We start from the raw sequence: 72,089 nt of genomic DNA on the forward strand, positions 1-72,089 counted from the left end.
TTTTAAAAGTTTGGATGTGCGTAAAACCCTCCACGGTGTTTTAATATTATATGCCCACAGGGAGAAATGATGGAGCCTGTAAGTGAAATCAAGTTGTTTTGTTCAGAACTTGCTTCAAATTATTCGCACTCTTTCTAGGCCTTATCAACAATGAATTGAATCTTGCTCATTGACAATGTTTGACATGTCCATGCTCAGCCATAATGCAATTTACAGGAGGCCTAGCCCCTAAACCAGTGTGAATGCTATTGAAGCCACAGTAAATGGGTTTAAGTTAATGTATTTAGCAAAGATAGGTATACATTTTTTATTATTTAACAAACTATAAAATGGACTAACATTGTAACTGGAGTTGATTCCAAGGCAATACATAAGACCCTAAATACACAACTTGAAGCAACCAAATATTTCGCCATGGAGCATGTTCTGATTGGCCAGTGAGGGGCCAAGCCTCTACAGTTTATTCAAAACCCAGCCCTTTCGCACCAACGGCAGCAAGTGCGTTGATAATTTTGACTATGAAAATAGCAAAGATATTTCTGACACACCCCTGAACCTATAGCGCTACCACCTGCGCTTAGATTTACCATTGTGTAAGGTCTGTTAAACTAGAGCCCTTAGATTTACCATTCTGTAAGGTCTGTTAAACTACAGCCCTTAGATTTACCATTGTGTAAGGTCTGTTAAACTAGAGCCCTTAGATTTACCATTCTGTAAGGTCGGTTAAACTACAGTCCTTAGATTTACCATTCTGTAAGGTCTGTTAAACTAGAGCCCTTAGATTTACCATTCTGTAAGGTCGGTTAAACTACAGCCCTTAGATTTACCATTCTGTAAGGTTTGTTAAACTAGAGCCCATTATATGAAGTGCGTGCATGTGAGACCCACACACCCATTATCATGACACAGTTCACTTGATTGGTTGTTAGTTTAATTTTGCACCATGATTTTATTGCATGACATTTAAAAGAGCAAAATCAAATTTCCTTTCATTGTCCAATAGACAGGTGCACAAGGTCCCATGGGGGCCCAATTAAAAAGGTTCAAATGTGGACACGTGTTCGGTGGATGTAGATTAAAAGAAAACTATGAATCTCCTTGATCTAGTTCTTCAGGATTTAGAGATGTCTGGCGAACAATGAGACAGTCAGTCAGGTTGTCGTCTTGACTTCTATGCTGAGTGAACAGGTATCACAGCACACAATGGCCTCTTCCCCTTCCGCCTCCTCTCTTCCAATGGAGAATTCCCCTCCACAGCGACAGCCATACGTGTACACCTCGTTATCTGAAAAGAGAACACAGACAATGTCAAACAGCGGAGAGAAAAGGGGCACATGGGATGAGACAGGTGGAGAAGGACTTTATGGATCTATCTACGATGACTTCAATGGCAGCAGAGAAGAGATCATGATTAAATAAGTAAGATAAAGAAGATGACCATGTCTTGACTCACCATCATCCCAAGTCATGTCATCCAGACAGACATGGGCGTCGACTGGCCAACTCTGATTCAGTTCGCTGGCTGTATTGAGACAGAAGAAACATGAAAATGTCACAAATCTATATATATATATATATATTTTTTTTTAAGTGTCACTCCACAATGATACAATAATTGACAAAAGAAAAATACAGATTTTAAAAATCACATTGATGCTCTTAGATAAATATTTGTAGGCTACTGTTGTGCCAGTGACATTCAGTGTTCAAGAGAGTGATATAGGAGATTCAAGAGTATCACAGGCAAAGCACACAAATGAAAGGCAGATGGAGGGTAGATGGGAGGATGTGAGATGTTGGACTCTGATCTCATTCAATGGTAGTTTCTTGGGGAAGACAATTGAGATCTTGCATGAATCTCTGTCTACATGGTAATGAATTTGAAGGCATTAGGCAGCCCCTCCAGGATTGTTTATATGTTTTACAGAACCAGTCAAAAGACAGAACCAGTCAAAAGTTTGGACACCTACTCATTCAAGGGTTTTTCTTTTCTTTTTACTATTTTCTACATTATAGAATAATAGTGAAGACATGAAATAAGACATAAGGAATCATGTAGTACCCCCCAAAAAAGTGTTAAACAAATCAAAATATATTTTATTTGATATTCTTCAAAGTAGCCACCCTTTGCCTTGATGACAGCTTTGCACACTCTTGGCATTCTCTCAACCAGCTTCATGAGGTAGTCACCTGGAATTCAATTAACAGGTGTGCCTTGTTAATAGTTAATTTGTGGAATTTCTTTACTTCTTAATGCATTTGAGCCAATCAGTTGTGTTGTGACAAGGTAGGGGTGGGTATTCAGAAAATAGCCCTATTTGGTAAAAGACCCAAGTAAATATTATGGCAAGAACAGCTCAAATAAGCAAAGAGAAATTACAGTCCATTACTTTGAGACATGAAGGTCAGTCAATCAGGAACATTTCAAGAACTTTGAAAGTTTATTCAAGCTCAGTGGCAAAATCCAAGCGCTATGATGAAACTGGCTCTCATGAGGACCGCCACAGGAATGGAATACCCAGAGTTACCTCTGGTACAGAGAATAAGTTCATTAGAGTTACCAGCCTCAGAAATTACAGCCCAAATAAATGCTTCAGAGTTCAAGTAAGACACATCTCAACATCAACTGGTCAGAGGTGACTGTGTGAATCAGGCCTTCATGATCGAATTGCTGCAAAGATACCACCACTAAAGGACACCAATAATAATAAGAGACTTGCTTTGCCAAGGAACACGAGCAATGGACATTAGACCGGTGGAAATCTGTCCTTTGGTCCGATGAGTCCAAATTTCAGATTTTTGGTTCTAACAGCCGTGTTTTTGTGAGACGCAGAGTGGGTGAACGGATGATCTCCGCATGTGTGGTTCCCACCGTGAAGCATGGAGGTGGTGGTGTAATGGTGCATTGCTGGTGACACTATCTGTGATTTATTTAGAATTCAAGGCACACTTAACCAGCATGGCTACCACAGCATTCTGTAGTGATACATCATCCCATCTGGTTTGCACTTAGTGGGACTATCATTTGTTTTTCAACAGGACAATGACCCAACAGACCTCCAGTCTGTGTAAGGGTTATTTGACCAAGAAGGAGAGTGATGGAGTGCTACATCAGATGACCTGGCCTCCACAATCACCTGACCTCAACCCAATTGAGATGGTTTGGGATGAGTTGGACCGCAGAGTGAAAGAAAAGCAGCCAATAAGCGCTCAGAATATGTGGGAACTCCTTCAAAACTGTTAGAAAAGCATTCCAGGTGAAGCTGGGTGAGAGAATGCCAACAGTGTGCAAAGCTGTCAAGGCAAAAGGTGGCTACTTTGAAGAATCTCAAATACATTTTGATTTGTTTAAACACTTTATTGGTTATTATATGATACCATGTGTGTTATTTCATAGTTTTGATGTCTTTACTATTATTCTACAATGTAGAAAATAGTAAAAATAAAGAGAAACCTTTGAATAAGTAGATATGTCTACATTTTTGACTGGTACTGCATATTTTCGGGAGCAAATGCTTGATTTTCCTGTGGCAATTCTGACATTTTGCATGGAAATATGCGATGTTGTCGTCCAATTTGTCGTGAAAATGCGCTGACGAGGGGAAAAGTTTGACGAGTGGCTTGATTGAACGATATGTGTTAAATGTGCGTTGATTGGTTGATAATGCTCTAATAACATATTTTTGTACTGCGGTGATGGGTCAGTTTTATGCGATAATATTGCGCTGATTTGACTTTTGTGCGTAATATGCGGAGAATTGTTGATTTAGCTAAACATTTTGCTTTCGCATAATCCTGGAGAGACTGATTAAGCTACACCGATCTTATCTAGGTTCATTGATTCATAGGTTTGGACAGTTTCCCCTCACAGCCACTATGACACAGTGGGGACACTGGTAATGGTGCATATATGAAATCTCTTAAAGCAACACTCAATATTGAGGTGATAATTCAGGAAAGGGACAGACGCAGCAGAACCACTAAGTGAAATTAGAAGTGGAAGTACGCAGAGTAGTGCGGCCATCTTTGGTGACAATTCCGACACGCTCTTAGGTAACGTTAGGCCACATACTGCTGAATATGCAAGATACAGATATACCTCCCTGCAAAGGATGGATGAACTATGTCTCAGTATGGATTGAAATTAGGGGAAGATGCTTTCAGATATTCCTTTAAAAAAGGTATCCACTTCAGCAATAAGGCCCGAGTGGGTGTGGTTTATTGGCCATATACTGCAACACATGTGTCTTAATGCTATTTAAAACTGGTTACCAACATAAATAGAGCAGTTACCAAGTATTTTTTCGTTATATCCGTGGTACAATATATTATTGTCTGATATGCACATGGCTGAAATGCTGTTTCAGCCAATCAGCATCCTGGACCCAAACGTCCTGGTTTATAATAGTGCATATAGCCTAGTCTTATCTTGTACTTCAAACTGTGTCAGACATTTGACGTTATAGGCCGCCCTATTGTTAATATAAGAACAAAGACAAACTACAGTAATAGATATTAACACTTCACTCCATTTCCAGAAGTACAGTACCTCTTCACTAGTCTTTGTGAGGAAACGGTAATTAGCACATTTTGATGCCACTCTTTAATGCTGGTCTTTAATTAGTCAGGAGACTAGCCTAAGTGGCCTACCTCACAGCTATGTATGGATATCATTGGATAGGTTTGGTGAATACATTTTCACCTGCTGTTCTCATGAGTTTTTTAAGTAGTGGTACAGTGAGAATGAGGAAAGGTGTCAGTAAATTCTCAGTAAAAGGTGTCTGTTAATTCATCCTGGTGATATACTGTACCATTTTACGGCTGAGGCTCAAATGACAGATTTGTACATTTTGATTGGTGTAACTTCTGTTGTTGTTACTGCAATCTTGTGAGACCATAATTTACCAGTGGTCAGGTGGAAATTATAGTTCTACATCTAGGTGATTCAATACATCATACAAAATAAGGCTATACATTCACTGGGACCCTTTGTCACAGTGCTTCAACAGTTAAGCTAATACTACAGGGCAAATAGATGTCCATGCCTGATCGAAGCCTCAAAATGACCTGTAAAGGAACAAAAGTAGATCAACTACACTGCACACTGTAGTCTTGATGGGACACTGTAGTCTTGCTAGTGTTGCGGGAGTCAGAGTGACCATGACTCAGCCAGTTGATGCACCCTGCCCAGAAGGCCCAGATGACAGCCAGTCACTACTGAGAGATCCCAAGGAGGCTCTGCCAGGTCCCATGAACAACTGCTATTTTTTTGAGGTGTCGGAGCACCATTTTTTATGACGTCAGCATTTCTCAAAGTTTGTATCGACAAGATGTAGACAATTGAATATCATTTTAGAAAGTGCATAAAATGCCTCAATGCTACCACTACCTAGGCATATTTTCGCAATACCTTTTTCTTATTTTAATACCCTCAAACACCAAATAAGGCCATCACTGTCAATCATGAATGATAATTCTTCACGTTTTACAGGTGAAATGTTCAAACTGCATCTACAAGTCAATAATTTGATCAATCAGTTTCATGGGAATATCCATTTAAATCTTCTTGAATTATGTAGGTCAGGGGTAGGCATAATTGAAACTCATTTTTTGCTGAATTCCTCGTGATTTTTTTGACTAAAAACTGAAATCCCCCACAAAATACACACATAATTTGTATTTATTTTTTACATTGAGGGAGAAAAAAATAATCCCTCCACCTGTTGCCGACCCCTGATGCAGGCCTACATAGCCTAACTACTGTTTTGTGAGTGAATTAGAGCAGATAGTGTTAACTAAAGCATGTATTTTGCCTCGTGGCGGGCGGTTGGAGATCTATGAAGGTCACTGGTCTCAGTGTTGGGGATGTGGAGAAACACGCCTCTCACATGCCTCTTCAGTGGGCTGCTGCAAGGTGCCCTGAAACAACCCGGGAAGACGACCACTATGTGTTTGGCGATGGGGCGGTGGAGGTGGTGCACATTAAGAATGAGATGATTTAGTATTAGTCTGGCTGCACATCGCTCCTAGACCACCCAACAGTGTGTCAGAGACCTGGAGCAGAACACATCCACCCTGCACACACTTCTCCCTCCTCCACAAAACACAATTACCATCCCTAGTAATTACCATACATGTCTGCCTAAACACAGGAAAATGCAACCCCGGTCTCAGTACCAAAATGATTTGCAACGCCGGTTGTTTATGATATAGTTTGACAGCCATGGGATTTGTTCCTAATGCTTTGAGACTATCAGCTTTTAACTATTTCTTTGTTGTAATGGTATTGAATATCACTTTGAAGAAGGAAAGGCTATACATTCTGAGTTGTAATAGACATGGGGATAGTAATGGATGAATATCCATCCCCCTTCATTTCTAATGAGCAAGAAGATAAAACATTCCACTCATGATGAAGTTCAAAAGGGCCTAGCAACAGAGTTTCATCCATCTCCCTCTGATAAACAACAGAAGGACTGACTGAGTTCCTCTGAAATCTGGATGAAACAGGCCTTTGAGCTGGCTTCAGTCGTGTTTGTTTTAATTATCAGCCCCACTTGATCACAGTGGAGAATGAGCCAGTCTTTCTGAATGGCTGGGCAACATTAAACACTATGGTGCTGTTTACTGGTAGGTACTGGAGATCTGCCTCTGATTGAACACCACAGAGATCTACAGCGGCCAGACAGATGGGAGCTGTGCGCTGCTAGTCTACTACCTAACCCTCCCTATTGGGCAGTGGTGGAAAAAGCACCCAATTGTCATACTTGAGTAAAAGATACCATAAGAGAAAATACTTGTGTAAAATACTTGCGTAAAAGTCTAAAAGTATTTGGTTCTAAATATACTTAAGTAACAAAGGTAAATGTAATTGCTAAAATATACTTAAGTATCAAAAGTATAAATAATTTCAAAATTCCTTATATTAAGCAAACCAGACAGCGACAATCTCTTTTTTTAATTTAAAGATAGCCAGGGTCACACTCCAATACTCAAGACATAATTTACAAACAAAGCATTTGTGTTTAGTGAGTGTCTACCTCTCCAGATCAGAGGCAGTAGGGATGACCAGGGATGTTCTCCTGAGTGTGTGAATTGGACCATTTTGTAAGAATGTAAGAATAACTTTTGGGTGCAGGGAAAACATATGGAGTAAAAAGTACATTATTTTCATTAGGAATGTAGTGAAGTAAAAGTTGTCAAAAATATAAATAGTAAAGTACAGATATCCCCAAAAACTACTTAAGTAGTACTTAAGTAAAAATGATTTTAAGTACTTTACACTAGAGGTCGACCGATTAATCGGAATGGCCGATTAATTGGGGCCGATTTCAAGTTTTCATAACAATCGGAAATCGGTATTTTTGGGCGCCGATTTGCCGTTTTTTTTTTTTTTTTTACACCTTTATTTAATCTTTATTTAACTTGGCAAGTTAGTTAAGAACACATTCTTATTTTCAATGACGGCCAAGGAACGAGGCAGAACGACAGATTTTTAACCCTGTCAGCTCGGGGGATCCAATCTTGCATTGATTACATTGCACTCCACGAGGAGCCTGCCTGTTAGCGAATGCAGTAAGCTAAGGTAAGTTGCTAGCTAGCATTAAACTTATCTTATAAAAAACATTCAATCAATGACTGTCATTGCTCCAACGTGTACTTAACCATAAACATCAATGCCTTTCTTAAAATCAATACACAAGTATATATTTTTAAACCTGCATATTTAGCTAAAAGAAATCCAGGTTAGCAGGCAATATTAACCAGGTGAAATTGTGTCATTTCTCTTGCGTTCATTGCACGCAGAGTCAGGGTATATGCAACAGTTTGGGCTGCCTGGCTCTTTGCGAACTAATTTGCCAGAACTTTAAGTAATTATGACAACATTGAAGGTTGTGCAATGTAACAGGAATATTTAGACTCATGGATGCCACCCGTTAGATAAAATACGGAACGGAATAAACGTTTTGTTTTCGAGGTGATAGTTTCCGGATTAGTCAAAGGTATATGGTTTAGAGAGAAATAGTCGACGCGTTATAATTCCTGTAATAACTTGCGGCTGAATTTGAAAAGGTTTCCTTCGTTATTTTACCGTTCATGTCTTCCATAGAGAATGTCTTGATCTACTTCAAATAAGGTCTGTGTTTCGTGCAGGCTTAAACCGCCTCGACGTTTTGATACCCGTGTAAATCTCACTAGGATAAGGTAACGTTGTCAACATATTTTCATAAATCCACTCTACAATTTTTTTTAACTTCGCTTATATTTAGCCAATATTGATCAGAGTTACCTTGTCCTATGGATATCTACACAGTTATAAAATTGGCACGGTGATGTAAGCCTACACGAAACACAGACCTTATTTTAAGTGAATCTAAAAAATATCCTATGGAATAAATGAAGGAACCGCTTTTCAGATTTTGCTAGGTGTCATGGGAATTATGACTCGCACTTTGGTTGTCAATTCTTACCATGCCCATTATTAAAATAGGATTTCCTGCATATAGAAATTAAAGTTTTTGTTTTCAACATTCATCACAGGTAACTTAAACTCTATTTTTATTCAAACAGTTGAGAGTATTTGTCTCCTAAGCAGACTCTTCAGTATCATTGTCACTTCAGAGCTGTGTGCGTGTGTGTATTTATGTATTATATTAAGTTAAAATAAAAGTGTTCATTGTTCATTCAGTATTGTTGCAATTGTCATTATTTCAAAAATGTGTGTGTGTGTATGATATATATTATTTTTAAATAAATCGGCCGATTAATCGGTATCGGCTTTTTTTGTCCTCCAATAATCGGTATCGGTATTGAAAAATCATAATCGGTCGACCTCTACTTTACACCTCTGCTATGCTTACAACAATCACCCTGCAACCAGCCATGAGGTACATCCAATATTCTTACAGACCGGCCAACAAAAAATGCCCAGATTTCACATTCAACAGAGAAACTCTGATTTGTCTGGGTTCTAAAAAAGGTGTGTTGGATATAAAGTATTCATGCTGGAAATAAAAATGATTGTTAAATGAAAACACAACCTTCACTTCTTTCTTACTCATTGTTAGGTCATAATGGAGATATAAATGTTAGATATTCAGAGGATGAGTGAAAAAAATCATCATTTAAAAAGCGGTTAAAAAAGGGTGTTTACGGCGGGAATCTTAGAGTTTGGTTTTTGTAAGGCAGCATACAATGGAAGACAAAGTCAATACCATCTATGAGGGCCAGAGAGGGGTTTCTTTCTATTACAGACACTCTATATGTCAATGCTATGGCTAGAACGTGTTGCCTTATAGAGTGGCACTGTGCTGTGGCTGGCTGGCTGAGTGTTTGTCCCCAAAGGCGATGAGAGCTCTCCCCTGCTAACGGTGGGCGCGCACAAACACACACACAGACACACACACACACAGGGCCTGGATGTAGAGTTGTTGAAGGTCCTAATGGAGAGCTAGCTAGGGTAACCTCTTTCCTGGGATCACGGGGGAGCATATCACTTCATGTAAAGCTAGGCCATGTGTAACAGGCCTGACCTACATTTCCCCCTTCTCTCCTCCCAGAAGCCCCTACTCTCCTCCCCTCTTCTGTCCTCCAAAGAGCATTTTATGAGGGACAGAGATGGCAGAAAACAACCATTGTCAGGAGCCCGACACAATCTCTTGCTTGTTTTATTATTGGCTGTGTGCGTGGGTGAATAGGAGGGTCTTTGCAAAACACGCTCTCTGCCCTTTCTTGTGCACCCAGATAAGTGAGAAACGATCACGTGAACAAACTTCGTAAAACAGGCCAGTTGTTTTTAATGGTCGGTACTAGAGACCATTATTGCTTCTGACTTTTAAAGTTTCAAGGAAATCTTGGAAATAGAATTTAAGTTATGCAAACTGGATTGGTTCATGCCTCATTTAGTGTGACCTTTTCAGACACAAAATTGTCCCACTAGTTATATGTGGCCTTAGTGACTTCACACAGCGTCACTGTTTATCACTAAATATTAAGCAAGGGATGGTCCCAAGGGGAAAGGCTATGGAATTTAATTGAGCATGAACCAACCAGTAAGAATAAATAAAACCATAAAATTCCAAACGTGCAATGAAATGAAAAATCATGTTTCAAGTTCAAACGAATCACAGGAGAGCTATTAAAAAAGAATGAGAGGGATGAGATGGTGACTGAAAGAAGAGCATCAGAGAGTGGAAGTACAATATGCTAGTGTAGATGTAATGTACATTATGGGAGCGTGAATGTTTCTTAACGGAGCCGGATTGTAGTGTTCCTCTGAGACTCCTCTGAACTGTGGAAGGAGGACGACTTACCACGCAACTGCAGATCGTAGGCTCTCTTGGTCTCCTGGTTGCTCAGGACCTTCCAAGCCTGATCAACCTCAATGAACCTGTGTAAGTGCTCCTCTGCCTCAGTCACAGTCACATCTGGGCCCTGCTTGTCGGGGTGATACTGTCAGCCAGTACAGAGGACAGGAGAAACACAGGTTAAAGACAGCCACAATGACAAGACTGACAACAGCCATCACAACAGAAACAATGACCAAAATAACAGCAGCCATTAATCCCTTGAACCAGTACTTTGTTTGAGATGGTAGAGGGGAGAGGGAGGTGTGGGAGGGGAGAGGGAGGGGAGAGGTGTGGGGATGGCTCAGACACACTAGACAGAAGCTAGGTTAATTAGACCATAGAAGTCAGTGACAATCTGCCAGTGAAAAAAAAGCCTGTCAGAACCTGCACTGTCAGCTTTTTCTGGGTAATTTGCTGATGGACCAATGCTCTTCTTCTGGACAATTTACCAGAGGAGGCGGAGTACAGTATTGCAAACACAACTAGATTGAGACATCAGAGGACAGAACCGTTAGCCCAGACAGCTTTGGGCAGAGAGCTGGAGAAGAGCATTGGCCATCCCACGACACCTCTGGCCAAATACAGTAGCGATACCACCCATGCTCTCTTTTGCGTTTTATTGTTGTTTTGTTAGGGGAGAGGGGCTATAGCAATATCCACATTATGTCATCCGTTGATTAATATCAATATTGAAGGATCCCCTCATGTAATGCTCACACTGGCCCTGAGGTATGTCCCTGTTCTCTAGTGGATACTGACGGCCCTGTCTGTGTTTCCCTGCATATGGAACAGCCCTAATTTCCTCCTGCAGGTCTATGCAGTCCAGGCTTCAGCCACCGATTAGTGATGGTCGCAGGGAGGGAGGTGGTGGTGGTGGAGGAGGGGCTTTTGGAAAACTTAGATCTATCCAAGCAGCATTCACATGAATGGTGATGATAATCTGGCACTGGCAAGCAGACCATTGCGTGTGTGTGTGTTCTTGTATGGTCACTGTAGTTCAGAAACAGAACCTCTTCAAAAACAGGTAATGATACTGAACTACAATGACCAATGGTCTCAGCTAGGCAAATTCATGTCCACCGCAAATATACTTTACATTTTAAGTAACTGGAAGACTGGCAAACTTTTTTTTTTTTTTTTTTTTTTTTTTTTTTAAATACATACAGAATGTATGCCTCCACATACAATTTAAGAAAGATCATCAAGGATAACACAATAAAGCTTAACAGTTTATTTTCATTGTGGTCCTTTTGGAGGGGGAAGATGGGAATGCAGCAAGGTTAGGAACTGCAGTGGCAACACACAATGACAGACAAAATTGTTGTTTGTTTCATAAAATTATCTAATTAGTACAGTTCAATTTATTATTAAACAACAATTGATAGGTACATCTCCCTTGTCTCACATACATACCCCTAACATATAAAACAAGTCAATCCCTAATATATACAAGACAATCACAATATGAGAGACAATCGGCAGACCACATGCTATCCCGGGTATTTTCTTCTCAGCCACGTACTGTACTATAATCTTATGACTCACTTGAAACATGCAACTATTTAGCAATTTTTTCATTGAGAATTTGAAACGACCCATTGAAGGTATACATTTCAAATTCCTTGGAAGACTATTACAAAGAAATGGCAGCTGAGTACGAAAAAAGTTATTTTCCCATTCCACTATTACATCTAAAAGGAACAACATCAGTTTCACTCTTTCTAGTGGAATAGTTCTGGTTATCCCGGACCGAGTTAAAGTAGTTATATAAGTACCTGGGGACCATACTGTGGACAATCTGATATACCAGACACAATTTAATCTGAGAGACTCTCTCCTTCACTTTGAGCCATCTAAGGCTTTCAAAGCAGGAATGGTCAAGATGAGTATGTCCTGGAAGTTTAAGAATAATCCTGACAAATTTGTTCTGAGATGTCTGCAATTTATTTTTAATTATCTTGGGGGCACTATTGTACCAGGAAGAGCACCCATAGTCAAAGTGGCACTGAACAAGAGCCCTTACCAATGCCACCATTGCATTCTTATCCAGATATTTGGAGGTTCTTGCCAGAAACCACATTTTACGGTTCACTTTGGATATAACCATCTGACAGGGGAGAGCATGGCACAAAAAGTTATCTAGCACACATCCAAGATAATTAACAGACTTTTGCTGTGACTACTAAGTCACCTACTACCACCTTAAAATCCAGGGATTTCCTCAGTTTCACTTTGGACACGAGCAACATGGACTGTTTTTCCAAGGTGAAGTGACAGCTTGTCGTCATATAACCGTTTACTGACATTCAGAAGTTCAGCACTGAGGGCCTCCTCAACCACAGTTTTGTTTTGTAAGAAACCAACTGTGCAGAATCATCTGCATAAAGGAAAAGGTCACATGTACAGGCAGATTTTAGATCATTTATATACAACAGAAAGAAAAGTGGACCCAGCACACTCCCTTGGGGTACCCTGCATTTCAAGATTTTGGGTTTAGACAGGGTCCCATCCACACCCACCATGTGTTTTCTTTTACGGCTAAGTTGTTAAAGCCCATGGCTCTTAGTTTGATTAACAGAATCTCATGATCCACTGTACCAAACACCTTTTGGAGATCTAACATAAGCATACAACAACATTTCCCTCCATCTACTTCCTTCCTGGTGTGGTCAGTTAGATATAGTAGGCAAGTGTTGGTGGAATGAGATTTACTAAAGCCAGATTGGAGCTCGTATAGTATGTTATGTAAGGAAATAGAACTGTCAATCTGCTCGTATAGTATGTTATGTAAGGAAATAGAACTGTCAATCTGCTCGTATAGTATGTTATGTAAGGAAATAGAACTGTCAATCTGCTCGTATAGTATGTTATGTAAGGAAATAGAACTGTCAATCTGCTCGTATAGTATGTTATGTAAGGAAATAGAACTGTCAATCTGCTCGTATAGTATGTTATGTAAGGAAATAGAACTGTCAATCTGCTCGCACAATCTTTTCCATGACCTTCGATAAAATACACAGGACTGAAACAGGCCAATAGTTTCCATGATCTAACTCAGTCCCTTTTATTTATATATATATATATCTATATAACCATTGTGAGTTTTAGTTCACTGGGGGGGGGGGACGGGGACGGACTAGTTCAAAAGACAGATTTACATTGTGAGTTTTAGTTCACTGGGGGGGGGGACGGGGACGGACTAGTTCAAAAGACAGATTTACATTGTGAGTTTTAGTTCACTGGGGGGGGGGGGGACGGGGACGGACTAGTTCAAAAGACAGATTTACATTGTGAGTTTTAGTTCACTGGGGGGGGGGGGACGGGGACGGACTAGTTCAAAAGACAGATTTACATTGTGAGTTTTAGTTCACTGGGGGGGGGGGACGGGGACGGACTAGTTCAAAAGACAGATTTACATTGTGAGTTTTAGTTCACTGGGGGGGGGGGGGGGGACGGACTAGTTCAAAAGACAGATTTACATTGTGAGTTTTAGTTCACTGGGGGGGGGGACGGGGACGGACTAGTTCAAAAGACAGATTTACATTGTGAGTTTTAGTTCACTGGGGGGGGGGACGGGGACGGACTAGTTCAAAAGACAGATTTACATTGTGAGTTTTAGTTCACTGGGGACGGGGACGGGGACGGACTAGTTCAAAAGACAGATTTACATTGTGAGTTTTAGTTCACTGGGGGGGGGGGGGGGGGGGGGGGGGACTAGTTCAAAAGACAGATTTACATTGTGAGTTTTAGTTCACTGGGGGGGGGGACGGGGACGGACTAGTTCAAAAGACAGATTTACATTGTGAGTTTTAGTTCACTGGGGGGGGGGACGGGGACGGACTAGTTCAAAAGACAGATTTACATTGTGAGTTTTAGTTCACTGGGGGGGGGACGGGGACGGACTAGTTCAAAAGACAGATTTACATTGTGAGTTTTAGTTCACTGGGGGGGGGGACGGGGACGGACTAGTTCAAAAGACAGATTTACATTGTGAGTTACGCAGGAGGTGATAATTACTGCAGCATTCCGTAGAAATCTGGCAGGAATGTTGTCAAGGCCAGATGTTTTGGAATGGTCACGTTCTTTCAGCTTCTTTAGTAGAGTTGACTCAGTCTGCCAAACATGTAACCTTTCCTCCAATGTCCAAGCTAAGATTTTGAACTTTGGTCTTTAATCTGTAACTGTAACGTAACAACCTTGTGCTGGGGACAATAAATGGCCACTCTAAAATGTGCAGTTTTGTCACACAACACAATGCCACAGATGTCTCAAGTTGAGGGAGCTTGCAATTAGCATGCTGACTGCAGGAATGTCCACCAGAGTGGTTACCAGAGAATATAATGATGTTTGGCTGGGCGAAATATTGAATTAATTTCAAATGCCTGTTTTGACGTTGTGTTATTTTCCGTTTTTTTTATGAGCGTTTATGTCCGCTTGTTCTCGTGTTGTATTTTTGGTCTTGTCTCCTTCGCTCCTCTGTGCTGTGTGCGCCTTCCCATTTACACCAGAGATCTGTAAATAATGACGAGATGCACGTCTCCGCCCTAACAATGGGAGTTGGGAAGGCAGGCGACAAGCTGAGGTCCAAAATAAGCACATAGAAACACATTGGCCTTATTTTGGACAGATCTTAGCGAGAGTGAAACTTCGTTTCGCCTCTTCCTCTATCGTTTACACAGACCAGGCCCCTCCCCACCTCTCACTCCAACAAAGTTGAGAAATCCTTCTCTCTGACAAGCAGTTTCAACTCGCCATTTGCATTTGCGGTTTGGTCGAACAGAAAATCGGTCATATGGACACAAACACATTGAGACATTATCTTACGGTTATAAAGAAGATGTTACCTTTTCATGTCTCAACTACTCAAATTGCACGCAGAGCAGACAGTACTAAAACGAGTATCAGTGAAGTTTGATTCTGGAAAATGAATGCTCAGTGTCATGTTCAGCATCGGGGTACTACGTACCGCTAGCAGCATTTTAGCCAAAGACTGTTATACTAGCTGTCTAGTCTGTGTTTTATAAAATGTGCAATAAGTATAAAACAATTATATACGGAATTGGCAACTCGTTCTCATTCTGAGAAATAAGTTAGGCCACTTCATTTGAACTAAGTGGACAGGCTAACATGCTTTTCAAACAGTTGACAGAAGGGTGTGCTCATAACAATTCAACTGTTCTACCTTGTTAGCTAGCAAACACATCCAAGTTGGCTAAACTTGAAATATAAAGATTAGCTGACTAATCACTAGCACGTAGGCTTGAGAGATTGTTGATGAGACCTGTGTTCCTTTTCTATATTTTAATGCTTGCTACAAGAAGTCATTATTAGTGAATGTGCATTATGCATGGTTCTAGTTAAATTTGTAACTAAAAAAGGGCACTTTCATAGACAGACTTGAAAGACAGATGAGTGATTATTGCAACAAAACAAAAAAAGCAGGTTAAATTATTTTCATGAAATAACTAAATTATTAGTGGGTCTTATGGTTGTGGAAGGCTTATATTTAGCCTAGGTGTAACTTCATAAGCCCTGATTTCATTAGATTATTGCTGACTGTTTGAAATGCAGTGTATTTGACCTTAAATTGTACAACGCTTATTTACAGAAAACAAACATTTAGACATTGTGAATCGCCCATAACTTGAAAAAAAATGAAGATATGATTTTTAGGCTATATCGCCCAGCCCTAATGTTATGTTCATTAATTTCTCTACCATAAGCCGCCTCAGATGCCACTTTAGAGAATTTGGCAGTACGTCTACTGCCCTCACAACTGCAGACCACGTGTAACCACGCCAGCCCAGGACCTCCACATCTGGCTTCTTCACCTGCAGGATCGTCTGAAACCAGCCACTCGGACAGTTGATGAAAATGTGGGTTTGCACAAGCGAAGAATTTCTGCACAAACTGTCAGAAACCGTCTCAGGAATCTGCGTGCTCGTTGTCCTCACCAAGAACTTGACCTGACTGCAGTTCTGCGTCGTCACCGAATTCAGTGGGCAAATGCTCACCTTCGATGGCCACTGGCATGCTGGAGGTGTGCCCCATGGTGGTGGTGGGGTTATGGTATGGGCAGGCATAAGCTACAGACAATGAACACAATTGCATTTTAAAATCGATGGCAATTTGAATGCACAGAGATATCGTGACGAGATCCTGAGGCCCATTGTCATGCCATTCATCTGCCACAATCACCTCATGTTTCAACATGATAATGCACAGCCCCATGTCGCAAAGATCTGTACACAATTCCTGGAAGCTGAAAATGTCGCAGTTCATCCATGGCCTACACACTCAGACATGTCACCCATTGAGCATGTTTGGGATGCTTTGGTCGACAGCTTGTTCCAGTTCACGCCAATATCCAACAACTTCGCACAGCCATTGAGGCAACATTCCACAGGCCACAATCAAGGAGATGTGTCACGCTGCATGAGGCAAATAAATGGTGGTCACACCAGATACTGACTGGTTTTCTGATCCATACCCCTAACTTTATTTTAAGGAATCTGTGACCACCAGATGCATATATGTATTCTAGGTCATGTGAAAATCCATAGATTAGGGCCTCATTTATTTATTTAAATTGACAGATTTCCTTATACAAAATGTAACTCTGTAAAATCATTGAAATTGTTGCATTTATATTTTTGTTCAGTGTACAATCACAACTCACTACCTAAAACACACACCCTTGGAGTCAAACCACGACATTTCCTTACAACACATTGAGGCATTATCAAATATTACACTACACAGTGTTGTTTTCACTTTGTAAAAGGACAATCTGAATAGGATGAGAAAAAAAGCAACTTTACAACAAGCCAAAAATGTACTTCCTGATTGAATCATTAACAGCAATTTGCACTGAATTCTGAAGCAGAATTTTGTTTTATGACTGAGGGGACAGCATTCACACATCTCTCAAGACACCTGGAGCACAGGGCCAGCCACTCTTAAACACCTTCCGACTAACGAGATGGACAAGCCAGCACAGGTGTAACACATATTGACTAACATGGTGATACACAACTAAAATGTGTCGCCTCCTCCAATATAAACATTGTAAATGTATATATCCCCTACATACTAACATGCTATACGTGCTAAAAGTCCAACCTCAAAACATAAATGGGAAAAACTAAACCTGTGACACCTTCCCCCTTAAGACAACAAATATATCCTATATTTTTGTTCTCACCAACAGAAAACAACACCTTTCTTATTTAGCTTTTATTTTATCATTTGTTTTGGGGCCCCCGGGGGGGGACATAGTTGCCTAAAACTCAGAAGTTTTGAAAAACTCATGTATGTTTCTGTAACTCTTGTCCCCTTGGAACGAGCCCAAACAAAAACATCTCCAAAATGGAAAAACATACATCAAAATAAAATATGTGCCAGGGCTACACACAGGCTAAACATAAAACATATTAAGTGCCCACACTTGAAAAGACAAATCAGCAACCAAGATGTCCTTACCACTAGAGGTCGACCAATTCATCGGAATGGCCGATTAATTAGGGCCGATTTCAAGTTTTCAAGTTTTCATCGGAAATTGGTAATTTTGGACACCGATTTTGCAAAGTTTTTATTTTTTTACACCTTTATTTAACTAGGCAAGTCAGGTAACCTCTCTTGGGTACGTGAGACGTTAGCGTCCCACCTCTTCAACAGCCAGTGAAACTGCTGGGCGCCAAATTCAAATACAGAAATAATCATTATAAAAATTCAGAAAACAAAACATATTTTACATAGGTTTAAAGTTTAACTTCTTGTGAATACAACCACGGTGTCAGATTTAAAAAAGGCTTTATGGCGAAAGCATACCTTACGATTATTTGAGAACATACCCCACTAGACAAATCATTACAAACAGTAACCAGCCAAGTAGAACAGTTACACAAGTCAGAAATAGAGATAAAATTAATCCCTTACCTTTGATGATCTTCATATGGTTGCACTCAGCAGACATTCATTTACTCAATAAATGTTCCTTTTGTTCGATAAAGTCTCTTTATATCCAAAAACCTCCGTTTTGTTCGCGCGTTTTCTTCAGTAATCCACAGGCTCAAACGCAGTCAAAACAGGAAGACAAAAAAATCCAAATTGTATCCGTAAAGTTCATAGACACATGTCAAACGATGTTTATATTCAAACCACAGGTTGTTTTAAGCCTAAATGATCGATAATATTTCAACCGGACAATAACGTCGTCAATTTAAAAGGTAAACAAGAAACGCACTCTCTCGGTCTCACGCATGAAAAAGCTCTGTGACACTTTAGGGTCCACTTATTCAGACTGCTCTTACTTCCTCATTTTTCAGAATACAAGCCTGAAACAATTTCTAAAGACTGTTGACATCTAGTGGAAGGCATAGAAACTGCAATTTGAGTCCTAAGTCAGTGGATACTGTAATGGCATTGAACAGAAAACTACAAAACCAACAAAAAAAAACTACTTCCGGAATGGATTTTTCTCAGGTTTTCGCCTGCCAAATCAGTTCTGTTATACTCACAGACACTATTTTAACAGTTTTGGAAACTTTAGTGTTTTATATCCAAATCTACCAGTTATATGCATATCATATCTTCTGGGCCCGAGAAGCAGGCAGTTTAATTTGGGCATGCATTTCATCCAAAATTCCGAATGCTGCCCCCTACCGTAGAGAAGTTAAAAACACATTCTTATTTTCAATGACGGCCTAGGAACGGTGGGTTAATTGCCTTGTTCAGGGGCAGAACGACAGATTTTTACCTTGTCAGCTCAGGGATTCAATCTTCCAACCTTACGGTTAACTAGTCCAACGCTCTAACCACCTGCCTCACGAGGAGCCCGCCTGTTACACGAATGCAGTAAGAAGCCAAGGTAAGTTGCTAGCTAGCATTAAACTTATCTTATAAAAAACAATCAATCATAATCACTTTAACTACACATGGTTGATGATATTACTAGTTTATCTAGCGTGTCCTGCGTTGCATAGAATCGATGCAGTGCGCATTCGCGAAAAAGGACTGTCGTTGCTCCAACGTGTACCTAACCATAAACATCAAAGCCTTTCTTAAAATCAATACACAGAAGTATATATTTTTAAACCAGCATATTTAGCTAAAAGAAATCCAGGTTAGCGGGCAATATTAATCATGTGAAATTGTGTCACTTCTCTTGCGTTCATTGCACGCAGAGTCAGGGTATATGCAACAGTTTGGGCCGCCTGGCTCGTTGCGAACTAATTTGCCAGAATTATGACATAACATTGAAGGTTGTGCAATGTAACAGGAATATTTAGACTTATGGATGCCACCCGTTAGATAAAATACAGAACGGTTCCGTATTTCACTGAAAGAATAAACATTTTGTTTTCGATATGATAGTTTCCGGATTCGACCATATTAATGACCTAAGGCTCGTATTTCTGTGTGTTATTATGTTATAATTAAGTCTATGATTTGATAGAGCAGTCTGACTGAGCGATGGTAGGCACCAGCAGGCTCGTAAGCATTCATTCAAACAGCACTTTCGTGCGTTTTGCCAGCAGCTCTTCGTTGTGCTTCTAACATTGCGCTGTTTATGACTTCAAGCCTATCAACTCCCGAGATTAGGCTGGTGTAACCGATGTGAAATGGCTAGCTAGTTAGCAGGGTGCGCATAAATAGCGTTTCAAACGTCACTCGCTCTGAGACTTGGAGTAGTTGTTCCCCTTGCTCTGCATGGGTAACGCTGCTTCGAGGGTGGCTGTTGTCGATGTGTTCCTGGTTCGAGCCCAGGTAGCGGCGAGGAGAGGGATGGAAGCTATACTGTTACACTGGCAATACTAAAGTACCTATAAGAACATCCAATAGTCAAAGGTATATGAAATACAAATCGGATAGAGAGAAATAGTCCTATAATTCCTATAATAACTACAACCTAAAACTTCTTACCTGGGAATATTGAAGACTCATGTTAAAAGGAACCACCAGCTTTCATATGTTCTCATGTTCTGAGCAAGGAACTTAAACTTTAGCTTTCTTACATGGCACATACTGCACTTTTACTTTCTTCTCCAACACTTTGTTTTTGCATTATTTAAACCAAATTGAACATGTTTCATTATTTATTTGAGGCTAAATTGATTTTATTGATGTATTATATTAAGTTAAATAAGTGTTCATTCAGTATTGTTGTAATTGTCATTATTACAGCAACAAAAAAATATTAAAATCAGCCGACTAATCGGTATCGGCTTTTTTGGGTCCTCCAATAAATCGGTATCGGCGTTGAAAAATCATAATCGGCCGACCTCTAAACTCAGCAATAAGAGGGGAGAGGGAAACATATTTACTGTTGCACAATCAGCTGCTTCCTAGACATCGAAGTGTTAACTGTAGGGACCCTCTCTTCCTTCAGCGGTCCTACAAACTCGCTTTTCAAAGGAGAGGTCAAGGGAAATCAGGATCACCCATAAACGTCTCAGACAGATCGACCATGGTGGGATTGCTGACATCCTCAACACTAGACTTGCTCCCTTTTTTTACACATAGCACGTGTAACGGCACGACCTTCCCTCCAGCCAAATTGTTTCCCGAAAAAATAAATGAGACCACCTTCACCGGTAGGCTAAGCTTCACTGCAACGGAACCAGAAATAAGATCAAACTCGAGTTCCACATTATACAAAGGAACTTCCATGCAACACATCTCCACGCCTAGTACTAACCTACTGTAACCAGTTGCTGAAGTGTCAGACAAAGACAAAATACCCTACAAAATGAAGGGCTGCCCCAGGCTTGCTGTATCTTCACCGGCTGCTTAACAGCACCGGCACTAGGCAGACACACAAACCCATCTGAAACAAAGGGTTCATACACATCTGATCCAAAATCTTGTTTAGGAGATGCATCAGTCCCAACCAGAGACTTGGGCTGAAGTGCTCCCTCAAGAAGAAACGGCTATTTCTCTCTCAACTCAGAGACAACGTGTACTTTCTCACGGCAGTAACGGCAAAATGGCGGATACAAAAAAAAAAAATTAGTCCGCCAATCTTTATCTTTGGGCACTGTAGAAAAAGACTGAAATCTGCAGTAGGTGAATTCTCTGGATTGCTTTTTGTGTAGGTTTAACTACTGGGTGCTTTGTTTGTGATGGTAGTTTTGTGTGTAAACACAAACTCATCTGCAAGAACTGCAGCTTTCTCAAGAGAGATCCTTGTGCTCAAATGTAGGTAGCAACCCTTTTGTGAAGGCAATTTTTTAACTGCTGGAGAATTATGAGTGTCTAAGTCCTCAAGGTCCTTGACCTCCTGAGAACCACACCACCGATCAAAAAGACATGCTTGTTCCCTTGCGAACTCAACATGATTTTGCGATTCTGTCTTTCGTAATTTACGGAAATGTTGTCTGTATACCTCTGGGATCAACTGGTAAGCCCGAAGGATAGCAGCTTCAACAGTGTCATAATCTGAACTCTGATCAAGAGATAAAGCAGTGTACACTGAAAAAAACAAGAACACTTTGGAGGAGCAGTGACCAACTACCGATTGACTCAGACTACCGCTTTTGGATCGCCAGATGCCACCTTGATGTCATAATGGTTTGCAATGATGAGCAGATTCACCTTCGTACATGTGTCTAGCATCTCCCATGTAAGGTTTTCCACAAATGCTTCCAAATTAAAGTCCATGGCTTTCTTTAAATTTTTTGTGTGTGTTTATGTATGTTTTTTTTTTTTTATTATTATTATTATTATTTTTTTTTTATTATTATTTTTTTTTTTATTATTTTTTTTTTTTTTATTATTATTATTTTTTTTTTATTGGGGTGTTTATGTGTGTTTATGAAACTTTCAAAATTACTCCACCAATCTTATAACCGCTCAGGGTGGATGTCAGTGACAGAAACTCCACCACAAATGTGTCTTTTGAACACTCCAATATGTGGGTAGAGCAAAGCTTCAGAGTAGGTGATTAGAGCAACTACCATACTCATGGGAAAATATATCCTGGATGCGCGCCCATTTTGTTAAGTTCCCCTGCAAGACAACCAAACAAAATGTTGCTGAAACATAAGGAGGAATTCACAAAGAGTCACTGACAAAACAAAATGTGGGGTTTTAGGAGGGGTTCTGAAAGACACTCATGGGGCTGTCCACTGACAGTTGACTAGCAACAACAACTAGGACCTAAAAGACACCGACCATGAGTGCCACTAAATTTGCCCACTAAGAGGCAAACAAAAGAAAAACCCACACCAAACTTAAGACAGGAAGCAAACAAAAAAGTTGAGCAAAACAAAAAAACAGGGAAGATCAGATAAAGGAATGTTTATCTAGAAATCAAATAGGGAGAGTCAACTAAAGGTGTTAACCCTCCACATCTCTCAAGACAACTGGAGCACTGGGCCAGCCACTCGTAAATGTCACCTGGGCCAGCACAGGTGTAACACATACTGACTAACGAGGTGACACCAAATCGGTGCGCCCTACGTGCTAATGTGCTATACGTGCTAATAGTCCAACCTCAAAACATAAATGGAAAAAAACAAAACCTGTAACACCAGTGCCAACCTCTTTATCTTCTAGCCTATTTAAAAGTATTGTTCAGCAATGGAAGTGTTACAGTTTAAAAAGGACAAAGACTCAACAGAAGGCTGAGAGGGGAAGCTCATATTCTAAAACATTCAGAGCGGTCACGCAATGCAAATGACCAGTCTATATACGTGACCAGGCGCCTGTGCTCAAGAAATGGGTCTGGATTTCTGATGGATGGGGTAAGGAACTGATTCAGTCAACATTCTGACCGAAAAATATTTTTCTCTTTCTAAAGAACATTACAAAATACTTCTCACACCATTGAACCAGCTTTGTGGCTCTCTCAAATCCTGAAGGAAATCAAAGCAAACCTAGAGAAGCTGCTTGTTTCCACAATGGTGATATAGTCCCAGAGGGTGTGCATGTCCAACTCCCCTTTGTGATCTGATTGTGACAGTGCTCTGCGCTGGAAGCTTACAGGTGTGAAGTATCTGGCTGTGGAACTAACATGCTGACCACACCGGTCACATCGCATGCACAAGCGTTGCAAAATAAATTTACACATACATGTTATTCAAATCATTGTACCCACACTGCATGCGAGCGTCTGCGTTGCCAGGCGCTAAAATAGAAGTTGATTCTATTTGTGGTGCAGAACACGCTGCAAGTCCTGCCTCTCCAATCTCCTCATTGGCTTTTAGAAGCATATACCCACGTGCCATCTCATTGGTTATACCCACGTGGGTGATTGAAAGATGAACTGAGGTCAGTTATGGTAATACACCTTATTATTAAAGTTAGTTGCCAATCACCATATAAAGTCCAAAGAAGAAGCCTGGAAGGCACCTTGTGCATTTCAGGTAAAATAACAACTCAATGTGTATATCCCAGGATAAATTAGCTAGTAACAACAAGCTAGCTATCTAAATAGGATAAATTAGCTAGCAACTGCAAGCGAGCTAAATTTCCATATGTTTAATGCTTTTCGACCTGTCCCCAAATTAATATAATTGGTTCAGAGTTTGTTTTGATATTTCAACCTGTGTGTCGTGATCGCGTTTGGTATGGGGGGGACAAAATCCGGTTTGGGCGTGGTGTAAGGCTTGAAAATAGCCTACACCTACACCTCCATCTCCAGACCCACTAGTCCATGCTGCTACAGTAGTTCTCACAAGTTTCTGGTTAAAACGAAACTTATACATTGAAGAGACTGTTTTAACTCACTATAGCCTTGTGATTGACTATTTGCTAATGACATTTGAGAGAATTTGAAGCTCAGAAGTAAACACATTTTCATCTACTGTAAAAATTCCAGCCAGACAGTATTTTGACATTTTACAGCAGAGAAACCTATTTGCTGTAATTCCTCCCCCCACTTCTGAGTCCCCATGCAGCTCAGGGTTTTTTCATAAATACATAACACAATGAAAAGCCCCAGCTCTTATAAAATGGCCCACCCTCCGTTCCTGTGGAGTTACGTACTTTAATTGATGTCTCTTTGCACGCATTGTAAAATATTCATTTACTGGGGCTAATGGAGCTTAGAGAGGCAGGAACACAATATAAAGCACTGGCAATTTGGAGCACTAGGCACTTCTTACCATGAATCATCTCTCTCTCTCTCTCCCTCTCTGTGCTGTATCAGACTTGTCTGTTTCTACCACGAGGCTGAGGCGTGTGCTGTGCAGGCATTCAGAAGATGGGAGAGCAGATGAGGTGGTGGCAGAGCAAAAGGCCACCCTCATCACACTACTGCCCCCTAATGTCTGAGGGAGGCACGGGCATTACTGAGGGGGGAAGGGGAATGCCAACAGCAAAGTCTAGGATGTTTTGTTCAAAGTAACATTAGATTAATCAAATATTTTTAAAGAAATGTTGACATTGATGGTAGCTTGAGGTTTGTGTGTTTTTACAATTGGTAAGCATAGAGCCTATGGTTTACGTGAAATCCTACAGCACCTTGAATCCAGAAAGTCTGACAAAATAATACACAGTAATCAGTTAATGGTGATATCTGTGGCCTAGGCCTATATCCTACTTACCGTGTGCTAATAAACATTCCTAATTACCAGAACTACCATACTCTTGCTCAAAGCCCTGTGTTTATAGAACAGTGCAGCTATTTTCAGACAAAAACATTTTCAGATAAAAAAACATTACTCTGAAAATCAACACCAAAATAGTTTTTGGGTTATAGCTTATTGATTAGAGTATGATTGATTTGACAGTTTCTAGGTGAATTCTGTAATTAAAATGGGTTTTGGATTATACAAATCCATTTTGTGTTGTACTGTCATGGATTAAAAGAAATGTACAGATTAATATCAAAGGGCAAGATGCAGTTAATACTTCATCATACAGTCATCAATCACATCGACAATCTAAGCTTGCATGAGAAGTAGACTAACCTTGCCCGACACCTAGAAGACTTATCTTGAAGACACTCCCAGAACTCATGCCGATGCTGGAGCGCAGTGGATTAATGTAGTCTTGATTTGCACACATGGCCAGAAATAAACACCCAGTCGGTAATATGTGTGTGATAGAGAGGGTGTGTTTATATTCATAAAATGTATTACTTTCTAGAAATACAAGCTAGGTGCTAACGGACCAACAGTAACATTATGTCAATATACTTTCTCACTCCGCCTCTCACTCTATTATTGGGACCTCTTTTGACATGGTTCATCAAGATGCAAATAAACCTAACAGCAGTTTATTCATCAGTACAATTGAAAAAATATGACACAGGAGACCGCCAGAGTTTACACATACCATTAAGGCCAGTCTTTGGTACTTCTGTTTGAGGTCTTGTAGCCCATCCGATGGACTGGATTCAAGGATAGAATACCAGTCTTTCTGGGATCTACGTTCACTTGTCATGTTGAGAAATCAATCATCTTTTGATTAAATTTGTGAGCCAAGCAAGGTAGTTTCATTACCAGAATAGGTGCGATCTAACCGTTTCGTCGCCTATGAATGACAGCTAGCCACAAGGCTAACAACAACAATGTCCACGTGATCTTTGCAGGCTAACCAGTCAGCAAACATTATCGTTATAAACATGCCATCAAAATATTATTTTGTTAAACTGCATTATATATCGTAATTCCAAAAGGGTTCAACCACAAGCTGAAACCAGCACATTACACAAATGTCTGGCACTTTGCTTTTCCAGCCGCGTGCCTGTGTCACGTGATGCCCCTGTGTAAGCATGTGCATCAGTTTTTACAGCCCCCGCGGAAACATGTCCTATAGAGCTTGAGAGATAAAATATGATGTGCTATATTATAAATATAGATCCTATTGTCATCAACGAATTGTGCATAAAAGTTCAATATCTGTACAAGTACTAATTATCATCCGTTTCAGCCATTGAGGCAGTAATTGAACGGGATATTAAATTTTTCTACACGAAGTAAATATTGCAATACAGACATAAGAACGCGGATGAGAGGATCTCCATGGAAACTAACGTAAGCTAAATGCAGGGCATGCACTAAGCACATCTGGGATAAGAAACGTCCAGCACGTTACCATCTTACAAGTCAATTATGTTTTAAAACATTTTGAAAACCAATAATTACTTTGGATGCAAGTTAATGCTTGTCTCTGCTACGGGCATTTGTTTTTTTAGTTCGAGGAATATCATGCGAAGAAGTGCGCATGCTCATGTTTCATTCAACAGAGAAATGCGCTCTCTCTCTCTTTCCAATTCAAATGCCTTTATTGGCATGGGAAACATACACTGAGTGTACAAAATATTAGGAACACCTGCTCTTTCCATGACAGACTGACCAGGTGAATCCAGGTGAAAGCTATGATCCCTTATTGATGTCACTTGAAAAATCCACTTCAATCAGTATAGATGAAGGGGAGGAGAAATTAAGCCTTCAGACAAATGAGAAATTGATTGTGTATGAGTAATATTCAGAAGGTGAATGGGCAAGACAAAATTATTTAAGTGCCTTTGAATGAGGTATGGTAGTAGGTTCCACCGGTTTGAGTGTGTCAAGAACTGCAATGCTGCTGGGTTTATGACACTCAACAGTTTCCTGTGTGTATCAAGAATTGTCCAACAACCAAAGGACATCCAGCCAACTTGACATCTGTGGGAGGCATTTGAGTCAAAATGGGCCAGCATCCCTGTGGAACGCATTCGACACCTTGTAAAGCATGCCCCGACAAATTGAGTCTGTTCCGAGGGGGAAAGTGGGTTCAACTCAATAGTAGGAATGTGTTCCTAATGTTTTGTACACTCAGTGTATGTTTACATTGCCAAAGCAAGTTAAATCAATAATAAACAAAGTGAAATAAACAATCAGAAATAAACAGTAAACATTACACTCACAAAAGTTTCAAAAGAATAGAGACATTTCAAATGTTATATTATGGTACAAAAGGGAAAATAAATAAACATAAATATGTGTTGTATTTACAATGGTGTTTGTTCTTCACTGGTTGCCCTTTTCTTGTCGCATGTCACGCCCTGACCTTAGAGATCCTTATTTATTCCCTATGTTTGGTTAGGTCAGGGTGTAACTCGGGTGGGAAAATCTATGTTTTCTATTTCTTTGTTGTTTTGCCGTGTGTGGTTCCCAATCAGAGGCAGCTGTCTATTGTTGTCTCTGATTGGGGACCATATATAAGTTGTCATTTTCCGTTTGGGTTTTGTGGGGTGTTGTTTTCTGTTTAGGTTGTTTCCCTGACAGAACTGTGCGCTTTCGTTTTTGCCGTTTGTCATTTTGTTTGAGTGTTTCTTGTGAACATTAAATCATGAACACTTTCCATGCTGCGCTTTGGACTCATTCCGATGAACGGTACATGGCAACAGCTCAGAAATATTGCTGATGTGATGGCACACTGTGGTATTTCACCCAGTAGATATGGGAGTTGATCAAAATTGGATTTGATTTCAAATTCTTTGTACGTCTGTATAATCTGAGGGAAATATGTGTCTCTAATATGGTCATACATAGGCAGTAGTTTAGGAAGTGCAGTTCAGTTTCCACCTCATTTTGTGGGCAGTGTGCACATAGCCGGTCTTCTCTCGAGAGCCAGGTCTGCCTACGGCAATAGCAAGGCTATGATCACTGAGTCTGTACATAATCAAAGCGTTCCTTAAGTTTGGGTCAATCACAGTGGTCAGGTATTCTGCCACTGTCTACTCTCTGTTTAGGGCCAAATAGCATTCCAATTTGCTCTGTCTTTTTCTCTCTCTCTCACTCTGTGTGTTTCTCATTTCAATTCAAAGGGGATTTATTGGCAGGGGAAACATATGTTTACATTGCCAAAGCAAGTAAAATCAAATATAAACATAAGTGAGAATAAACATAAACAACATCAACATAAAACCATTAGTAAACATTGCACTCAGAAAGATAAATACATTTCAGGTGTTATATTATCAGCCATGTACAGTGCATTGTGTGTAGGAATAGTAGGGAAAGATAAATGAACAGATAAATATAGGTTATATTTACAATGTTGTTTGTGCTCCACTGATTGCCCTTTTTTTCATGGCAACGGGCCAAACATCTTGCTGCTGTGATTGCACATTGCGGTATTTCGACGAACAGATATGAGAGTTTATCAATGTTTGATTTGTTTTCAAATTCTTTGTGGGTCTGTGTGATCTGTGGGAAACATGTGTCTCTAAGGTGGTTATACTGTACATTTGGCAGGAGGTGAGTGTCACGCCCTGACCATAGAGAGCTTTTTATTCTCTATGTTGGTTAGGTCGGGGTGTGACTAGGTTGGGTCATCTAGGTGATTATGTTTCTATGTTGGCCAGGTATGGTTCCCAATCAGAGGCAGCTGTTTGTCGTTGTCTCTGATTGGGGATCATATTTAGGCAGCCATTTCCCCTTTGTGCTTTGTGGGATCTTGACTATGTATAGTTGCCTGTTAGCACTATTGGTAGCATCACGTTTCGTTTTGAGATTTATTGTTTTTGTTTTGCTGTGAGTTTCACCTAGAAATAAAAAGATGTGGAACCCAGATCACGCTGCGCTTTGGTCCGGTTATTCAAATGAACGTGACAGAAGATCCCACCAACAACGGACCAAGCAGCGTGCCCAGGAGGAAAGCCAGGAGTGGAGGACATCCTGGACGTGGGAAGAGATTATGGCAGGAGACAGAAGCCTGCCATGGAAGCAGGCGGATGCAGCGAGGGAACAACACTGACGACGCCAGGGTTCGCGGCCACGACGCAAGCCCAAAAGACAGCCCGGTGGCACACGGAGTGGTCGGCGACGTTGAGGGGTGAGTCAGAGACTGAGGAGGAATATTGGGACAGATTGAGCGAGGAGTGGGCGGTGAAAAATGAGGGGAGTGAACCAGAGCCAACTCCCCGTACTCACCGTGGGGAGCGTGTGACCGGTCAGGCTCCATGTTTTGTGGTGATACGCACTTTGTTTCCAGTGCGCATTCACAGCCCTGTGTGTTCTGTGCCAGCTCCTCGCACTTGTCGTGCTAAAGTGGGTATCTGTCCAGGACGGGTTGTGCCGGCTCAGCGCACCTGGTCTCCAGTGCGCCTCCTCGGTCCAGTGCGTCCTGTACCTCCTCCCCGCACTCGCCCTGAGGTGCGTGTCACCAACCCGGTGCCACCTGTACCGGTCCCACGCATCAGGCCTCCAGTGCGCCTCCACAGTCCAGTACATCCTGTGCCTCCTCCCCGCACTCGCCCTGAGGTGCGTGTCACCATCCCGGTTCCACCTGTACCGGTCCCACGCATCAGGCCTCCAGTGCGCCTCCACAGTCCAGTACATCCTGTGCCTCCTCCCCGCACTCGCCCTGAGGTGCGTGTCACCATCCCGGTTCCACCTGTACCGGTCCCACGCATCAGGCCTCCAGTGCGCCTCCACAGTCCAGTACATCCTGTGCCTGCTCCTCGCGCTCGTCCTGAGGTGCGTGTCACCAGCCCGGTACCACCAGTGCCGGCCCCACGCACCAAGCTTCCAGCGACAGTCTGCAGTCCAGAGCCTCCAGAGACGGTCTGCGGTCCAGAGCCTCCAGTGACGGTCTGCGGTCCAGAGCCTCCAGCGACGGTCTGCGGTCCAGAGCCTCCAGCGACGGTCTGCGGTCCAGAGCCTCCAGCGACGGTCTGCGGTCCAGAGCCTCCAGCGGGGGTTCTCAGTCCGGAGCCTCCAGCGGGGGTTCTCAGTCCGGAGCCCCCGGCGACGATCTACGTTCCGGAGCCCCCGACGACGATCTACGGTCCGGAGCATCCGGCGACGATCCCCGCACCAGAGCCGCCATTGAGGATAACGTGTCCGCAGGCGGAGTGGGTGCTTCGCCCCGCACCAGAGCCGCCCCCGACGGTAGATTCCCACCCGGACCCTCACCTATTGAGTCAGGTTTTGCAGTCGGAGTCCGCACCTTGGGGTGGGGGGGGGGGTACCGTCACGCCCTGACCATAGAGAGCTTTTTATTTTCTATGTTGGTTAGGTTGGGGTGTGACTAGGGTGGGTCATCTAGGTGATTAAGTTTCTATGTTGGCCAGGTATGGTTCCCAATCAGAGGCAGCTGTTTGTCGTTGTCTCTGATTGGGGATCATATTTAGGCAGCCATTTCCCCTTTGTGCTTTGTGGGATCTTGACTATGTATAGTTGCCTGTTAGCACTATTGTTATCGTCACGTTTTGTTTTGAGATTTATTGTTTTTGTTTTGCTGTGAGTTTCACCTAGAAATAAAAAGATGTGGAACCCAGATCACGCTGCGCTTTGGTCCGGTTATTCTAACAATCGTGACAGTGAGGAAGTGCAATAGCAAGGCAATGCTCAAAGAGTCTGTACATAGTCAAGGATTTTCTTAATTTTGGGTCAGTCACAGTGGTCAGGTATTCTGCCACTGTGTTCTCTCTGTTTAGCTCAATATAGCATTCCAATTTGCTCTGTTTTTTGGTTGATTCTTTCCAGTGTGTCAAATAGTTACGGTATCTATTTGCTTTCTCACAATTTGGTTGGGTCTAATTGTGTTGCTGTCCTGGAGCCCCAGAACCAGCTGGCTGAGGGGACTCTTCTCTAGGTTAATCTCTCTGTAGGTGAGGGCTTTGTAGTGGAATGGGTGGGCATTGCTTCCTTTCTTGGTTGTTGTAGAATTGAACAGCTCTTTTTTTTCATTTTGATAACTTGCTGATACAGTCTCAATTGGGTTTTGGTACAATTTTGTAAATTATTGGTTGGTGAGTGGACCCCAGACCTCACAATCATAGAGGGTAATGGGTTCTAGTTGGCAATGAGTTTTTAGAATGTCGCCAGAGGAGATGGCTGCCGTTTTACGGGCTCCGAAGGATTTACTCCAGATACCGGACCAAACCCCGTCATTCGCATGAAGAAAAGACACCGATACAAGGGACGCAGGTCCGGGTGCCTTGTTATAATTTGTTGGTGAATGGGTAACCTGCCTTTACCATCCGTCCTATTGGCCAACGTGCAATTATTGGAGAATAAACTGGATGAGCTCTGTTCAAAACTATCTGACCAATGGGACATTAAAAACTGCAATATCTTATGTTTCACCAAGTCGTGGCTGAACGACGACATGGATAATATACAGTTGCCTGGTTGTTCCGTGCATTGGCAAGACAGAACAGCTGCATCTGTTAAGACAGGGGTTGGCGGTCTGTGTCTATTTGTCAATAACAGCTGGTGGGTGAATTCAATTATTAAGGAAGTCTACGGGTCGGTAGTCATGTAGGCATATGCCCTCTATGCCCTCAGACGAACCATCAAACAGGCAAAGTGTATATACAGGACTAAGATTGAATCCCTGTGGCAGGGCTTGTAAACGATTACGGACTACAAAGGGAAGCCCAGCAATGGGCTGCCCAGTGACACAAGCCTACCAGACGAGCTAAATTACTTCTATGCACAGTTTGAGGCAAGCAACACTGAAGTATACATGAGAGCACCAGCTGTTCCAGACGACTGTGTGATCACACTCGCCATAGCCAATGTGAGTAAGACCTTTAAACAGGTCAACATTGACAAGGCAACAGGCCCAGAAGGATTACCAGGATGTGTACTCTGAGCATGTGCTGACCAACTGGCAAGTGTCTTCACTGACATTTTCAACCTGTCCCTGGTCGAGTCTGTAATACCTACATATTTCAAGCAGACCAACATAGTCCCTGTACCCAAGAACACAAAGGTAATGTGCCTAAATGACTACCGACTTGTAGCATTCACGTCTGTATCCATGAAGTGCTTTGAAAGGCTGGTCATGGCTCACATCAACACCATCATCCCAGAAACCCTAGACCCACTTCAATTTGCATACCGCCCCAACAGATCCACAGATGACGCAATCTCTATTGCACTCAACACTGCTCTTTCCCACCTGGACAAAAGGAACACCTATGTGAGAATGCTGTTCATTGACTACAGCTCAGGGTTCAACACCATTGTGCCCTCAAAGCTCATCACTTAGCTAAGGACCTTAGGACTAAACACCACCCTCTGCAACTGGATCCTGGACTTCTTGACGAGCCACCCCCAGGTGGCAAGGGTAGTTAACAACACATCTGCCACGCTGATCCTCAGGGGTGCATGCTTAGTCCCCTCCTGTACTCCCTGTTCACCCATGACTGCGTGGCCAAGCATGACTCCAACATTAAGTTTGCCGCCGACACAACGGTGGTAGGCCTGATCATCCACAACGATGAGACAGCCTATAGGGAGGAGGTCAGAGACCTGGCAGTGTGGTACATCACTGGGGACAAGCTTCCTGCCATCCAGGACCTATATTATAGGCGGTGTCAGAGGAGAGGCCCAAAAATTGTCAGAGACTCCAGTCACCTAAGTCATAGACTGTTTTCTCTGCATCCGCACGGCAAGCGGTACCGGAGGGCCAAGACTGGGACCAAAAGGCTCCTTCTACCCCCAAGCCATAAGACTTCTGAACAATTAATCAAATGCCCCCCCCCCCCCCCCCCCCCCATTTGTTTTGTACACTGCTGCTACTCGCTGTTTTATCTATGCATAGTCACTTCACCCCTACCTACATGTACAAATTACCTCGACTAACCTATAGCCCCCACATTGACTCGGTACCGGTACCCCCTGTTTATAGCCTCGTCATTGTTATTTTATTGTTGTAGTTTTATAATTTTTTACTTTAGTTTATTTGGTAAATATTTTCTTAACTCTTCCTGAACTGCACTGTTGGTTAAGGGCTTGTAAGTAAACATATCACAGTAAGGTCTACACTTGTTGTATTCGGCGCATATGACATATACAGTGGTGTCCACATAACCAACAAACTATCATGATACAAACACACCAAGACCGTCATGAAGAGGGCACGACAACGCCTATTCCCCCTCAGGAGACTGAGAAGATTTGGCATGGGTCCTCAGATCTTCAAAAAGTTCTACAGCTGCACCATCGAGAGCAACCTGACTTGTTGCATCACCGCCTGGTATGGCAACTGCTCAGCCTCCAACCGCAGGGTGCTACAGAGGGTAGTGCGTATTGTCCAGTACATCACTGGGGCCAAGCTTCCTGCCATCCAGGACCTCTATACCAGGCAGTGTCAAATGAAGGACCTAAAAATTGCCAAAGACTCCAGTCACCCTAGTCATAGACTGTTCTCTCTGCTACCACACGGCAAGCGGTACCGGAGCGCCAAGTCTAGGTCCAAAAGGCTTCTTAACAGCTTCTATCCCCAAGCCATTAGACTGTTGAACAGCTAATTAAATGGCTACCTGGACTTTTTGCATTGCCCCCCCCCTTTTTTTATGCTGCTACTACTCTCTATTTATTATCTATGCATAGTCACTTTACCCCTGATTTGATAAGTGATTTAAGTATTTTTAGCCAGATCCTAATTGGGATGTCGAGTTTTATGTTCCTTTTGATAGTATAGATGGTCCTTCTTTCCTTGTCTCTTAGATATTTCACAGCCTTGAGGTACTTATTTTCTCTTTCTCTCTCGCTCCCTTACCTCTCTCTCGCTCTCTCTCTCTCTCTCTCCCTCTCCCTCTCCCTCTCCCTCCCCGTCACCTCTCTCTCTCTTGCTCTCAAGCCTTTTCTTTTATTAGGCCATATTTAATAACATATTTGTCTCTTTCCAGGCTTTCAAAAACATATGCATGCCTGCCTTTTCCCCCCCATCACGCTCTCAAAATGTTCATTGTCAACACATATGGAGTGTGTAAATCCTCAAATCAAGGATTGGATTGGTATTTAGAGCTAATAACATATGGTGTAGATGACAGCTGAATTGATTGCAATGTAAATTTAATAAATCTGAATTACCAAATCGGTTGACATGCAGGAGGATTGGCTTGCATCTCAGCCAACATTTATAATCTATATCAGATGAGGAAAACACACATTGTGTATGTGATTAAATATTAATTATATGTTATAAAATATCAATTACTTAGTTGGCCTATTCTGAAAGGTAGACTAAGGCAAACCATGCCAATTCTATTGCATTGCATCTTACAGAACTGCAGTGAACAATAAAATACTAACCCGTGCATGACTATTAAGGAAGCTGTAATTCGTTAATTGTGTTGCGAATGGAGTTACAGTAAAGATTTTAAGGTGACAAATATTGCGCACACCTTCAGTTCACGTCTTGTAGCTCATTTGCAAACTGCTTAAATTATCGCTATGATAGATAGCAAGCTCATGCAGCATACGAGTGACAGATTGTTCGTTACGTTGTATCGAGAAAATCAGACACAACGTAACTTTTCTTCAGTTGTACTTCACTGCTAATTTGAGACATGTTTATTTCTGACTTGCGATTGAAGTGATTCTGAACGGGAGTTGTGCATGCTCATTAGGGTATGAATAAAGGTATAATAATACCCCACTGTCCTTGGTGTTCTTGTCAGTCTCGTTAATTTATGGAATCACTGACCCATGAGTTATCGAGTCATTCAGCTGGCAACGAAAATAGATATTAGATTAGCATTTTTCTTATGTTTTGTTGATCACACTAAGACACTCACGTTTTAATTGAATGGATGTTTCACTTTCTGTGACTGTATTAGTTACTAATATAACGTTTTAATTGCTCAAATGTTGATTATAATGCTGGCAAAATATTTCCTTGCATCGGGAATCAAGAAAGTACACAAAGTACTTTAATCAAAATACCTTTCATTCTTATCTTTGGGATTTGATAAGATCAGGTTAACTTTTAACTAACCTTTGAACTGAATATCACTGGTGAAGAATAGATGTTTGAATCATGGAACATATTAGCACGCTGATAAATTGGCGAAAATGGATGATATTCATCACCTGTGGTGTCCATCACTGAAGTATGCATCCATAAAGCATCCATAATGCTCCATAATGTTTCCCTCGTCACGGTACCGGAGCGCCAAGTCTTCGTCCTAGAGGCTTCTAAACAGCTGCTACCCCCAAGCCATAAGACTCCTGAACATCTAATCAAATGGCTACCCAGACTATTTGCATTTCCCCCCCCCCCCCCCTCCCCCACCCCTCCCCTCTCTCTTTTACGCCGCTGCTACTCAGTTATTATCTATGCAAAGTCACTTTAATAACTCTACATACATGTACATATTACCTCAATTACCTCGAATAACCGGTGCCCCCACACATTGACTCTGTACCGGTACCCCCGTATATAGTCACGCTATTGTTATTTTACTGCTGCTCTTTAAAGAGACAGAGAACAACACCAAGAAGTGTGAAGAAGATCAGAGCAGGTGACAGCCAACCACACTCAGCGGAGGTAAATTCACAGTGCCAAATAGCACTTGGAGGAGTTAAATTCTGAGAGGCCCGGGGCAACTCAAGTCAATAATCACATTTACAATCTGCTCCAGAGTAGCTAAGCGTGGCAGGCAGGGCAGTGCATCTCCCACATGTAGGTTCTATGCTGAAGTGTCAGAGAGAAGAGAGGAGTCCTGGCACAAGACCAGCTCCTACTGAGGGCCTCTCCTAACACACAGGGCACAGCACTTGTGGCCATCGCAGCAGTAGGCAACAAAGATGGCCACCGGCCACAGTATCCACAGCAACCAACACGCCCCATACACCTAATAGCTGTACTCTTTCCAATGTTCTTAGTTGAGAGATGAACATTTAAAATGTTGACATTGTATTTTTCTTCTTTAATTGGATTTTGTATCAAAAACGACATACAATTACTAGGCATAATAATAGGCATATCCAAAGTTCTAACAACGCATGGTATCCACCGCACAAGGCTGCTACATATTTAGAAAAAATGGTTCCAAAAGGGTTCTTTGGCTGTCCCCATAGGAAAACACTAGTAAACAAAGTTGACCGAGATCCCTGTCCAGTCTCATCTGTCTTTGTGATTCCTAAACAACTGTAAAGTTCCCTTTATAATATATTCAATTAGAGGAACCATTTTTGGTTCCAGATAGAATCCTTTTGAGTTCCATGTAGAACCATTTCCACCGAGGGTTATACATGGGACTAAAGAGTTCTACCTGGAACCAAAAAGGGTTCTCCTATGTGGACAGCCGAACATTTGATTTCTTTTGAAAAAAAAATGTCTAAGTGTGTAGCAGCCTTGTGCGGTGGTTACCATGCATTCTAATGAAACAGTGTGGTCTAGCAGAAGGAATGCGAGGCATCAGGGAGATTTGTCTGCTCCATTTTAATGCATGCTGAGGAGAATCCAGACAGAGTGGACGTGAAACTGACTGGCAAAGGTTGGAGAGGCGGTGTGAAGAAGTCAAACACCACGTTCTCCCAAAGAGCTGTTTGAATTCCTGAAATCCACAATTGGTCCTGTCTGGGAAATGTTTGAACACTACACCTTATTTGAATGATCTGCTTTTTTGTTATTTGTAATCCTGCTTCCTGATCTCTCTCTCTCTCTCTCACTCACTCACACACAGTCAAGGAAAAGTATACCTCATGTTAAACCATCTAGTCTCAACTGTCAATATTACACTTACTGGACATTTGTTTGTAGTTAATTTGTGACCATTTTGTAAGAATTACTGTCACAGTCACCACTTCTCCACACACCAGACCTGTGACTTTTTAGACCAAGCAAAGGCCCTGCCCCACATGCCCTGCCCTGGCTGGCACCAATGGTCTAATACAGTTTAATAACCCAGTCATTTCACTCTTAGATCCTCTTAGTCTTTCATGATCAACCAGGAGTTAACTATTATACCAAGCTTTGGATATGCCTATTATTATGCCTAATATACAAAATCAAATTAAAGAAGAAAAATACAATGTCAACATTTTAAATGTTCATCTCTCAACTAAGAACATTGGAGAGAGTACAGCTATTAGGTGCATAGGGGCGTGTTGGTTGCTGTGGATACTGTGGCCGGTGGCCATCTTTATTGCCTACTGCTGCGATGGCCACAAGTGCTGTGCCCTGTGTGTTAGGAGAGGCCCTCAGTAGGAGCAGGTCTTGTGCCAGGACTCCTCTCTTCTCTCTGACACTTCAGCATAGAACCTACATGTGGGAGATGAACCGTCTCTCACTGCCCTGCCTGCACCGTTTAGCTGCTCTTACCCTCTGTGGAAAGGGCTCTACATGGAACTCAAAAGGATTCTATGTGGAACCAAAAATGGTTCTTCAAAGGGTACTCCTATGGGTACAGCTGAAGAACCCTAGGTTCTAGATAGCAGCTTTTTTTGTAAGAGTGTACTGCTGTAGCTAGTGCCGTAGCCCTCTGATATGTAATGCAATGCTTCCAGACGTATGAATTCATTTGAACCCTTTGTCGAACCCTGGTGGATGCGGAGGGTGAATTATTATTTCAGGACAGGGCCTCCACTGACACCATAGGGCCCTGAGAACTGACTAACACACACACACACACACACACACACACACACACACACACACACACACACACACACACACACACACATACACACACACATACACACACACACACAGCATCAACACTTAACGACATGGTGTCCCACAGTACACAGTGAAATACAATCAAATATCCAAGCAGGTAACAGGGCTGCCGGACAGACAGTACAATGAAACATTGGCTCTCTTTCTGTTGAAGTAGGCTACGTGTTTTATTCTATACTGTTCTCCCTCATCTACAGTTCCCGGATCTGTGCTCCAGGAAGATCCATCTCACCTCACCTAAGCTAGTCTACGACTGGGATAGATGCTGTAACGGGGTCAATGGAACGCAGACTGTTCCATTGACCAGATTGTTAGATCCGATTTGTTGAATGAGCACCAAAGTGCATATTCGTCAAATCTGTCAAGATTTCTGTATTGTAACAGTCCCACAATGTGGTTACTTAAGTCTAATTTGGATATATTTGAATGTTTTCGCTGCAGAACATTTAGAAGTGGTCCCATATTCAGGTTTAGAAGTGACTGCTAAATTCTAACTCCAGTCCATACCACCACCTACAGTAATCAGTGGCGGTAGTCCAAGTTGTTTTTAACTGTAATGCAGTTGATTAGTAATGATGACATGAACATATGTTGAAGTTGACATCCATATAAGCAGTATACTCCAATTTTTACCTCAATATGAAATACACATACAGCCAATAGCCTAAATGTAGGCACATTTTGCTGGAGGGCAATGAGGAGATTCTGGATCTTTCCCCCATGCTTTCCATGGCATTGTTTTGGTCGAGTTCGATTGACCTCTTTACCTCATGTATGGGAAATGCGTGGAAGACATTAGTCAAGGAAAAGTATACTTCATGTTTTACCATCTAGTCTCAACTGTCAATATTACATTTACTGGACATTTGTTTGCAATTAATTAGTGACCATATTGTAAGAATTACTGTTGATTTAGCATATTGTATAAATGTGTCTCCTTACACAGCCTGAAAAGATTTGGCATGGGCCCTTGGATCCTCAAAAAGTTATACAGCTGCACCATCGAGAGCATCTTGACTTGTTGCATCACCGCTTGGTATGGCAAATGCACAGCCCTTGACCGCAAAGCGCTATAGAGGGTGGTGTGGACAGCACAGTACATTACTGAGGCCGAGCTCCCTGTCATCCAGGACCTCTATATCAGGCGGTGTCAGAGGAAGGCCCAAAAAATTGCCAGACTCCAGCCACCCAAGCCATAGACTGTTCACTCTGCTGCCATCCGGCAAACGGCACCAGTCCATCGGCTATTTATTTTAATCTTATTATCTATCCTGATGCCTAATCACTTTACCCAGCCTTCATGTACATATCTACCTCAAATACCTTATTATTATCTATCCTGATGTCTAGTCATTTTACCCAGCCTTCATGTACATATCTACATCAAATACCTTATTATTATCTATCCTGATGCCTAGTCACTTTACCCAGCCTTCATGTACATATCTACCTCAAATACCTTATTATTATCTATCCTGATGTCTAGTCATTTTACCCAGCCTTCATGTACATATCTACATCAAGTACCTTATTATTATCTATCCTGATGCCTAGTCACTTTACCCAGCCTTCATGTACATATCTACCTCAAATACCTTATTATTATCTATCCTGATGTCTAGTCATTTTACCCAGCCTTTATGTACATATCTACCTCAAATACCTTATTATTTTTAAACTCTGCATTGTTGGGAAGGGCTTGTAAGCAAATAACTCACGGGAAAGTCTACACCAGTTGTATTCGACGTATGTGACAAATAACATTTGATTTGATATGACTCATACACACAAACACACACACACACACACACATGCATGCGCACACGCACGCACACACACAGACCTTGTTCCAGTTGGATCCCCTCAGCTGGTTCTTGTACTCTGATTAGGCTCAGATTAGGTTTACATTTCACACCCACTAGAGGAAGAAGAGAAGTACAATCCTATCCCCCTGTAACTTCACCCACCCTACTGTAGGATCCGCTGACCCAAAAAAGAGGGGTTCCACTTCACAGCTCAAAGCTCTTCATTCAACTTAACTAATTTCATCTGGGGCAACTCCATGAGCCAGGGGATTTCCTTCATTGCACAGAAAAAATAATTGTATTTTTCCCCCCACTTGTGAGATAAGTGGGGGGTTGTGCCGTGGCGATCTTTGTGGGTCTTTGTGGGTTACACTCGGCCTTGTCTAGGATGGTAAGTTGGTGGTTGAAGATATCCCTCTAGTGGTGTGGGGGCTGTGCTTTGGCAAAGTGGAACCCCTCTTTTTTGGGTGAGGGTAGGTAACAACATCTCCACCCCGCTGATCCTCAACACTGGGGCCCCACAAGGGTGCGTTCTGAGCCCTCTCCTGTACTCCCTGTTCACCCACAACTGCATGGCCATGCACGCCTCCAACTCAATCATCAAGTTTGCGGACGACACTACAGTGGTAGGCTTGATTACCAACAACGACGAGACGGCCTACAGGGAGGAGGTGAGGGACCTCGGAGTGTGGTGTCAGGAAAATAACCTCACACTCAACGTCAACAAAACAAAGGAGATGATTGTGGACTTCAGGAAACAGCAGAGGGAGTACCCCCCTATCCACATCGACGGGACAGTAGTGGAGAAGGTGGAAAGTTTTAAGTTCCTCGGTGTACACATCACGGACAAACTGAATTGGTCCACCCACACAGACAGCGTTGTGAAGAAGGCGCAGCAGCGCCTCTTCAACCTCAGGAGGCTGAAGAAATGTGGCTTGTCACCAAAAGCACTCACAAACTTCTACAGATGCACAATCGAGAGCATCCTGTCGGGCTGTATCACCGCCTGGTACGGCAACTGCTCCGCCCACAACCGTAAGGCTCTCCAGAGGGTAGTGAGGTCTGCACAACGCATCACCGGGGGCAAACTACCTGCCCTCCAGGACACCTACACCACCCGATGTCACAGGAAGGCCATAAAGATCATCAAGGACAACAACCACCCGAGCCACTGCCTGTTCACCCCGCTATCATCCAGAAGGCGAGATCAGTACAGGTGCATCAAAGCAGGGACCGAGAGACTGAAAAACAGCTTCTATCTCAAGGCCATCAGACTGTTAAACAGCCACCACTAACATTTAATGGCCGCTGCCAACATACTGACTCAACTCCAGCCACTTTAATAATGGGAATTGATGGAAATTATGTAAAAATGTATCACTAGCCACTTTAAACAATGCCACTTAATATAATGTTTACATACCCTACATTACTCATCTCATATGTATATGTATAGACTGTACACTATACCATCTACTGCATCTTGCCTATGCCGTTCTGTACCATCACTCATTCATATATCTTTATGTACATATTCTTTATCCCTTTACACTTGTGTGTATAAGGTAGTAGTTGTGGAATTGTTAGGTTAGATTACTTGTTGGTTATTACTGCATTGTCGGAACTAGAAGCACAAGCATTTCGCTACACTCGCATTAACATCTGCTAACCATGTGTATGTGACAAATTAAATTTGATTTGATTTGATTTATATCCTTCCTGTTTGATCCTGTCCGGGGGTATCATCGGATGGGGCCACAGTGTCTCCTGACCCCTCCTATCTCAGCCTCCAGTATTTATGCTGCAGTAGGTTATGTGTCGGGGGGCTAGGGTCAGTTTGTTATATCTGGAGTACTTCTCCTGTCTTATCCGGTGTCCTGTGTGAATTTAATTATGCTCTCTCTAATTCTCTCTTTCTCTCTTTCTTTCTCTCTCTCGGAGGACCTGAGCCCTAGGACCATGCCTCAGGACTACCTGGCATGATGACTCCTTGCTGTCCCCAGTCCACCTGGCCGTGCTGCTGCTCCAGTTTCAACTGTTCTGCCTGCGGCTATGGAACCCTGACCTGTTCACCGGACGTGCTACCTGTCCCAGACCTGCTGTTTTCAACTCTCTAGAGACCGCAGGAGCGGTAGAGATACTCTTAATGATTGGCTATGAAAAGCCAACTGACATTTACTCCTGAGGTGCTGACTTGCTGCACCCTCGACAACTACTGTGACTATTATTATTTGACCATGCTGGTCATTTATGAACATTTGAACATCTTGGCCATGTTCTGTTATAATCTCCACCCGACACAGCCAGAAGAGGACTGGCCACCCCTCATAGCCTGGTTCCTCTCTAGGTTTCTTCCTAGGTTCTGGCCTTTCTAGGGAGTTTTTCCTAGCCACCGTGCTTCTACACCTGCATTGCTTGCTGTTTGGGGTTTTAGGCTGGGTTTCTGTACAGCACTTTGAGATATCAGCTGATGTAAGGGCTATATAAATACATTTGATTTGATTTGATTAGACAATATGTCCACTTCAGTGTGATTATTCATGCCAAATACAACCAGTAATACACACATTAAAAAAATATCAAACTCCAACAAATATCATACATCATTATTCTATTGGCATCATCTTAATTCAATAAAACATACAGTATGTGAACAAGCCACATGATTACCAACATGCAATGAGCCCCACCCAGAGTGATAGTTACCACAACCCCAAGGTACACAGCCTCCTGCTGTGGGACACTGTGTGGGACTCTACCTGTTCTAAGTGGTCAGTAGCAGAGGACACCTCGCACCCCCACTGGCACAACCCACCCCATTCCGAAGGACCAGAACCCTCAGGGTGGGCGTGGCATGGCACAGGCTTGGTGCGACTGTCACACCCTGGCCTCTGTTATATTGATTTTCTTTATTTATTTTAGTTAGGTCAGGGTGTGACATGGGGGATGTATGTGTTTTTGTAGTGTCTAGGGGTGTTGTATGTGTATGGGGCAGTGTCTAGTGTAGTTGTCTAGGTAAGTCTATGGTTGCCTGAAGGGTTCTCAATCAGAGACAGCTGTCATTCATTGTCTCTGATTGGGAGCCATATTTAAGGCAGCCATAGGCATTAGGTTAATGTGGGTAATTGTCTATGTTGAACGTTTGTAGCTTGTGTATGCACTTACGTTTGTAGCTTCACGGTCGTTTGTTGTTTTGTTTTGTAAAAGTGTTGGTTTCGTGTTTCGTCATCTTTAATAAAAGAAGATGTCTTCATATCCCGCTGCGCCTTGGTCCGCTTATTATGACGATCGTGACAGAATTACCCACCAACAAAGGACCAAGCGGCGGAATAAAAAGCAACAGCAGCGATCGCAGGATTTCTGGACATTGGAGGAAATCCTAGACGGGAGAGGACCCTGGGCACAGCCAGGGGAATATCACCGCCCCAAGGCAGAGATGGAGGCAGCACGGCGACACGGTAGGAAGCCCGAGAGACAGCCCCAAAAAAATCTTGGGGGGGGGAGGCACTTGGAGCAGTCGGCGAAGTTGAGGGGTGAGTCTGAGATTTTCGAGGAGTTATTGGACAGATTGGAGGAGAGTGAACGAAGGGGAGATTATGAGACATTCGAGGAGTTGTTGACGAAATTGGAGGAGAGTGAAGAGAGAGAGCTGTTGATTTGGCAGAGTATGCATGGCATTTTCCCTGAGGAGCGTGTTAGCTGTCCGATGCCACCTGTGTCAGTTCCTCGTACTCAGCCTGAAACTTGTGTTAAAGTTCCGGAAGATTTGATGCCGGCTATACACACCAGGTCTCCAGTACACCTTCACAACCCGGTGTGTCCTGTTCCTGCTTCTTGCACTCATCCTGAGATGCGTGTCCCCAGCCCGGTACCACCAGTTCCGGCACCACGCACTAGGTCTAATGTGCGTCTCCAGAGCCCTGTACGCACTGTTCCTGCTCCCCGCACTAGCCTTGTGGTGCATGTCTCCAGTCCATTACCACCAGTTCCGGCACCACGCACCAAGCCTCATGTGCGTCTCCAGAGCCCTGTACGCACTGATCCTTCTCCCCGCACTCGCCCTGAGGTGCGTGCCCTCAGCCCGGTACTACCAGTCCCGGTACCACGCACCAGTCCTATAGTGCGCCTCGAGAACTCAGTGTGCCCTGTTCCTGCTCCCCGCACTAGCCTTGAGGTGCGTGTCTCCAGTCCGGTACCACCAGTTCCGGCACCACGCACCAGGCCTACTGTGCGCCTCAGCAGGTCAGAGTCGGCCGTCTGCCCAACGCCGCCTGCACTGCTTGTCTGCCCAGCGCCGTCTGAGCTGCCTGCCTGCCCAACGCCATCTGAGCCATCCGTCTGCCCAGCGCCGTCTGAGCTGCCTGCCTGCCCAACGCCATCTGAGCCATCCGTCTGCCCAGCGCCATCTGAACCATCCGTCTGCCCAGCGCCATCTGAGCCGTCCGTCTGCCCAGCGCCATCTGAGCCGTCCGTCTGCCCAGCGCCATCTGAGCCGTCCGTCTGCCCAGCGCCATCTGAGCCGTCCGTCTGTCCCGAGCCATTAGAGCCGCCCGTCTGTCCCGAGCCGTCAGAGCCGCCAACCAGCCAGGATCCTCCAGAGCCGCCAACCAGCCAGGATCCTCCAGAGCCGCCAGTCAGCCAGGATCCGCCAGAGCCGCCAGTCAGCCAGGATCCTCCAGAGCCGCCAGTCAGCCAGGATCTGCCAGAGCCGCCAGTCAGCCAGGATCTGCCAGAGCCGCCAGTCAGCCAGGATCTGCCAGAGCCGCCAGTCAGCCAGGATCCGCCAGAGCCGCCAGTCAGCCAGGATCCGCCAGAGCCGCCAGCCAGCCAGGATCCGCCAGAGCCGTCAGCCAGCCAGGATCCGCCAGAGCCGTAAGTCAGCCAGGATCCGCCAGAGCCGCCAGCCAGCCATGACCAGCCAGAGCCGTCAGCCAGCCATGACCAGCCAGAGCCGTCAGCCAGCCATGACCAGCCAGAGCCGTCAGCCAGCCATGACCAGCCAGAGCCGTCAGCCAGCCATGACCAGCCAGAGCCGTCAGCCAGCCATGACCAGCCAGAGCCGTCAGCCAGCCATGACCAGCCAGAGCCGTCAGCCAGCCATGACCCGCCAGAGCCGTCAGCCAGCCATGACCCGCCAGAGCCGTCAGCCAGCCATGACCCGCCAGAGCCGTCAGCCAGCCAGGATCCGCCAGAGCCGTCAGCCAGCCAGGATCCGCCAGAGCCGTCAGCCAGCCAGGATCCGCCAGAGCCGTAAGTCAGCCAGGATCCGCCAGAGCCGTCTGCCAGCCAGGATCCGCCAGAGCCATCTGCCAGTCCGGAGCTGCCCTTCAGTCCGGAGCTGCCCCTCAGTCCGGAGCTGCCCCTCAGTCCGGAGCTGCCCCTCAGTCCGGAGCTGCCCCTCAGTCCGGAGCTGCCCCTCAGTCCGGAGCTGCCCCTCCGTCCAGTGGCGCCCTCTGGGATGGTATTCAGTCCGGGACTCGCCGTTCCAAAGGCGCCACCAAAGCGGTTAGTGACTATGGTGGAGGGGGGTCCACGTCCCGCACCCGAGCCGCCACCATAGGAAGGCCCACCCGGACCCTCCCCTTCTGTGTCAGGTTTTGCGGCCGGAGTCCGCACCTTTGGGGGGGGGGTACTGTCACACCCTGGCCTCTGTTAGGTCAGGTGTGACATGGGGGATGTATGTGTTTTTGTAGTGTCTAGGGGTGTTGTATGTGTATGGGGCAGTGTCTAGTGTAGTTGTCTAGGTAAGTCTATGGTTGCCTGAAGGGTTCTCAATCAGAGACAGCTGTCATTCATTGTCTCTGATTGGGAGCCATATTTAAGGCAGCCATAGGCATTAGGTTAATGTGGGTAATTGTCTATGTTGAACGTTTGTAGCTTGTGTATGCACTTACGTTTGTAGCTTCACGGTCGTTTGTTGTTTTGTTTTGTAAAAGTGTTGGTTTCGTGTTTCGTCATCTTTAATAAAAGAAGATGTCTTCATATCCCGCTGCGCCTTGGTCCGCTTATTATGACGATCGTGACAGCGACCCCGCCCCTGGTCTACGGGAAGCTCCACCCCCTCCAGCGTTCAGAACGACTGCTCACACAGTGACAGGTGAACAAACACACACGGTTTGGCTCAAAAATCAGTAACAACCCTCTATTTCCCTATCCCCCTCTCTCTCTGTGATAACTCCATCTCAACATACACGAGCCATCCTACACATGGTGGTGCGTATCAAAGCGGCATTACTGTCGTCTCCCACTAAGCCTAACATAAGCTGCTGCAGCAGGCTGGCCGTGCTTATAGGCACCATAAATCACCGCTCCTGAAGGGACCAGATGCCGCGGGTATCGGGGAGTACTACCACGATTTAGCCCTAATTAAAATTCACCTTAGCATGCCTCTGCCACTAATCAAATGATTATTTCCCTCTGATTCAATATTGTGTTTGTTGGAAGGGACTCCTTCCACCCCAGGCCCCAGCCTCCCCCTAACCCTCACCTGGTGTGTGGAGTCATCCCACATGATTACCTGAACACATCACCACAGCAGGAGACCAGGCCATCTTTATGGAAACATCTAACCACTTACAGTAAACTGTTTGGCACATCTTCCTACCCTCTTTCCCATACATCCCATTACATGTACATCTCAGGGCTCCCTATTTAACATCTTTAGAGAATGTTTAGTCTTTCAATCTGCTCATCAACCATTTTTGGTATTTCAGATGTCATTCTCTCTTTTCAAGTTGACTCTACCACAGTTTGTTTACAGAAGGATCAGGTCCACCTGCTTCAATGTTGTGACATGGGGCTGATTTTTAATCGGATTACAGATTGTATGTCTTTAGGAAAGGTAACTGACACACATAAGCTTTTGTCTGGAACACTGAGAACAATGTGTCTGAGTGAGAGATGCAGTACATCCACAGGTTAACTATCATGGGGATTGCCAATGTTTTCTATGAGAGGGAGATTAAAACAAAAACAGGCCATTAAAGGTTACTAAAAGTGTTATGGAAGCCCTGGGGCTTGACTTGTGAGAATGCTGCCTTTAATAACTTGGCATGGTCTGGTTGTGACAGACATGACATTCAGGCTCTCATTATGAGCAGCCCATTAGCTGTGCCAATCAGCATTTCAGAGGGAGCGCAGAGCCGCAGCACTAAAGGGAGGAGCAGCACATTCTTCAAGAGTTTTCCCAGGTGAGCCCCAGACAAGGCCGATGTGAGTCTCAACTAGGGCTGTTTGAGGCGACCGTATTACGAGTCACGAGTCATGAAGGCAGTCAAATTCCATGTGACCGTTTAGTCACGGTAATTAGGCTTTTCCAAGCTCTGATGCTGCTGATGGTCACTAACTGCCTGCTACTCAGCACTCTATTGTCCCTCTAATCACTCTGACATCAATGCAAATGTATTTAAAAATCTAATCAAACACTTCTTGAGAGCTCATTTTGCGCAACATTTCAATAGACTATACCATTGTGCCAGAAAACAAGAGTGGGTGGCCTCTACTAAAAAGAGGAGGATCGGCTTTCTATAGGCTAGGCCTACTATATTTATTTCTCAACTTTCCTAATATTAAGCACATTTGCTTATATTTACAACAGGAGTATAGCCTACCTGGCTGGAATGAAAACAAACCATGAGAAAAAGTATCCTCCATTCGCTATTTAAGTGCATAGATGACATGTATTTTTTCCCGCTGCCCCTGTTTCGATACAGGTGCATGATAATGGTCCATTCTATATCAAAACAAATTTCACACATGTATTATTTAGTATACATAAAGATAAGATTAAATCAGGAATAGTCTGATGGGTGACAATATTAGCCTATCACTTGTGAATTATATATTATCATGATGCCCAGCATAAGAAACAATGCCTTTTTTTGCAACTTTTTTGAATCATAGTCGTACACCTCCGTCATTGTAAGTAAGAATTTGTTCTTAACTGACATGTCTAGTTAAATAAAGGTTAAATAAAAATCTTCTTAAAATGAAGCACATTAATCCGCTTTATAAGGTGTGTAGAGCCTACCTGGCATACATAAGCAGTGCATGAGTTTCAAGTTTGGGGAAGATCATTTTCACCATAAAAATTCATCTTATAATAAAAGCATTACATACATGATTGTATTCGCGGTCACTTTTGATAATGTTGTTTTCTGCTAATGGAACATTCGTGGGGATAGTAGATTGACATAGGCTGGTGCTTTTGCTGTTCGTTAGGCCTACTCATCTTCTTGGCTGAAGAAAAGTAAATGTGGACACTTATTTCAGTATCTTCAATATGCACCACGTAATTGGGTAAGGACGTGCGCAGTTGCGTCTCCGATGTGTCTGTCTTCCCTTGTAGCCTATGAGAAAGACCTGATCAACTGATGGAATGTGTACAGCCTGCACCAAAAAACAAAGCAGAACGCCTTTCAAGTGACTTTTTTCAAATCATCATTAGAGTCGCATCATACAGCCTTACAATGTATTAAACATCTAAACATATAGCCCAACGTTTGTAGAACAACTAAAGTTACATTAATAACTGTAAATTAAGCATGTATAGGAATACCTATTTCTTAGTTAACTGCTCAACACAGAATAGCCGCATGTGCGCACTCCCTAAAATCGTTTGGAGAAAATATATTTTCTATTTTATTCAGCTTTGTTCAATTGTATTCCTCATACTATAAAATAAAGCCACGTAATTCTAAGCAAATCTTGTCTGCTAAATGAACTAGTGTAGCCCACAGCCAATTGGCATAGCCAGATCAGGACCTAACATAAAGACAACTCAGAGTATGCTATTCTGTTCCTCTGAGATAGACCTGTCTAAAATAAATAATGGGTTTATTGTGAAGGTGTAGGCTATATTATATGGATTTATTAGACTTTTTAAAATGTAGATGTTCCAATTTGTGGAAGCCAGGAGATGCTAAATGTGTTTATGTTAATTAACAGTCAATTACCGTGAAACCGACTTGACAATCACCGGCTGACGAAATTTCGTGACCACCAAAGCCCTAGTCTCAGCCTCACCTCAAACCCACTGTCTCTAACATGCCCACACACACGCACAAATACACACACAGATACACACACACAGATACAAACACAGATACACACACAGCCTAAATATCTAACTAAATGCAGGTAAATGATGATGCCATTTCAACTATCAAAGGCTCAAATTTTAAAAAATTCTACATGTATCAGTCAATACTAATAAATGTACCAGTCAATACTACTTTGATGGAATCAAAGCAACAATAAGTTTCAAGTGAAGAAGTTTCTTTGTAATTTAAGATATAAACAAATATACAACAAACAAAGCATCTCATTTGTTATTTTGTGATGAGAGAAAAGGTCATGAACCTCAGAGTGTAAGAAAAGAAGTGTGTGGACCATATTGCAATTACACCACACATGAGTGTCTGTCTCACCTCACCTTATTTTACTGTACACGCCACTTGATAAAAAAGAAGCAGGGAACATTCTGGAGAACATTTGCTGCCGAGGCAGGAGCCAGCCATGCTTCATTTAGCAGCACCCTGGCTCATCCTGAAGTACAGAAAATGACAGAGCAATTAAGCGTTGCCTGTGTGTGACGCGGGGAGTGTTACAGCGTTACCTGGCTCCCTGACTGCCACCGTTCCAACGTCGAAATAAGTCAGCAATTAGAGCGATGTAAACACGTCGCTTTCGCCGACAAAACAGACGACGGCTGCCGCTCGCCAGTCACACCTCCCTGTGTCAATCACGGCTTGTCACAATAAATCAGCTACATGCCCAAACAGTGGAAAACTCTCCCTGACAGCGCCACACCTCACACCTGTGGGAGCTGCTTCCCGTTACTGTGGACCCGCACTCAGCCCAGAGAAGTTCCAACACACTTTTCATTTGGAGTGAATTGAAGTTAATGACAGCCTCAAGTTGGACTATTTTTATTAAATAAAACTATGATTTATTCATAATTTATATTCCATTCTTTTTTCTTTCTTACTTATGAAGCCCTTTAATTTCACAGAGTCAACATGGAACATGAATCAAAGACAAGGATCAAAAGGTAGGGAATGTTAGATAATTTCCCCAGATACAGTACAAGAAATCAGAAGTTCATTTGACTTTTACAATATACCATAGGTCTAGCCTTGTCACCCCACAAAACGATGGGTTATTGTCTGTATTACACCTACTCTGAGTTTGCTAGGACCCTCTCCTCCTCCTAGTTCCTAACTAAGGTGTGCTAATTCTGGTCGTGCCCTCCACTCTTCCCGGCCTGGGCACACACACACCTAGCAGCTCGGATCTCTGTAGACAGGGCCCACCTGCCACCTGCTCCACTCCCTGTCTCTCTTTCCCAGTGACAACTGTCGAGAAGCGCGCAAGATTGATTATCAGTCAAGACCCATCGTGCTGCACCACATTTCGCTGGGTTAAGCTTGCTGATCCAGCAAAGAGCCGGTGCAAAGCCTCAGCGTGACGTGCCAATGGCGCAGGCATCATGGCGCTCGGAGAACAGCAGTGCGTGTCGCCATGAAACCCAGCCAAGGAAACACAGCTGCAGCACAGAAGTTCCGGGCTTCAACTTGGCGCTCGACAAAGGGTTCATAAATAAACTTAGCTGTGGATGGCACAGTTTTAGCATCTCCGGTGCCAGGATAAAATGGCACATGAACTTTTGAAACCCCTCTTCGTAAAAAAATATTTTTTTTAAACTTGAGAAAAATCTCAATAGGGTTTCTAATCAGGTGTTCTCTGTATCTGGATGCATAGTCTTTACTTAGATGTTTTATTTAATTATTTAGAAATTACTTAAAATAGGACAATTTACACTAAATGTTTTGTTAATATATGCTCTTCCAAGAAATACAAATACCATTCAGATTAAAATACAACCTGATGCTAACCCGACTGATGGCACAGTATTGTACTAAGTAGAATTTCCTGCCCAAAATCTTATCATCTCTTCAGCTCCCCCGTGTCTGAATAGTGATTAGTAGTGAAGTGGTTAATTAATAGTGATTAATAGTAATAATAGGGTTAATAGTGATTAAGAGCTGTGGGTTTAGCTTGGGGATCCATTCCTCAGATATCTCTCTGTGCATCCAGGAAAGCATCTCCAATTGAGACGAACACCTCTAAATCGATGGCCAGGTCCTTAGGTAAAGAATCCTCTGTACCAACTGACAGGAAGATCCTTCTGGCTGCAGAGTTTAGCTTCAGGTTAGATGTGACCTCCTGAAGCTGAAATAGCAACAAGGAACAATATCATTAGGATTCAAGGGGGCTTTGTATAAATCAGGGGTGCCCGCAAGCGGGTCCAATCCAGCCCGAGGGTGGTTTGAATTAAAATAAAATAAAAATACTTTAAAATGACTAAAACCGAAATCTAAACTCTGTTGAAATTATAATGGACCTACATTTAGACATTTTCTTGACTGTGTCCAGCACACTAAAAATCCCCAAAATTAAAGCTAGACAGTCAGAGAGCATCAAAAAAATCTAAAAACGATGGATAGAGGAAATATAACCAATGTGGCCCTCCGTACCTCGTTGAAGACCGAATGCGGCCACGGGGCAAAATGAGTTGGACACCCCTGGTATAAATACAAAATGTCAAGAAAACATTTGTGAAAAAGGTAGAGGAACTGTAACGATTATCTTCTTCTTCTGATGAGGAGTATGAAGGATCGGACCAAAATGCAGCGTGGTACGTGTCCATGTTAAATTTATTAAACTGAAGACAAAAATAACAAAGGAGAAAACACGAAGAAGAAAAAAACAGTCCTATCAGGTCACAAAACACAAAACAGGAAACAACTACCCACAAACACAGATGGGAACAGGCTACCTAAGTATGGTTCTCAATCAGAGACAACGATTGACAGCTGCCTCTGATTGGGAACCATACCAGGCCAAACACAGAAATACAAAACATAGAACAAAACATAGAATGCCCACCCCAACTCACGCCCTGACCAAACCAAAATAGAGACATAAAAAAGGAACTAAGGTCAGAACGTGACAGGAACTTCACTGTGGTTATGTTAGAAGCTGTGACTTTAGCAGAGGTTTCTCTTGTCCCGTTCTTGTAGGCAATCACTCTGATTGTATGTGGCTGGCGCATAAAGACGTGAGGCTTCCCGGCAGATCAGATTCTTAATAAAGACATATAAAATAATATAGAGAAATAAAAAATATTCATACACACACCATGCCTATAAGTCATGTCAAAATGTGCAGTTATTCTAAAAAGTATTTGAGTACATTAAGTTAATATTTAAAAGGATTTGTTCTTTAGTTTTGTAAAAGCTCATAGAATTGTTGGAATTCATCTCCTCCTACAAATGGAATGGCATCAAACACCAGGAAACCATGTATTTGATACCATTCCACCTTATTCCGCTCCAGCCATTACCACGAGCCTGTCCTCCCCAATTAAGGTGCCACCAACCTCCTGTGTTGTAGATTAGGTGGAAACATACTATACTTCTAGATACCGAAGTCCAGAGACAGGGGCACTATGGACTCCTCTTCACTGGGGTGGGGGTCTTGAACATCTTCCCTGGGGTGGGGGTCTTGAACTTCTTCCCTGGGGTGGGGGTCTTGAACTTCTTCCCTGGGGTGGGGGTCTTGAACTTGACCACTCCTTTACTCTCTTTAAGGTCAAAGGTTGTCGGAGCATGGTGCTTTCTCCCACTCGTCCTCCAAGAGCTCCTGTTGCCAGCATATGGCAAGGAGGATTGTCTGTAGTCAGAAGAACACAGCAAGACAATAAAAGATTACACTTATCTCATACTGTACTTTACAAAAGCTATGATAAATAATTTCAAATTAAAAATGATTATTTTTAAATGTGTGTGATTAAGTATGGTGAAAAGGAACACTTATAGTAACATACAAGTAATGTGATTTTGCAATAGTAGATCACACCAGTCCTTCATATCTCTGAAAACATTTCCTTTGATGCAGCATCAAGACAGTGGGGATAGCTACTGTAGCCCCCACTCTAGTCAGTTTGCCTGCTCTGAGGAACAATTACCCCATGAGGCCAGAGATCCTATTGAAAAACAGAACAACAACTCCAGGATGTGACCACTTACTCCAGGATAGGTATGTGGTTTGGGCCTGCGAGGCAGCACTCTGGTGGTGAGTTCACCCCATGGATAATGACAGTTGGCAGGGATGGCGCCATTCCCCCTGGCTCCCAGCCAAACGACTGTCGGTCAAATTCCCCTCCTCTGCATCTCCCTTCATTCTGTCGAGGGGACTATTGTGAGAAATTTGCATTGGCTGGTAATTCTGTGTGGACACAGTGTGTCACGCTGTGACATAACTCTTTAATCCGTCATTACTCACGTGTTCCTTTCTCTCCATGCTCTGCTGAGCTACCTCTGTGCCGTCGCAGGTGTTACATGGATCTTTGCAACCTTTTTCTCCCTGGTCCTCTTTCACTCGCTGACAAGTAGGGGGTAAGCCATCTTGTGTTACATTTCACTATAAAGGGAAAATCAAAGGGCCCCCCCATCCTGACGGAGACATCAGCCGAATAGCCTGGCAGCCAGCCAAGACCTCCACATTCTTCCCTCTCGTGCATGCCAGGGCATAGAGACTGGTTTCTCCTTTCTCTCTCTGGATCTTCTCTCCCTCCCTCCCTCCCTCCCTCTTTCTTTCTTTCTTTCTCTCCACTCCCCCCAGTGTCAGTAGAGTCCCTCCGCTCCGCTCAGTCTGGGTTCGGGGGCACGAATGTTGGTGAGAAACAATGGGAAAACTGGGGGACAAAGCTGCCCACTCTACTTGAATTACAAGTGGTTGGTGCTCCTTGTGAATAATAGGTTATTCAATGGTCTATTCAAGGGGCATCATGGATCCTCACCTTAGGTGCAGGCTCTGCCATGCTGGGCTGAGACACACAGGCTGATAAACATCCACAAACAACCCTGAGTAGCAATCTCATCGTCATTACTGTACAAACAGCCTGGGTCTCTCTGGACATGTTGACCTGGTTATGTTGTGCTAAATACAAAAAATGCCTCAGCATTACAATGCATTTGGGGAGATTTGCCCATTTTGCTGATGAAAGACTAGCAAACATCACAGGAGTACACTCGGTCAACCCAGTTCAGAGCACCAAAAAGTATACTGGAACTAACGTTACTGTAACGGCGTTCCTCCTCCTCTTCATCCGAAGAGGAGGAGCAGGGATTGAACCAAAATGCAGCGTTGCGATTTGACATGATATTTATTAACAAAACAGAAAAACACGACGAACACTTGAATACTTACAAAACAACAAACGACGTAGACTGACCTGAACGTAAGAACTTACATGAAACACGAAGAACGCACGAACAGGAAAACAGACTACACAAAACCGAACGAACAAACAAACCGAGACAGTCCCGTGTGGCGCAACAAACACAGACACAGGAGACAACCACCCACAACAATCAATGTGAAAACACCTACCTTAATATGGCTCTCAATCAGAGGAAATGAAAACCACCTGCCTCTAATTGAGAGCCATATCAGGTCACCCTTTAAACCAACATAGAAACAGAAAACATAGACTGCCCACCCAAACTCACGTCCTGACCAACTAACACATACAAAACTAACAGAAAACAGGTCAGGAACGTGACAGTTACAGCATTAGGACAAACCCTACTGAAACTTGAGATGAAGTGCACAGGAATGTTAGGTAATTCCTAGGGGAATTAGGAGTGGTACCTCCGTTCTAAATAGAGTTTACAAGCCATTCAATCTCCAACATTACAAAAGTCTGCACTCGAAACTCGTCTACACGTGTGAGGGTGTGAAAATGCTGATCTTGTATGAATGACATCAGAGCAGGTTACCTGGGCAGATAAAGGGGAGAGGAGGATGTTGACGGGCTTGTGGCTGTACTCCTTCACTAGCTCTTCCTCTAATGTGTATTGATGCATAGTCACTTCACCCCTACCTACATGTACAAATTACCTGGACTAACCTGTACCCCCCCCACATTGACTCAGTACCGGTACCCCCGTTTATAACCTCGTTATTGTTATTTATTGTGTTAGATTTTATTATTTTTTTACTTTAGTTTATTTGGTAAATATTTTCTTAACTCTTTCTTGAACTGCACTGTTCGTTAAAGGCTTGTAAGTAAGCATTTCACGGTAAGGTCTACAGATGTTGTATTCGGCGCATGTGACAATTAAAGTTTGATTTGATTTGATCTAGGAGAGGAGGATGGCATGCTGCTGCTCCTACTGCACCCTGACTTTGACCGCTGGTTGCCAAGGCCGCTGCCGCTACCGCTGGCCTCCCTTCTCCCCTCAGCCATCACTGGCAGGAGATCATCATATCATCATTATTGCCTAAATCACTAGTATCACATTCTGTTAGCAGATGTCCTTTGACAAAGCCAGGGTTAGGGTTAGGCACGCAACCTGTAGACCTACCGTCTGAAAAAAAGTTAAGATATTATAACACAATCAATGTAATACAATTGTAGCAACATATCTACAGTACAGGCCTTGGCTATATCAACCATATGTCATGTGTAAGTGAACCATAAAACCACGTTTCCACAGTGGATACGCCGGTAGGTAAAAGTGACGCAGCATTACATCATACTTCCAGTGTCAGTCCTCTATAATCTTTTGAATGGGCTTGGCAGTGATATAATCAAATATGTGAAAACGTGGTCTACTCATCACACCAATAGGGTTATCCCACCTATTTTAACGGCACTCAAATAAAGTAGCGAGGAACGCGACACTGACCCCTCCGAACAGTAAGGCACTATCCATTCTTCAACTACTCAGCCCCCTCACACGTCCAGGCCATGCATTCCAATGGCCTCACGGCCGCCATCCTACTTCTGTCACCAATGTAGCGAACGGTGGGGCAGGGAAGCGATCCCGCGTCATTAGCGTAAAAAGCAAACACCATGCGCGTATCGCCAATAGGTTAACCCACTTGGTCGGAATTGTAATGTACCTCATAGAGCAAGTATCGCTACAATTGTCACGGATTGCCCGGTACTGCTGCTCATTGTTTCACCAGCTCCGGAGGTCTACTTCACCGGCTTTCTAGGCATCACTAAACTGGATTCATTACCACCAACCCCAGACTGTCTTGTCTCATTACGCATACCTGGTTCCCATTCCCCCTGATTAGTATGTGTATATATGTGCCCTCTGTTCCCCATTGTCCTTGATGATTATTGTTCCATGTCCGTTGGTCTTGTGAGTACCTGTGTTCTGTTGTATTGGCTTGCGTGTTACTGTGTTTGTGTGCAATTGTTATTACGGGTCTTGTCCCATGTGTTGTTATTACGGGTCTCGTCCCGTGTGTTGTTATTACGGGTCTCGTCCTGTACATTTCTTAGAGGTTTACACCTGGCTCTTTGTTTTGGTTACAGCCCTTTTATGGAATATATACATAGGCGTACAGAGGCCCATTATCATCAACTATCCCTCCTGTGTTCCAATGGCTTGGATTAGCTAACACAACGTGCCATTGGAACACAGGAGTGATGGTTGCTGATAATGTGCCTCTGTACGCAGTTTCCAGCAACAATAGTCATTTACAACATGAACAATGTCGACACTGTATTTCTGATCAATTTGATGTTATTTTAATGGACATAAAATGTGCTTTTCTTTCAAAAACAAGGACATTTCTAAGTGACCCCAAACTTTTTAATGGTAATGTATTTTCGTGTTTGTTTTGGGCTTCGTCCCTGTCATGTTCATAACGTACGCTATTTTGGGTAGAGAAATTGTAAAAAATATTTTCGTGTTCCTGCACTTGTCTCCGATCATTATACAACGTGACAGAATAATCAACCCATCTAATGGAGACAGCGGGAAAGGCCGAGCTGGCGACCATCGTAGGGACAGTCCAGCATTACGAGGACTGTCTCTCCAGACTCGGCAGCGCCACGGACAGCGTACTGGCAACCATCCTGCGTTTGGAGGGGAATGTGCAGTCCCTCCAGTCTCCAGCACCGGTTCTGGCACCAGCTCCCACACCCCCACTACCTGCATCCATCCCATCTGAGCCGGTCCGTGGAATACTCCTGTCCCTCCCTGAGCGCTTTGACGGCGCGCCAGCGAGATGCGAGGGATTCCTTCTGCAATGCGACCTGTACCTCGCTCGCTACGCTGAGGCTGTCTCTGGGTTGCCACCGTCATCCCCGCACTGACCGGACGGGCCCTGGATTGGGGTGCCGTGGTCTGGGAAACAGGCGGATCCGAGGTTGAGTCCTATGAGCGCTTCACCCTCCTCTTCCGCTCTGTGTTTGATCATCCTTTGGAGGGCCGAGAGGGAGGTGAGCACCTACTCTGACTACGCCAGGGATCTAGGACCGCCTCGGAATACGCTCTGGAGTTCCGGACCATTGTGGCCTCCACCGGATGGAACGAGTCGTCTTTTGTCACCATTTTCCGCAGCGGACTGCAGGACGAGGTACAGATGGAGTTAGCCTGCCGTGATGACAACCTGTCACTAGACCAGTTCATCAGCATGGCGATCCGGTTGGACAACCTCCTGCGGTCCCGATGAAGACCTGCGCGGAATCCGGAGCCCATGGCTACAACTGCTCCGTGGCAAGAGCCGATGGAGGTGGGCTCTGCATGTTTGCCTGAGGCAGCGCGTAGGAGAAGGAGGATTCTCGGCTTCAGCACGGTGGTTGTGCCTCTGACCTCCTATTGTTCCATGTCCGTTGGTCTTGTGAGTACCTGTGCTCTGTTGTATCGGCTTGCGTGTTACCGTGTTAGTGTGCACTTGTTATTACGGGTCTCATCCCGTGTATTGTTATTACGGGTCTCGTCCCGTGAATTTATTAGAGGTTTACACCTCGCTCTTTGTTTTGGTTACAGTCCTGTGTTATATATATATATATATATATATATATATATATATATATATATATATATATATATATATATATATATATACACACACATATATATATATATATATATATATATACACAGTTGAAGTCGGAAGTTTACATACACTTAGGTTGGAGTCATTAAAACTCGTTTTTCAACCACTCCACAAATTTCTTGTTAATAACAAACTATAGTTTTGGCAAGTCGGTTAGGACATCTACTTTGTGCATGACACAAGTAATTTTTCCAACAATTGTTTACAGACAAATTATTTCACTTATAATTCACTGTATCACAAATCCAGTGGTAAGAAGTTTACATTCACTAAGTTGACTGTGCCTTTAAACAGCTTGGAAAATTCCAGAAAATTATGTCATGGTTTTAGAAGCTTCTGATAGGGTAATTGCCATAATTTGAGTCAATTGGAGGTGTACCTGTGGATGTATTTCAAGGCCTACCTTAAAACTCTGTGCCTCTTTGCTTGACATCATGGGAAAATCTAAAGAAATCAGTCAAGACCTCAGAAAAAAGATTGTAGACCTCCACAAATCTGGTTCATCCTTGGGAGCAATTTCCAAACGCCTGAAGCTACCACGTTCATCTGTACAAGCAATAGTATGCAAGTATAAACACCATGGGACCACGCAGCCATCATACCGCTCAGGAAGGAGACGCGTTCTGTCTCCTAGAGATGTACTTTGGGGAGAAAAGTGCAAATCAATCCCAGAACAACAGCAAAAGACCTTGTGAAGATGCTGGCGGAAACAGGCATAAAAGTGTATACATCCACAGTAAAACAAGTCCTATATCGACATAACCTGAAAAACTCAGCAAGGAAGAAGCCACTGCTTCAAACCTGCCATAAAAAACCAGACTACGGTTTGCAGCTGCACATGGGGACAAAGATCATACTTTTTGGAGAAATGTCCTTTGGTCTGATGAAACAAAAATAGAACAGTTTGGCCATAGTGACCATCGTTATGTTTGGAGGAAAAGGGGGAAGCTTGCAAGCTGAAGAACACCATCCCAACCGTGAAGCACGGGGGTGGCAGCATGATGTTGTTGGGGTGCTTTGCTGCAGGAGGGTCTGGTGCACTTCACAAAATAGATGGCATCATGAGGAAAGGAAAATTATGTGGAAATATTGAAGCAACATCTCAAGACATCAGTCAGGAAGTTAAAGCTTGGTCGCAAATGGGTCTTCCAAATGGACAATGACCACAAGCATACTTGAAAAGTTATGGCAAAATGGCTTAAGGACAACAAAGTCAAAGTATTGGAGTGGCCATCACAAAGCCCTGACCTCAAGCCTATAGAAAATTTGTGGGCAGAACTGAAAAAACGTGTGCAAGCAAGGAGGCCTACAAACCTGACTTAGTTACACCAGCTCTATTAGGAGGAATGGGCCAAAATTCACCCAACTTATTGTGGGAAGCTTGTGGAAGGCTACCCAAAACGTTTGACCCAAGCTAAACAATTTCAAGGCAATGCTACCAAATACTAATTGAGTGTATGTAAATTTCTGACCGACTGGGAATGTGATGAAAGAAAAAAAAGCTGAAATAAATAATTCTCTACTATTATTCTGACATTTCACAATCTTAAAATAAAGTGGTGATCCTAACTGACCTAAGACAGGGAATTTTTTCTCTGATTAAATGTCAGGAATTGTGAAAAACTGAATTGAAATGTATTTGGCTAAGGTGTATGTAAACTTCCGACTTCAACTGTATATACACGTGTTTGTTTTGGGCTTCGTCCTTGTCATGTTCATGACTATGCTATTTTGGGTAGAGAAAAAAAAAAGACTTTCGTATTCCGGAGCCTGTTTCCGATCATTATACAACGTGACAACAATATACAATTATATTTGTGTTCGTGGATGAATTTGCCTCTGACAGATGCCTTTAATTAAGTTTCTGTGTTTCTGTCAATTGAAAACCATTCAAATAGCCGACAAAAAAATTAAAAAACAAACAGGGCTACTTCCTGGATAATGCTGCGTCACTTTCAGACCGTATTAGAATTGCTCATGGAGAGGCTGGTGAGAGTCTGGTAGACCCAACGTGTGCCAAGTGAGTTCTTTGGCAGGAATACATGCTTAGACCTGTTCTTTTTCTTTGATATACACTCAGTGTGTTTCATTTGATTTTGTCTGTCTTTTTATAAATATTTTCCAGACTTTAATTTTGTGTCAACTTATTATTTAATAAACCCATTTTGCACCTTTAAAAAAAAAACTTTGCATCATGCTATGTCATACCCAAGACACTTTCACAAGGCCAATTCCATCATATGATGCGATGGCAATGGCATATGCACATCAATGTCAAAGCACACAGGTATTTCCAATTTGATCAGTAGCCTACATTCAAATGTTTAAACACTATTGAAGCGAAACTCCCCTCATGGTACTTTCTCAGACAAAGCCTGGCTTGTTCCTTATTTAATGAGTGTCTTGGCATCAAACAGGCTGCAGCTAACCACTAACCACTCATGAATGCTCTTCCCCCCCTCACTCTGGAGTGAGGGTCACATTGAGCACCACCTGACAGTTCTCCGGTTCGCCCCACACACCTTGGAAGACACCTAGCCCACGGTTGAGCCACGCTCACCGCTTCAACAAGTTCTGCAAATTGAGACGGGTAAGATGTGTGATGTACTGTAAAACTGACACCTGTCAACACTACTTCAATTCTCAGAGACAAAACATCTGTAAGCTAAACCTTCCAGGTCTCACTGTCTTTGTTTTTTTATAGCTTATTAAGCCATCACCAGGATGAATGATAGTTATATTTAACAACATTTGTGTTTTGTAGATTTTCATTACTCTATACCAGATGTATAGATTTATATTATTATACATTTGAAATGTTTTCTTGAAAGAAACAAATTAATTCCTGTTGGGACCTTATGGAAAGCTTGAACCAAAAGGGATTTCAGATATGAACTAAACAAGTAGTTAACCACTTCACACACATGCTGCTTCCCCTGCATGTTCTCTGTCTCTTTAACCACTCCACACACGTGCTGTGTCCCCTGCATGTTCTCTGTCTCTTTAACCACTCCACACACGTGCTGTGTCCCCTGGATGTTCTCTGTCTCTTTAACCACTCCACACACGTGCTGTGTCCCCTGGATGTTCTCTGTCTCTTTAACCACTCCACACACGTGCTGTGTCCCCTGGATGTTCTCTGTCTCTTTAACCACTCCACACACGTGCTGCGTCCCCTGCATGTTCTCTGTCTCTTTAACCACTCCACACACGTGCTATGTCCCCTGCATGTTCTCTGTCTCTTTAACCACTCCACACACGTGCTGTGTCCCATGGATGTTTTAAATAAGAAGTGGCAGCGTCTGTGTTTCTTCCTAGATGTAAGGATGTAATATCAGCCCTAAAGTTGTAAGGAGACAGAAATATATTTTAAAAAGCACATAGTCAATCTCGCCCTTCCTACAGAATCAAACACAATGCAATAAGTCACAGCTCAGCTTCCCCCCATTGATATACACTGGTATGAATCATTTCTAAGACCATATGCCATGTCTTCCAAAGTAAAATGTCCCCGGCTCAGTTATTTTACTTCTCTGTTAAGCCCCACTCTCTGACCCCCTATACCGTCACAGAACTGTCACTGTTTGGAAACCCCATCTTCATAGAAACATTTTGACCGTTTGAGTGGCTCTGTAAGGAGTAAAATATATAAATATGTTGGAAAAGCCTCACACATCCTTTGCAATTTGGGTCCCATTGGGGTTCAGGGAGCGTGTGATTGGTGGAGTGGCTCTGAATGTCTCCCTTTGCGCCCATGCTGCTTAGAGGCAGGGCCCCAACATGTCCCCTCTTGTTCCCCCACACAGCAAACCCCTTCACTCTCAATTTAACCCGAAATCTGATGAACCTATTATCACACACACACACAGACACACACACACACGCACATTCACGTACACACACACACACACGCACACGCACACGCACACACACATTCACATACACACTAACATCAGATTTCATGGAAGAAAGAGTGGATATAGTTGCAAGTGATCAATCACCAGGCGTGAACCCAGGCGGCAAGGCATTAGTAATTCCTACCGTTTTCAGTCCACTCGCCCGAGCAGAAGATCAGCCGGCATATTTAATGCTCAACTCTCTCACTCAACTCTCTCACTGAATTTAAAGGAAATCATGACTCATGAGGCATTCTATAGCACTGAAAGATGGTTACTCCCCAGTTCCCACTAACCATTTAGTTGCAGAGAACACACCTCATCCAATAATAAACAGTTCTCCCAGGTACAATAAAAAGACCACATCCATTGGTTCTCTCACATAAAGTAGCTCCTCTGCTTGTTTAATATGACCACGTGGATGAGGCTGCTGTATGTCCCTTTAGGTTGTAATGTGCAATTTGCCAGCTTGCTGTGGTAGACTGTGGTTCTGCTGGTCCCCTCGGGTGAACGCTGTCAATTTAATGGGATCACTGGAAAGCAAAGCTGCTGTGAAAGATTGGTTTAAGTACGTCAATCGTGCACTTGTCACTTCGCTCGTTACCGCGGAGATCCAGATTGAAAGAGGCATCAATGTTTAAGAAAACAAGCAGTAAAACAAGCACCTGGGGACAATAGGGCTGTCACGGACACTGTCAACCACACAGGACAGCTGTATTCCCTCTGTTGTCTGGCAGCATTGCTTTAGACTGAGGGATATAGAAATGCTTTTGCACTAGAGACATCTAGGAGATTTGTCCTTTTGCATAATTATTTTCATTTCGTTGGTCCTGGGATATACCTGTACTTATATGATTACATATAATAGTTAAATTTATCTTCTCCTCTTTTACCCATAAACTGTGTAACAAAGCATGTTTTTGATAGAAAATGTTCTGCTGTTTTATATTTCAAATGCAAACCTGCCAAGAAGTGAGATGGGTGTAGACTAGAGCACAGTGGGACGTCATAACTATTCTCTATGAGATCTTAGACCTATCAACATCCACCGCAAGTCTTGTGCGAGAAACCTGCGTCACATTTGAGCCAATGAAAGCAGTTGTTTGGGAGCTCAGCAGGGGGTTGACTTAGTGGAAACATGCTCACTTGGTCTACAGTTGGTTTGAGTGGAGGTGGTTGTTTAGCATCATGGATCATTGTTACCTTTTGGGAACCCACACAATAACCTATGAGACTGATATGATCCAGTTTTTCACCTCAATGTTTTATCTATCATTGCTCTCTCTCTCTTTATCTCTCTCTCATCCTCCATTGTTTCCTCTCCACTCACCTTTCCTTCCCCACTAAGAGTTCCTGGCCAGGAGGCCGATTATTCGGATGCACACCAAACCTCACACCGTTTCCAGCCCAACAATGAAAGGAGCTTTCAGCAAGGCTGGTTCCAATTCATCTGTGATAAATGAGAAGATAAGGCAATCAGTGCACACCATGACACTGTGTGCAGCTAGTTAGGCACACTTCGAGACCACTCAGGTGTGCTTGTGAAGCCCTACGGTTGGCTGGGCCTCCATATATATATATATGTCTGTAACACACATCCCTGATGGTGGTCACTTTATCCACTTTGCTCCTCCTTATCATGCTCATGTTTTGTTCTGCAGCAGGCCACACTGTATCAGTGGTATCTAAAATGCCTGCAAACCTGGATTGTCTGGTGTTCTCTAAGCCTGGATTGTCTGTTGTTCTCTAAGCCTGGATTGTCTGTTGTTCTCTAAGCCTGAATTGTCTGTTGTTCTCTAAGCCTGGATTGTCTGTTGTTCTCTAAGCCTGGATTGTCTGTTGTTCTCTAAGCAGCCCGCGCCAGAGGAGATGTGAGGATCAGACCAGGGCAGACTAGACTCATCTGCCCGTATTTGTTTTTCCTGTTGGTGCAGTTACCCTGTTGGATAGCTGTCTGCAGAGTTCCATCTCCCCGCTGTGGGGGCCACTGTGGGTGTCCAGGGGGGAGAGGTTCAGCCCAGCCGGGTTCAGGCTCTACATCCAGGTGGTCCTGGGGGCTTTGCGGGGGAGGCTGCGGGCGGCCGAGGACCACCTGACACAGGTGAGAGAGGGAGAGAATGGAACTGATTGGGAGAGCGAGACAGACAAACAGCGAGAGAGAGCTGCACCACGTTGCCATGGTTTTGGCCTTAGATTGATTACTGTTCTGTTGTGGAGTGAATGTGACGAGTGTGACTGGATTACTGTTCTATTGTGGAGTGAACGTGACGAGTGTGACTGGATTACTGTAGGTCTCTTCCCTTTCATGTTACAGCTCCACTCCTTTTCTCCTTTGTAAAACTCCTTTGTTTTATTCTGGGCTTATTTCTTTTGCCTCATTGATCTCTTAACTCAATGGTAATTCCCAATTTTTCCACTGACACAAATACAGCAGCCTCCTTGACAGTACTGGACATGAAATAGCCTAGGTAAAACTGAGGTTTAGAGGCTTACAAGCTGAGATGCTAATGCTTTCAAATATGATTACCTTTTAGAATATTTGGCAATGAAGGTCAGGGAAAAATTATTTGCATTGAGATGGAAATAAGGTGCATTTTGAATATGCTTCATCAATCATTCAGTAGCGCTTCTGCAAATCTCCATGCAATTATGATTTTACGTCTTTCTGGGGAGAAACATTATTCATTGTGAATGAAAAGCCTCAGGGTAAAAATATTCAGGGTGTTTGAGATTGATTTGACTTGCGATATAAATGTGTGTATTCATATAGATTCCTTTGGCTTTTACATTTGGTGGTCCAAGTTCAAAGGGTCAGGGAAGTTAACTGTCACAGTAGAGCATTTCAGATAGGAGTTACTCATATTTTATCTGAATTTATTTCAATATGGCCACAAAGATTTCAGAGTACCTTCACCAAACAATAATTTTAATCATAATTGATCTGCCTAATAAAATGAAGGTTAACAACAACAAAAAAGATATGTCATAATCAACCCATTTTACATACCTAAATATGTCCGTTAATCTGTTATTTGGGCTGTGTCTGCAGAATTCCATCACAAGTGGCCCTCATCTCAGCTCATTGGAGCACCACAATGACAGACAGACAGTGACAGGCATGCAGACAGAACTTCCTCCTTGCGTCGACCATGTTGTAGTTTCCTATTAGTCTTGTCTCCAGTGGGACGGGAAGTAAAAGAGGCCTGGTCTTGTTTTGAGCATGTTTATGCAAGGGCCTGACTTTTTGGGAGTGTGTGTACTTACATGTTCGTAGGGAAATTAAAATGAGTTAACACTTTTGGTGACGGGGACTGTCCTCCCACATTAACTTTCCCATTACGATGCGGCTGCGTCGGATGGTCGGTTGGGGGGGCGACGGAGGTTCAGAGAGATGCCTGGAATGCGATTGTGGGGGTTGGTGGGTAATGTTTGGGGACAAACAGGCCCACAGTTGGGGGAGTGTGAAAGGGCCTGGGCTCTGACGCTGAATGGAAGGGGCTGAGTGGACCACCTCTCTCAGGCTAGGGAGCTGTCACTCAATGCTGAGAGAGAGAGAGAGAGAGAGAGAGAGAGAGAGAGAGAGAGAGAGAGAGAGAGAGAGAGAGAGAGAGAGAGAGAGAGAGAGAGAGAGAGAGAGAGAGAGAGAGAGAGAGAGAGAGAGAGAGAGAGAGAGAGAGAGAGAGAGAGAGAGAGAGAGAGAGAGAGAGAGAGAGAGAGAGAGAGAGAGAGAGAGAGAGAGAGAGAGAGAGAGAGAGAGAGAGAGAGAGAGAGACTCTATGTTCCTCACCTTAAATATATACAAAAAAATATACAAAGAAGGTGTATTATATTAGACCCATGTAGACCCGTGAAAATATGTTGATGGGCTGTGTATAGTCACAAATAACATAAACACACCTTGAATGTCAAAATCGCAATGCTTGTATTAAGTAATGCCAATAATTATGTGAAAGTGCATATCACATTCAAGCTATTAGAAATTCGAGCATTAGAAATGTCACCAAGTTTTTTTTTTTTTACAGTCTGTAAATACCAATTGGATATGAAGAATTTTTGGGGGAAAAAATAACTTGGTGGACGGGTAGAATTTGTATGTATAACAGTAATATTTATAATAGTAATATTTAAAATAGTTTTGTATACATTTATTTAAAATTGCATTTGTCTGCTTCTGGGGGGATTCTGTTAAAATGCAGGCAAAGTCGGCTGAATTCCGATAGATGGAAACGGCCAGATGACCTTGGGTCGATTCTGGGCAGTCAATCACCCGATTCCGGGCCGATTCAATCAGTTCCGGCCCCCCAGAAGTGGGCCGCTTCTGTGCTGATTCCTCATTGCTAGCTGGGATGGGGCTTATATTCGATGTTATAGTGTTTCCATGTTGTGACGTGGCTCTTCAGTTAAAGAGCTGAGCTTTTCATTACAAGGAGCACACGGTCACAGAGGTAGGAGGAGCAGTGTCTGTCAATCATCAACATAGCAACAGCTTGTTGTTCTTTCCACACCATGCTTGATATACGTCCAGTTGACGTAGCCTATGTCACAGTTGATGAAACCTACATCGCAGTTGACGTAGTCGGTAGATGTAGCCTCGCAAACCAGTCGCAGAATGTGACGACAGAATTGAGGAAAATCGTATAATCTAGCCAGGTTGAAATCAAGATTTGAATTTGGTCACATCGCACAGTGTGACATGTAATACTTGTAAAAGACTGAATCTGACGTACAATGTGGAAAGGCCTTAACCGGAGCACAATCTCCATATCTTTGCCTATTCACACCATTTCCCTGAGGTGCTCAACGTCTTCAACACACCAAATCAAATCTAATTTTATTGGTCACATACACAAGGTTAGCAGATGTTATTGTGAGGGTAGCGAAATGCTCTTCAACACACAAATTCAGATTTTTTTTATTGGACTCCTATGGGATTCTATCCTATAGGATTTCATTTTACAGGAAACCAATAGAGATTTTGCAAACAGTCCTATTGGAGGCCTATAGGATTCTATCCTATAGGACTTGATCCAAAACCTGATAGTATTTTCTAGTGGATTTTTTGGGGGGAATCCTAAAGGATTTTATGACTAGGGAAAAGGGCGATAATTCTCTCATTGCCTTTATTCAGAGAGATATTTGATTTGTCTTGGATTATTCAAGCATCCACAGTCCCCTTACCTGTCTCTTATTTTCAAATAAGTCTATTTTCCCTGTTGATAAATCCAATAGAAATAGTATGTTTGCTTTAGCTTTTTATGTCTTATTCTCTTGTCCAAGTTATTTTTGTTAGTCCTAAAAGTCCATTACTAGAGATTGAGATTGTGTGTTATAGCTGGTGGATTTGTGTGTCTTCCCATGTTGATATACTTTTTACTCTCCCTGTCTTTATACGCCAAACCCTGGTGTGGAGTTTAATTAGCGCATTTATTGGAGGAGTGTACGCTGGAACTGTCTCTAGCTCGTTACATATCGAAGTGAGAGATCGACAGCATTAGGCTGTCTTAAACTTCTGACAGCTCTAAGTGCCCCAATCCACACATGTCCCCACGTCGATTAAATGAAGTGAAAATTGCATTCTCGTCTGGCTTGATAGGAAAATGGAGAATGTGATCATGAAATATACACAGTTGTCACTTCTTAAAAAGGTGTCAGAAATGTGCTTCAGTGGATAAGGTGAATATTTGCCATGAGAGAAGAGAAGAAGGGCTTTGGAGAGAGAAAACGTGTGATGTGTGTGATCAATGAAAGACTTCATTGCCCCACTCTTCATTGCTCATGTAAAAAGAGGCTATAGATCTAGGCCTCTGTGTCAGTACGCAAAGTACTTCTGATGCCGCTTACATGACAATACTGCCACCTAGGGGTGATTGGCTACACAACAGAAACTCTCACCCTCTGTGTGAGACAGCTGCTCTCTTTCTCACTTAGTTTTCACTTCAAAACGGACAGGAAAATACACTTGCCATGTTTATGTAATGCTCCGGCTTTTAGTATGTTTTGTGAATTCTTGAATAGCTTGTTGTTGCTTCAAGCATCAGTGTGTGGTTGGTATAAGACAGTGAAATGCATGGTGAGTTTGACTTTGAACGAAGCACAGAGAGACATGCGACAGAATAAAGACTTCATTCCATCATTATTTTATAGCAATTCAAAATTAACATTAAATCTAATCTGCCATTGTAATGGACATTTCTAATGCTCTGTTGTATCCATGAGAAAAGTGTTATTATAAAGAAATCTAATACGGTATATGTTACATCATTAAGTTTTGCTGATTCTTGGGGCCAAGCCTGAACTAATTTCACAGGAACACAGAGGGGTTTGTCCGGTGGTGAGGTGGCCACCAAATAGAGATGATTGTGAACTCAGCCATCCAGCAACAGAATCATGCCAAACACACCTCTTCCCATCTGATCCCGTGACTAACCCAGGTGAGAGAGCGAGGGAGAAGCAGGCCAGGCAGGGAGGCAGGGGGGCAGGGGGCAGAGAGCTAGTCTGAGCAACACAGGAACTTCAGGAAACCTGATTTCCAAGTCCAGGATCAAAGCTCAGCTGGGCCTGCCCTGTAGATGGGCTCTGGTGCTTTGAAGATGAAACAGAGGGGATTTGGGCCCTGTGCCAACTAGCTCACAGATCGCAGGTAGGGAAGCAGCGTCCTTCACAGTGTGTGGGAGAGGGTGGATTGGGCCGTGGATGGGGCTGGGGTCGGGGGTTGTGGTGGGGCTCCAGGGCTGATGGTGGAGGGCTGAGAGGTGGATGCAGGTTGAAGCCGAGGCCCAGAGATGGGTCTATGTTTGATTAGCGGCCACAGGAAACCTTGTGTTATAGGTAAGGAAGGGCAGGGAAAAATCCACAGAACAATCAAATAGAATGACATATCAAAGGTCAAGATAGATGGAGGAAGCTGGCCAGAGATCTCCCGTTTATTGTGGCAGATGAGTCTGACATCTACAGTTGAAGTCGGAAGTTTACATACACTTAGGTTGGAGTCATTAGAACTTGTTTTTCAACCACTCCACAAAGTTCTTGTTAACGAACTATAGTTTTGCCAAGTCGGTTAGGACATCTACTTTGTGCATGACACAAGTAATTTTTCCAACAATTGTTTACAGACAGATTATTTCACTTATAATTCACTGTATCACAATTCCAGTGGGTCAGAAGTTTACATACGCTAAGTTGACTGTGCCTTTAAACAGCTTGGAAAATTCCAGAAAATTATGTCATGGCTTTAGAAGCTTCTGATAGGCTAATTGACATAATTTGAGTCAATTGGAGGTGTACCTGTGGATGTATTTCAAGGCCTACCTTCAATCTCAGTGCGTCTTTGCTTGACATCATGGGAAAATCAAAAGAAATCAGCCAGGACCTCAGAAAAAAGATTGTAGACCTCCACAAGTCTGGTTAATCCTTGGGAGCAATTTCCAAACGCCTGAAGGTACCACGTTCATCTGTACAAGCAATAGTACGCAAGTGTAAACACCATGGGACCACGCAGCCGGCATACCGCTCAGGAAGGAGATGCGTTCTGTTCCTTAGAGATGAACATAGTTTGGTGCGAAAAGTGCAAATCAATCCCAGAACAACAGCAAAGGACCTTGTGAAGATGCTGGCGGAAACAGGTACAAAAATATCTATATCCACAGTAAAACAAGACCTATATCGACATAACCTGAAAGGCCGCTCAGCAAGTAAGAAGGCACTGCTCCAAAACCGCCATAAAAAAGCCAGACTACGATTTGCAACTGCATATGGGGACAAAGATCGTACTTTTTGGAGAAATGTCCTCTGGTCTGATGAAACAAAAATAGAACTGTTTGGCCATAATGACCACTGTTATGTTTGGAGGAAAAGGGGGGATGCTTGCAAGCCGAAGAACACCATCCCAACCGTGAAGCACGGGGGTGGCATCATCATGTGTGGGGGTGCTTTGCTGCAGGAGGGACAGGTGCACTTCACAAAATAGATGGCATCATGAGGAAAGGAAAATTATGTGGATATATTGAAGCAACAGCTCAAGACATCAGTCAGGAAGTTAAAGCTTGGTCGCAAATGGGTCTTCCAAATGGACAATGACCCCAAGCATACTTCCAAAGTTGTGGCAAAATGGCTTAAGCACAACAAAGTCAAGGTATTGGAGGTGCATTCACAAAGCCCTGACCTCACTCCTATAGAAAATTTGTGGGCAGAACTGAAAAAGCGTGTGTGAGTAAGGAGGCCTACAAACCTGACTCAGTTACACCAGCTCTGTCAGGAGGAATGGGCCAAAATTCACCCAACTTATTGTGGGTAGCTTGTGGAAGGCTACCCGAAACGTTTGACCCAAGTTAAACAATTTCAAGGCAATGCTACCAAATACTAATTGAGTGTATGTAAACTTCTGACCCACTTGGAATGTGATGAAAGAAAAGAAAGCTGAAATAAATAAATCACTCAACTATTATTCTGATTTTTAACATTCTTAAAATAAAGTGGTGATCCTAACTGACCTAAGACAGGGAATTTTTACTTGGATTAAATGTCAGGAATTGTGAAAAACTGAGTTTAAATGTATTTGGCTGAGGTGTATGTAAACTTCCGACTTTAACTGTATATAAAGAATGATATACATTGACTACTGTACTGTATGTTCTCCCGGGTGGTTTTATGTAGTTGTATTTTGTATGGAGCTATCTTTGATCTGATCTAAATGTTTTAGGGTTTCCAGATCATTATTGAATACCATTGAAACCAAGAAACCAGAGCACTCTCTCTGGCTGTTGTTTCATGCCACATCTTGTTGCCAATGTGCTTTGTGATCCACTACACAGTCTTGGCCTTGTAGCCCTGGTCAGAGGGAAGCGTTTCTCCACACACGTCCACCCTGGTGACGGCTACACTGTGAGAAGCGGTAGGGGGCACAGAGGGTCTTGAAATCCTACTGCCAAATGTCACATCCACTCCTTTTACTGTGTGTCCCCGGGCAAAGCCCAACCAGAATAGCACAAGTGTTCATACTCACAGGCCGCAAACTTATGTTAACCCTCATTTTAAGGGTACAAGTGTCTATCTGAAGGGGACATGTAAACCCTCCCTATCTAAGATCCTAAATGTGTCAAAATTAGTTCAGGATGTGGATTCGTCATCCTACCTAGCACGTCTGTTGTTGATACAGTGTCATCAAGCTCTGGAAATGTTGTACAGAAGCATCACACGTTCTATCATTCCTTGCATTGAGTTGCTTTGTCTTTGACTGTAGATGGTGGACTCTGTATGGCCTTGCCATGCTCTGTCAGATCTTCTCTCCTTCACTGGAAAAGTGGCAATGAATGTTCAAAGGTTGGATGCACAGAGACCTGGGTTTATGGTATATCTGGTGGATGGCAGCAAAATGTCAGTGAGCACAGAGCTTTTTGAGGAGAAGAATAGTTTGGATAGATCAGAATCAGTTAAGATCTTTTCCTTTAAAATCATTCTATGTAGACATTTGTTCAAGTTCACCTCTTTTTAAGAGGGACTATTTGTGTCACGTTCCTGACCTGTTTTCTGTTAGTTTTGTATGTGTTAGTTGGTCAGGACGTGAGTTTGGGTGGGCAGTCTATGTTTTGTGTTTCTATGTTGGTTTAATGGGTACCTGATATGGTTCTCAATTAGAGGCAGGTGGTTTTCATCTCCTCTGATTGAGAATCATATTAAGGTAGGTGGTGTCACATTGTTTGTTTGTGGGTGGTTGTCTCCTGTGTCAGTGTCTGTATGTTACGCCACACGGGACTGTTTCGGTATCGTTCGTTCGTTCGTTCGTTTTGTATGTAGTCTGTTTCCTGTTCATGCGTTCTTCACGTTATATGTAAGTTCGTGTCCAGGTCTGTCTACATCGTTTATTTGTTTTGTAGTTTATCAAGTGTATTTCGTTTCGTCTTCGTCTTGTTTAATAAATCATTATGTATTCACAACCCGCTGCATTTTGGTCCTCCGATCCTTCTCTCCTCTCCTCGTCCGAGGAGGAGGAAGATCTAGACACCCGTTACAGAACCACCCACCAACAAACGATCAAGCAGCGGTGTAACGGGAGAGAGAGACAGCGCACGAAGCAGGATTTCTGGTCTTGGGAGGAAATCATGGAAGGAAAAGGACCATGGGCTAAAGTTGGAGTGAATCGCCGCCCATGGGAACAGCTGGAGGCAGCTCGGAGAGCGGAGGAAACCGGAGAGAGGAACCGGCGTTATGAGGGGACGCGTCTAGCACGGAAGCCCGAAAAGCCCGTGAGTACTACCCAAAAATTTCTTGGGGGGGGGCTAAGAGGTAGTGGGCCAAGGGCAGGTAGGAGACCTGCGCCCACTTCCCAGGCTAACCGTGGAGAGCGGGAGTACGGGCAGACACCGTGTTACGCAGTAGAGCGCACGGTGTCTCCTGTACGTGTTCATAGCCCGGTGCGGGTTATTCCACCTCCCCGCACTGGTAGGGCTAGATTGAGCGTTGAGCCGGATGTCATGAAGCCGGCCCTACATATCTGGCCACCAGTACGTCTCCTCGGGCCGGCTTACATGGCACCAGCCTTACGCATGGTGTCCCCGGTTCGCCTACATAGCCCGGTGCGGGTTATTCCACCTCCCCGCACTGGTCGGGCGACGGGGAGCATTCAACCAGGTAAGGTTGGGCAGGCTCAATGCTCAAGGGAGCCAGTACGCCTGCACGGTCCGGTATTTCCGGCGCCACCTCCCCGCCCCAGCCCAGTACCACCAGTGCCTACTCCACGCACCAGGCTT

The 72,089-nt window shown here is 43.3% G+C and overlaps 1 protein-coding gene across 1 annotated transcript; it reads right to left on the reverse strand.

The window, feature by feature from the left end:
- Nucleotides 1–914: 914 nt before the first annotated feature.
- LOC120066317 (dnaJ homolog subfamily C member 24-like) lies at nt 915–26,056 on the reverse strand. Its single transcript, XM_039017614.1, has 4 exons — nt 25,632–26,056; nt 10,314–10,452; nt 1,454–1,522; nt 915–1,285 (listed from the first exon to the last, which is right to left on the reverse strand). The coding sequence occupies exons 1-4, from the start codon at nt 25,737–25,739 to the stop codon at nt 1,152–1,154; spliced, it is 450 nt and encodes a 149-aa protein (XP_038873542.1). The 5' UTR covers nt 25,740–26,056; the 3' UTR covers nt 915–1,151.
- Between the last annotated feature and the right edge of the window lie 46,033 nt (nt 26,057–72,089).

This window comes from Salvelinus namaycush, chromosome 21 (assembly GCF_016432855.1).
Source record: "Salvelinus namaycush isolate Seneca chromosome 21, SaNama_1.0, whole genome shotgun sequence".
Classification (NCBI taxonomy): Eukaryota; Metazoa; Chordata; class Actinopteri; order Salmoniformes; family Salmonidae; genus Salvelinus; species Salvelinus namaycush.

What these genes read in the sequence shown, in the direction of transcription:
- LOC120066317 (XM_039017614.1), bottom strand. Translation starts at nt 25,739, where the DNA reads ATGACAAGTGAACGTAGATCCCAGAAAGACTGGTATTCTATCCTTGAA. An exon ending in ACCAAAGACTGGCCTTAATG is followed by an intron (nt 10,453 to 25,631) that starts GTATGTGTAAAC and finishes ACTGGCTGACAG; the next exon opens with TATCACCCCGACAAGCAGGG. An exon ending in CTACGATCTGCAGTTGCGTG is followed by an intron (nt 1,523 to 10,313) that starts GTAAGTCGTCCT and finishes GTCTCAATACAG; the next exon opens with CCAGCGAACTGAATCAGAGT.